Source organism: Nicotiana tabacum, chromosome 3 (genome assembly GCF_000715075.1).
Source record: "Nicotiana tabacum cultivar K326 chromosome 3, ASM71507v2, whole genome shotgun sequence".
NCBI classification, from domain to species: Eukaryota; Viridiplantae; Streptophyta; class Magnoliopsida; order Solanales; family Solanaceae; genus Nicotiana; species Nicotiana tabacum.
In genome coordinates this window covers 210029708-210101796 of record NC_134082.1, presented here as the reverse complement: position 1 = coordinate 210101796, position 72089 = coordinate 210029708, and the positions used below count along the sequence as shown (strand labels likewise).

At 40.4% G+C, this 72089-nt stretch overlaps 2 protein-coding genes across 2 annotated transcripts; one reads left to right on the top strand and one right to left on the bottom strand.

Moving 5' to 3' along the window:
- The first annotated feature begins 34425 nt into the window (after positions 1–34425).
- Positions 34426–39276, top strand: LOC107768772 (protease Do-like 1, chloroplastic). The gene is made up of 8 exons (XM_016587917.2): positions 34426–34921; positions 35455–35577; positions 36102–36273; positions 37143–37180; positions 37786–37984; positions 38201–38353; positions 38557–38691; positions 39074–39276. The coding sequence occupies exons 1-8, from the start codon at positions 34524–34526 to the stop codon at positions 39149–39151; spliced, it is 1296 nt and encodes a 431-aa protein (XP_016443403.2). The 5' UTR covers positions 34426–34523; the 3' UTR covers positions 39152–39276.
- A 379-nt stretch (positions 39277–39655) lies between these two features.
- On the bottom strand, positions 39656–43413 carry LOC107768771 (protein KINESIN LIGHT CHAIN-RELATED 2). Its single transcript, XM_016587915.2, has 3 exons — positions 43131–43413; positions 40317–42262; positions 39656–40125 (listed from the first exon to the last, which is right to left on the bottom strand). The coding sequence occupies exons 2-3, from the start codon at positions 42242–42244 to the stop codon at positions 39903–39905; spliced, it is 2151 nt and encodes a 716-aa protein (XP_016443401.2). The 5' UTR covers positions 42245–42262; positions 43131–43413; the 3' UTR covers positions 39656–39902.
- Between the last annotated feature and the right edge of the window lie 28676 nt (positions 43414–72089).

The following is a 72089-nucleotide window of genomic DNA, read 5'->3' as shown; positions in this document are numbered from 1 at the left end:
GTTTGAAATAGCATAATACTTATAATTCTAAAATAATCTCATTCACGAGCTTACGTTGATTAACTTACGACAAAACATCAACGTACAAAAATGCGGGACGTAACATCTTACTTCCGAGTTCTCATTAATTAATTAATTTATGGCGTATTTTCATGTACGAAAATATGGGGTCTAACATCATTCCCCCCTTTGGAACATTTATCCTCGAATGTTGACCGATGCGCTTATCATTCTCATATCCCGTAGCTCTTGCGAATACTTTAGTACTCCTCTTGCCATCTAGGCAATTGTTCTGCGAATAAGTCCAAAGGCTGGGGCATTCCCCCTTTTAGGCCCCTTTTTTACACCATGACTCGTGGTCGGAATTCTTCCAATCTTGCAACTGTTGCTACCTTTTGTCATGCAGCCTGTATGACTTTTTCCTTGTATGTGAGCCTATGTGACTCTTGTCTCCTTTTTCCTCTAGCTTTTAGCCAATCTCTAGGCTTCACTTTGAACATATATAGAATTATGAAAAATTGTCCCTTGGGTGTCTATAGATATGTTTGAATTTCTTCTCTCGGTACTTTGTTGAATTTACGATTATTGCTACATCTAGTTTCATTGACCTGGTTATCCATTCATATGATTTTACTGCATCTACGTAGGTCGTACTATACCATAACTCTTACCTTGATTTCTCGTTACTGAGGTCTACTACCAAATTCCAGGTTATTTTCATTTCTTATCCTATACGTATAAATCTATGTCCTCTAATGCTTCCACATTACTGTTCATCTTAAGAATGACGGCTTAATCTCCTATCATATTTTATTACTTTTATCTATCCATTGTTGATTTACCTCAATTTTGATCCATAATCCACCCCTAATAACTTAATCTTTTATGTAATACTGCCGCTAGGATTCATGTTTTATCAGGAAACATCTGAAATGATTTGATTGATCCACTTGGGGCGATACCATGCTTTCATAAACGTATCTCACAGCATCCCAATGTGATTTACCTTACGTGGGTATATAATCCTGTCCAATTTATGAGATCCCTTTCTTTTCTTCGTCAGATCATTACTCAATCGAGGGCCTAAATTATGCCCTCATTCTATTACCAAAGCAACATTACATCTCTTCTAAATGCCACTAGTCTTAGATTCCTTTGAGCTCATTCAGGCTATATTGAGATTTTTATAACTTAGAGGAACCATCAGCTCCTTTATTTTCACGGGCTTAATCCCGAGGACTTATCCATTTTTGTCATCCTCTCCCTTACCTTCTTCTTATCCTTACTCTTGTCTTTCTAAAACCTTGTCGTTCTATCATACCGTAGCTTGTGATCGATTCCTTTAGGCTTTTCTGGAACATCAAGAGAGACATCGCATCGTCTCTAACTCTTCTTTTACTCTCTAATTAGAACTTTCGGTACTTAGAAACCATAGGCTGGAAGATATGCTACTGATGATGCTGCTATCATCCCTGGATACTAAATCCAGTGCTTCTAGTCTTTTACCTGAAGTATGGACCAATCCCATCCTTCTATACTTGAGTATTTCATATGTTGTGCACCTTTACCTTACTTTCCTTAAAGCCTCACATCACATCTTCTATCTCTTTTGTACCTCTGTTTTTTAAAGGAGATCCTGCAATGTTCTCGATCATGATGTTTCTATTTTTTTGGGTCCAATAAACAAACTCCTGATTTACTTGGGTGATGTAACTCTTTAGTTTCCTCCTTCTTTTGATCGGCCTTTACGTCGGCTTAAGCTATCTTCCGATTTAGGGTTCATGGTATTAGTTATTTTGTTTAGCCTTTCATGGGCGCTGAGGAATATGCATGATACAATTCTTTAACAATTTAATCTCTCGTTCATGACCTGGGTTCAATTCTTTCTCTTAACATATACCAGAATCTTCTACAGTTGTATATGCTGCATGCATAATCTCCAAACCCTTAAGTGTATCCATAACGTAACCAATTCTGGATCATTGATCGAATAATTTCTTTCATTCCATCTTAGCTTTCTTTCAATGTAAGTTATTTTATGGTATTTCTGCCCCATTGTTGCGTCCATACTTAGGTTATCTTAGTGTCCACACATGCCCGAGTTTTTGTGCAACTCATATGATCTCGGATACTACTTTTAATTTTACTTCCCGTTCATTAGCCACGGTAGGTGCCACTTTCCTTTGAAATGCTTACAATGTTGTTGTGAGATTGTTGTTACACGGCCATTTCCTCTTTAGGTCATTGTGCTTAGGTTGAAGCCTTCTTTCTTATCTCCTCAGCTAGTATTTCATTGTAGTACTTAGGGAGAACCCTTGACTCTCATAAAACTGTGAGCTTATTACAGACCTTTTTGATGTCTTTACTTGCCTATAATCATCCGTAGTTGCTTACTTCCATGCCCTTATGCTTGTATGGTTGCTTCTGAACCGATATTTTGACTGCCTTCCTAGTGGCACTTTCTTTTATCCCCGAAACACTCATACGGTACCTTTAACTACCCTTACTTTTGTTTGAATATATCTCAAATATTATAGTGATATTCTTCGAGGCTGAATTCCCCATGTTGGGTTCTACTATGTTTATCTTACACGATCCGATGACTCGTCTGTAACCTCCTGTTTTGCCATAACTGGGATCTCTCTGACCAATTACTAATTACTCGTTGGCCCATTCTCATATCAGTATTCCTCGTAATTTTTCTTAGGTTATTTCCTTTGTCTTAACTTACGTCTTGCACTGGATCCTTATCTATTGATAGCAGCTCGGGCAAGAACCTTTACTTCCTCTCCTTAACATCATACTTGCACAATATTCTTGAATCGTAGCGTATCTAGAAGATTTGGATAAGTGCCATCTCATTCCTCTTTCATTTATCGCATTCTTCCTTTACCATGCCATAGTCCACTGGAACCACTTAATTCTGAATTAATACTACATCACTTCATATTCCCCCCTTTGAGGTGTACTAAGAGTTGAAGCCACGAGGATCTACCTATAGATGTCTTACCTCTCCATCTTTGGTGTTGTTTCTCAACATCAATGATCCTTACTCGTCTTGCGGCAATCCTTCTGTACCAAGGATGACAAAGTCCCTTTGCGAGGGTGACACTTAATGTAACTGGTACATACAGTCTCTTAAGCTTAACTTTGCTAATATTGCTTGCTTTTAGGGAAGCGTCTTCCTGAATGACCATTCTCTGAATTTCTCATGAATGTTCTTCTGTTGTTCGTCCTATTATTGCCGGAATGTGATTTGAATTTCTCATGATGCTGACTATTATCAAATCACTCAGTCCCTAATTCATATTTAATTTATCTTGTTTACCAGCCCATACTGATTTCTATTATCCTGGGGTTTAATGCTCCCTTCTGGTAATCACATTAGAGTCACGAACTTATTCCTTGAGATGAGGATATGACTTTATGGCATATACTCTTTTGTTGTCCTAAGGCCTGTCACCTCTCGTCTCTTCATTCACTTGACTAGACTTTGTAATACTATCATTTCTTCTTCTTTTTTTCCTACCGTCGTTATCCATGTATCACACCTTATCCATAATGCTTTGTTAGCTTTCTTCTCATTACTCTGCTAATATTTCTGCATATCCCTTTTTTGTGAAAACTTCAACACGACATTCTTTCGCTTTTAGCTCTCCTTTCTTCATTCCTTGACTCTTCGGGTTGCTCAACGTCCTTGCTCTACTAGGTACAAGAGTCATACTAAAGTAATATTTATCTCTTCCAGGCTTTCAGTGCCTATCATCTGATTTTTTTTTATCATGCTAGTATTCACATCTAATTGTAATATTCTAGAGTGCATCATCTGAGTGTCCCACAAAGAGATCTATTAGCACATTTGCAATATCCTTCTGCAATGTCAACTAATACAAGTAATCCATTCACTAATTTGGGTTACCCTAACCCCAGCTGGATCTTAATATTTCGTCCTTCTCTTAACTATACTTGTTAGCCTCCACAAGGCATAACTGAAATGGGTGTGATCAATTGTACATACCTCTATTACTATTGAATATAACTCAAAAATCTTATGTTCCTCTGCCTCAATTATAAACGATGTTAACCTTCATTAACTGGGTACCTCGTACCCTTTTTCACCTTGCTCCTTTTACTTGCTGAAACTTGTACTTATTTTCTTAATCTCTCATTGTCCTTCACCATAAAGATGGATAGACATTCTTGCCTTAAGGATTCTTATCAAGAGGCTTACACCTTTCAGCACACTCATGATCTTCTAAAGACCTCACATTTATTTATCGTAGGCATCATACAAGAATCCAATTCCTTTGACTCTGCTCTTCCACAACTATCTCTCTTTCAAATCTTCTTTCCGGATGTAGGTATTGTCTTATTATGAATAAAATTGAATTTCGGAACTTGGATTCTTATAAGTGAGCTCTACCATATGATCTAGAGTAAGAAGAAAGAGAGACAATCCTAAATGCCCTGTAGCCTCCTGCTTATAAGTGTGGTGCACGACACACCCATAAACAAGACTCTACTAGACATGGCTTGTAGACTTCCTAGGACAGAACTGCTCTGATACCACTTTTGTCACGCCCCGAACTTGGGGGAGCGAGACTGGCACCCAGTGTCATACCTATCCTTGCGTACCAACTTGCAACTAAGGGATTCTGAACATATGATGTCATACTTTTGTCCATAGGCCACATTGCAAGACGACAAAGAATGCTGACTAAATATGAATATAAAGCTTGGCCAACAAGCTGTCATATTTATTACAACTGACAAACCAACCAAATATACATAGAAGGCCTGAAAGCCCAACCTACTGCACTAACTGACAAGATATGTCTACAAGCCTCTACTAATAGATATACTGTGGTCGAAATGGCTATACGACCTACTCATTACACATATACATATATATACAAGATATACATAAGGCTCTAGACTCAAAAACTGCGAAAGGCATGGAGTTTACCGATCAAGCTGAGCTCGGGCAACACTTAGTGAAGAGGCCTACTCGTCTGTTTGTCTGACCTGTACACATGAAATGCAGCGCCCCCAAAAAAGGGACATCAGTACGAAATAATGTACTGAGTAAGTAAGGCAATATACTGAAAGCTAAAATTGCACTGATAATATAATAACTGCAAGTAGCTGGAAGTCAAAGATAATCTGAAGATATGCTTACCTGCTGATACTGACTCAATTCTCTCAATATAGTAAGTAAAATAGTTTTCCGGCCCTATAAGGCTCGGTATACATATATATATCTGCTCTGCTGTAGTAGGCTCGCTCATAAGCGCTCGGCCAAACTAGGCTATGTATCTCGACCAACTGGGCTCGCTCATAAGCGCTCGGCCACAGTAGGCTCGGTATATATATAACTGCTCTGCCGTAGTAGGCTCGCTCATAAGCGCTCGGCCATATTAGGCTCTGTATCTCGACCAAATGGGCTCTCTCATAAGCGCTCGGCCACAGTAGGCTCGGTATATAACTTACCATCTGATCAGAGGTTTCCCAATAGGGGCCTGCCCATCGATTATAGCTCGATGGTAATGAAAATACTTTTAATACTATATATATATATATATAACTTCTCTGCTCTCTTGACTGGAAAGAATGAAATACTCAACTGAATATGAAGTCCCGATAAAGAGAATATTGTAACTTGCGAGACTAGCAAAATATATGTAAATTTTGGGATATGAATTTTTCTTTATGCTTCGTTATCAAACTTGTGTAATGACAAAATCATGCCAGAATGAAGGAAGAGATTAGCCTTAACATACCTGAGCCAATTCTCTTGAGAAAGATTACACCGTACTCCCTAAAATTTGCAAAAAGCTCACGCTACATTGACAAGGTGGAGTGCTTTGAAAGCTCGTTTATCATACTTACATCACCTTCACTGGCTACAATGTAAATTGTTGTTGTCCAATGATTTTCACTGCCTGCTGAAATGCAGGCTTAAGGATTTCTTTCGCCCCAGCATATCAGAAACTACTTCTTTCAATCCTAGATAGACAACACAGTGCAGTGAATTCCAACCAAAATTATCATGTTCCTCCCATAAAGATTTATTCCATTATGATACTGATCTCACGAAATCTGGATATGTGTATGTCACATATGATACATGGTTATTCCATCTGCACTTTTGAGAACTTCATACAGATTAGTATGAAATAATTTAATAGGAAAAGCTCCTAGCTTGACATTAATATTCCAAGGATTCGTTGGCCTTGAGTATGGTAAGATAATTGGGATTGATTCATTTTTAACACAAGAATCTTGATTAGAGCTCTATAAAAACTTTAAAGATTGCTACTCTCTCCACACGCACCAGAATAAGTCAAACTAGTAATTTTAAATACCAACTAATTAATGCCTAACTTGGCACAACTCAGCCACAAAAAGAAAACATTACTTACCAAATCAAGCCACATAATTTAATGAAGGCATGAGTCACAGTATAGGAATTAGGAGGCTGCTACATGGGGGTAGAGGTGGGGTGTTTTAATCTTTATCTACTTATTAAGTAATTAGGTAGTGTTTTGTTACCCGATAATTAATCAATTACCCGCAAAATTGAGAATTATTCCCACTTACTTAAAATATTACTTACTTTTCACATACCTTATACACCTTACTATTATGGTCATGCGGTACCTTGTATGGTACTAGTCCATAAATACTGAGTATTATAGCTCAGACCGTTTTTGTTCCGAAATGTCAAACTTCGACGAAACTCATTTCCTTCGATTCGCTTACCCTTTCACCTTCACTAATTTATTTATTCCTTATTTGAAATAGCATAATACTTATAATTCCAAAATAATCTCATTCCCGAGCTTACGTTGATTAACTTACGATGAAACATCAACGTACAAAAATGCGGGACGTAACATCTTACTTCCGAGCTCTCATTAATTAATTATTTATGGCGTATTTTCATGTACAAAAATATGAGGTCTAACAGATGCGGACCAGACCGAACCAATACGTGCCTTCAATGCAATTGTTGGCTCTATTTCTGAGGCCTTAGGGGGAACCAGTGCTGGTATCCGTAAGAAGAATGACCCTTGTCCAAGCACCAAGAAAAGGAAAAAAAAGGCGGATGAGAGGAATCCTCCAAAACAAGAGAGTACTTTAATGTTCATAGAGATGAAGGTAAATGGCAAGCCCATTCGGGCGATGATGGACATGGGTGCTACCTACAACTACTTAGCCTTGACTCAGGTGGAGCGCCTTGGTCTAATTGTGGGAAAGGGCAGAGGTAGTGTCAATGCTATCAACTCACCTCCTCAGCCAGTGGGTGGAATAGCCAAAGAGGTACCCATGAAGCTTGGCTCTTACAAAGGAAAATTCAACCTACGTGTGGTAATCATAGATGACTTCAAGTTGATAGTTGGATTGGAATTCCTTAGGAAAACCAATACCATGCTCGTACTGTATGCTGACATGTTAGTGATGATGGGAGCAAAATGGGGCCATACCTTGCATTATCCCATGCATGCCCATGAAGATGGCCGCTGAGAAAATCTCGGCCTTGTAGGTGAAGAAGGGGGTCAAAAGACATGAACCTACTTTCCTGGCAATCCTCTGCATTGAAGATATAGAACTCTCCTCGGGTCCCATTCCTGTACCCGTGAAGGAGCTGCTACTGGAATTTGAAGATATCATACCACAGGACATGCCAAAGCAACTCACGCCTAGGTGCACTGTGGACCATGAGATTGAGTTGGTACCGGTCACGAAGTCACCCGCCTCGGCACCTTACAGAATGTCACAACCCGAACTCACCGAGCTTCAGAGACAATTGACGGAAATTCTAGACACAGGGATCATCGTGCCCTCCAAGTCCCCATACGGGTCACCTGTACTATTCCAAAAGAAATATGATGACAGCCTACGACTCTGTGTGTATTATCAGGCTTTAAACAAAATCACTGTGAAGAACAAATACCCTATTCCGCTAATGGTAGACTTGTTCGATATACTGGGTGGTGCGACGGTGTTCACGAAGATAAACTTTAAGACAGGTTATTGACAAGTTCGGATTGCAGAGGGTGATGAACACAAGATGACCTGTATGATAAGATATGTGACGTACGACTTCCTGGTTATGCCATTCGGCTTAACTAACACCCCAACTACATTTTGCACCCTGATGAACCAAGTCTTCCGAGATTACATTGACGAATTCGTGGCAGTCTACTTGGATGACATTGTGGTATATATCCAAACACTGGAAAAACACCTGGAGCACTTGCGGAAGGTCCTAACCCAATTGCGGGAGCACGAACTGTATGTGAATCTATCCAAGTGCTCATTTGCTCAAAAATAGATTGACTTCCTTATACAATCATTGGGGAAGGGCGGATCAAGATGGACCAACAGAAGATTCAAGAAATCACATATTGGCTGTCGCCTAAGGATATCCACGCCTTGAGGGCATTCCTTCGCCTATGCAACTCCTATCGGCGATTTGTGAAAAACTACTCCCTCATCGCAGTGCCATTGACAGAACTCCTCAAGAAGGTCACGCCCTGGGATTGGGGACCCAGGCGAATGGAGGCCTTCAATGCATTGAAAGCGGCTATGTCTGTTAGAACCATCTTGGCCCTCCCTGATTTGGCCAAGCCATTCGAGGTACAAACAGATGCATCTAACTATGCCCTCGGCGGAGTCTTGCTATAAGAAGGGTATCATGTAGCGTACGAGAGCCAGAATTTGAAGGATGCAGAGTGGAGCTATGCCGTCTATGAGAAAGAATTATTGGTTGTCGTTCATTGCTTGCACCTTTGGAGGTACTATCTGCTGGGGACCCAGTTCGTGGTCAAGACAGACAACACAGTTGTTAGGCATTTCATTACCCAACCAAAGTTGAATGGTCGACAGGCCAGGTGGAAGGAACTCCTAGCCGAATTCCACTTCAACTTGGAGTATCAAAGTGGGAAGACCAATCATGTTACTAATGCACTCAGTCGGAGAGTTGATCTAGCATCGATGTGCCTACTCGCCACCCTAAGGGGGAGCGAAGTAGCCACCACTATCAAAGACCAGAAACAAGACTTACTCATCAAGGATCCTGCTGCACAGTATTTGGTTGATCTGGTAGGACAGGGCAAGACTCACCAGTTCTACATGGAAGATGGTTTCCTGAAAGTTAAAGGGAGCCGACTTTATGTTCCTAAAGTTGGAGATCTGCGAAAGACTCTTCTAGCGAAATGTCACGATACTCTGTGGGTCTGCCATCCCAGTGAAGAACGTACCATGGCATTACTTCGCAGTGCATATTATTGGCCTCAAATGGTCGATGACGTCACTCAGTATGTGAATACTTGTCTAGTATGCCAGAAGGACAAGTCAGACCACTTGACATAAGCGGGACTCTTAGAACCACTAGCTGTCCTAAAGAGACCTTGGAAAAGTGTTTCTCTGGATTTCATCACCGAATTGCCCAAGGTCGGAGATCTGACAACTATCTTGATTGTAGTGGATCGGTTTTCCAAGTATGCTACCTTTATAGCAGCCCTAGAATAGACCTCAACAGAGGATTCTGCTCGACTCTTCTTCTCTCATGTCGTCAAATATTGGGGCCTGCCTAAAGACTTCATTAGTGATTGTGACTCACGCTTCACTAGAAACGTTTGGACCCAAGTCATCCGCAATCTGATAGCCAGACAGAGCGGTTCAATGGTATGCTGGAGGAATATCTCTTCCACTTTGTAACCGGATCACAGAAGAACTGGGTGAAGCTTCTAGAATCTAGATGCTACTCAACTGTGTTTCAATTCACAAATGAGCTCTAGTACAAACAAAAGCGCTTTTGAAATTGTTACCAGAGAACAACCACTACTCCCACACACCGCGAATGCACCAAACATGTCAAAATCTCCTCGAGCTACTAGCTTCTCAAAAGAATGGAAGCAAAATCTGGAGATAGTACGGAGCTTTCTTGTCAAAGCCCAAAAGTGAATGAAGAGGCATGCTGATCAAAATCGTTGCTTTGCTACATACCAAGTAGGAGACAAAGTGATGGTAAAAATTCCAAAGAGATACTTATTTTCAGGGTTCCATGACCCTCTCCTACTACAAAAATACATTGGACCTTTGTCCATTGAAAGGCGCATTGGGAAAGTTGCATATTGGGTGGATACCCCAGCTTGGTGGAAAATCTATCCTCTCTTCCATGTCAGTCTTCTGAAACCTTTTCGGGAAGACATAGAGGATCCTTCACGGAGCCAACTCACAATACCAAGTATTCGAGGCCCTAATTCAACCGGGAAAAGGCGTGTTGACGCTATTCTTGATGATCGAGTGATTCACACCTCGAGGAAAAATCACCAAGAGTTCTTTGTGAAATAGCAAGGCTGTGATGTAGAGGAGAATACTTGGGAGAGGGGAACAAACCTAAAAGCCTAAAAGAGCCTATTGATGATTATCTTTCAAGTAAGGCGCCGAGGACGTCGCCAACTCAGGTGGGGGAGAATGCCATGGGCGGATTTCCAAACATGCCCCATGACCCCTTGGGCGCGCCCCATGGCATCCTAGCAAGCCTCCCAACGCCTAGCTCCACGGATGGCCCTGTGGTCTTGGCTGCGCCAAGTGACAAGCGCGTATGTGCCTCTATCTCCCCACTGATATCCTTCATCAGCACCCAGCTGCAAGAAGATGCCAATAGCGCCGCGTGCGCAGACAACATCGCGCGCGCAAACCGTGATGCCAAAGACAATGTTGTTGATAACGAACCTATTTCTGCCTTGTAGAAAACTAAGTCCTTTTCATTGTAAATATAGAGTAGTTGTCATGACCCCAGTTCGCCCTCTGTGAACTATCATGACGACACCTAATCTCTACGACTAGGTAAGCCTAACAAATGCAGAAAAGAAATAATTTGCGGAAAGAAAATAATATAAAACCGAGATAACAAAGTGAAATAGTTTTTAAGATGCCGCCTGGCATATAATAGTACAAGAATCTCAAACTAACACTCCCAAAATCCGGAATCCCATGAATCACAAGCTAAGAGGTTACATAAAAAGCTCTAACTCTAGAAATGTCTAACAACAAGAAAAATACAGAAGGAATATACTATTACAAAAAGATAGAAAGGGACTCCTTGATCTGCGAACACAGCATATATACCTCGAAGTCTCTACAAAAGCGCATCGCCTCAAGGATGATAAGACTGAGAGGAAGTACCTGGATCTGCACATGAAAAACATGTGCAAAAGGGCATGAGTACACCACAGCGGTACTCAGTAAGTGCCAAGCCTAACCTCAGTCGGGTAGTGACGAGGAAGGTCAGGGCCCAACTGAGGTTAAATGAAATACAAGGTTTAATAGTGTAGAACAAAACAATATAAATAAGTGTAACAGTAAAAGTAACACATGATAGAAAGAACAGCAACAATTACTACAGAGGCAAAGTAAACACAGAAAGAAATACAACTCCACACAGAGATAACAACCGTGGATCTCCCAGGATACTGTCATGTAGTCCCAAATATAAATATCCAGTGGATCTCCTGGGTTACTGTCCCGTAGTCCAACTCATAGTGCGAGGGGATCTCCCGGAATACTGATCCGTAGTCCCAAATGTAAATACTCAGTACAAGGGGAATCTACCGAGTGCAGTCTCGTAGTTCCAATGTAAATGTGCAGGGGGATCTCCCGGAATACCGTTCCGTAGTCCTAAAGTAAACATACAGGGGGATCTCCCGGGATACCATCCCGTAGCCCCAAAGTAAACATGCAGTAACAACAAGAAGAATACAGAGTTCAATTCAAATTTCATACCAAGGTAAAACAGGTATTTCTAGCCTAGCATGTTGCACATAATTCAGGTAAGGCAGTTTGAGCAAATAATGCAATTAATTCACTTAGACATGCTTCCCTAAGCTAACAACAATCTTAAATTGCAAGTAGTATAAACAGGAAAATAAACATACTAGTAATTACGTAATAAAAACCGGATTTTTAACAATTAGCACAAGTACGCACTCGTCACCTCACGTACAAGGCATTTCAATTAATATATACCAATCCTAAAGGGAAGGTCCCCCACAAAAGCTTAGACAATCCACTTACCTCGAACCGGCTCAAAAATCAATCCGAAACCACGTTCTTGCCACGAGTACTCGACTCCAAATGGCCCAAATCTATTCAATTCAATTGCATAATGTAAATATAACTTCAAGTAACTGATTCCACAAATAAAGTCTAAGCTAATACGCAAAATTATGTAAAATGACCAAAACACCCCTCATACCCACGTCTCGAAATCGGGTAAAATTTATATTTTCAGAATCCTCATACTCTCACAAGTTCAGTCATACCAAAAGTACCAAAATCGGACCTCAAATGGTCCCTCAAATCATCACTCAAATCTCTCTAATTAACCAAGCCCTAACCCCAAATTTACCACTGATTTTCCTTAATTTTTCATGCTTAGAACGATAAAATCACCATAATAACGAGCTTAAGGACCAAAGGCTTTACCTCCACGAATCCCTCTGAAAATCTCCCTTAAAATGCTCCCCAAAGTTCCTTCCCATTTGAAAATAGGTGAAAAATAACTCAAATTCGCGAAGACATCTATTTATATGTTCTGCCTAGTGAATCCGCTTCTGCAGCCATGGGACCGCACCTACGGCCCCGTTTTTGCATAACTAAAGTCACATCTGCGACAATTCACTAAAACCCAAATTATGCACCTGCGATTACCCTTACACAGATGCGGTGCCGCTTCTGCGGTGAAGCGCCCGCTTCTGCGGCTCCTGCTGACTCCCCCCTTTTCCGCTTTTGCGATGCTGGCACCGCTTCTGCAGCTCCGAACCTGCGGAACCTAACCACATGTGCGGTTATAATAGAGATCAGCAATTTCAGCTGCTTCAAACCACTTCCAATTCTTCCGACATCCCTCCAAAATCACCCTGAGGCCCTCGGGACCTCAACCAAAAATACGAACAAGTCCTATACCACTATCCAAACTTATGACAATCCTCAAAACAACTAAAACAACATCGAAACATCGAATTAACCATGGATTGAAGCCTAAGAACTCCAAAAACTCTCAATTTACGCTTTCGATAAAAAAGTCTATTAACCCTCGTCCGAATGACCTGAAATTTTGCACACATGTCACATTCAACACTACGGAGCTACTCCAACTTCCGGAATTCCATTCTGACCCCGATATCAAAATCTCACTATCGAACTGGAATTCAAAAAATCAACTTTCGACATTTCAAGCCTAAATTAGCTACGGACCTCCAAAACACAATCCGAACATGCCCCAAGCCCAAAATCACCCAACGGAGATAACGGGACCGTCGGAATTTCATTCCGAGGTCCTCTTTACACTACTCTGACTACGGCTTAAATTCTACAACTTAAACTCTCATTTAGGGACTAAGTGTCCCAAAACTCTTCGAAACTTCAAATAAATCCTCCCGGCAACTCACAATAGCAGAAACAAATGCAAGAAATGCAGTTAATAGGGGATCAGGGCGTTAATTCTTAAAATGACCGGCCGGGTCGTTAAAATAGTTTTATTCCATGTACTTCCTTTATGTTTCTCTAGCTTAGTTAAGTCTAGTCTTGTAACTTTGGTTTATTTTTTTAAGCACTATTAGGGGGGATCAAGCAATCAAAATTTCTAGCAAGCAAACAATTCTCTATACTGGTATCTCTCTCCCCGTCACCGTGTTGCTTTTTTGTAATAGCTTTCATTTATGCAATCAAGCTTTCTTTCATTCTCAATTCTCATTTTTGTTCTCTCAATTTCTCTTGACATTGGTTTTTTCGTACGACACTGACAATCTCGTCTAGCATACGGAGGGGACCTCAGTTAGCGAATAGTAACTGCACTGACATCAGTTGCTTAGCCTTACGTCGCCCTTCCAAAGAATATCAGGAAGGGGCCGCGTAACAATACGCTTGACCTTAGACTAAAATTGTGACATGTGCTAGGTGTTTTGTGTTAGGCTGCCTCACGAACCTTTGTTGTAGTTTTTGTTAGGGCCTCATTTGTTTGCACTTAATGGAGGTCTGAATCTTAATCATTCAGATCTCAGACATTAAGTGCGTTTGATTTTAAAGTCTGAATCTTAATTATTCAAATTTTAATCATTAAGTGTGTTTAATTTTTTGTTTTTACTTCAAAACCACTTAATGGGTCTGAATAGGTCTATATGATTAAGATCGATAACAAAGACTTAATTTCATTAAGATGCTATCATCCATATTCATTATTAATTGTCGTCACCGCCAACCATTATCAACTACCATCATGCCGCCACCACCTGCACCATACTTAACCACCACCACCACCATACTCAACGACCACCACCATAATCGACTACCACCGCCCGCCATCCGCACCACTCCCACCACCATCATTCTCAATCACAAACAACATTTATCCACCTCAACTACCACAACTAACCATCCCATCACCATCAACAACCATAATCGGCACTGCCCATCATTATAAACTACCACCACCCACCACCACCTTCCCCAATCACAACTACCACCACCCGCCATTATTAACTATCACCACTCACCACCACCATCCTAAATCATAATCGCCAGCACTACTAATCACCACTAGCTACTACCTTGAACCACCACCAACCAAACCTACCACCAACCACCACCTCTAGTCGGCATTCACAAGCACCACTGTTAGCCAACACCTCCAGCAAATACTATATTTTAAAAAAATTATATATTTTATTGATAGAATATTAGATTAATTAGTATTTCATTTGAATTTTATGTTTATTAATTTTCAAATAAAGATAAATTTTATACATTCAGATGTTAAAAATCAAACAGTCTTAATCATTTAGTATTCAGATCTTAATACACATCTTAATATTTAGATGTGTATTCATATTCAGATATCTTTACTACTTTTAAGTAGCAAGAGAGGTCAAAGCAGCTTTTACCCGAGAAGGTCGGGAATGATTTCCACAGGGAGCTAGATATTGGAGTTGAGTTTCTATCTAAAGTGGAGTTGTGTATTTGTTCCTAATTTCACTTCTGAATATTTTTGTTTTTGATATGAATTCTAATTTTATAATACTACAATGCTAAATTAGGCTAAGCAAAGCTAAGATTAAACTATTGAGAGTTGATCAAATAGATAAAAGGCACTAGGGTAGTGACTTTCTCCTAGGTGGTCAATTGATGGATTCTTGAGTCTAAGGCTAGATTGTCATACTTGGGGAGTATGATATAACCATTGCACGATTCTACTCACTCTATACCCCTCGGTAGTTCGAGTAATTTTGCCCGAATTGACTTTCTCAAGACCAATTTGGTATGCAAATTTGTGCAAGCAATCAAGGTTCAAGTCGGGTATTACTATCTCTAGGTTTAACCTTTTAATTGGGGATATCAATCTCTTGAATACGCCCCAATTCCTTGTTGGACTAATTTAATGGACTTAGGCTCTCTTTCTCAAGAAGAGCCAAAGTCAACTAGTCATAAACTAGTGTTTGCAACCACTAATTCAATATTAAAACCCTAAATTAGTCCAAATATCAAATACCCATAGACAATTAAGCATCAAAATACAAGACCCATCAATTACCCACACTAGGGTCGAGCCACAACTCTAGCTAATGGGTCTAGCTACTCATAATTGGAGGAAAAAAAAAAGATGAAGATAAGCCCATAATAATTAATTACTAAATAAAACTTGAAGATTCAATGTTGAAACTAAGCTAAAATTACTCAAAATGGTAAAAGAGAAGAAGTCACGAGCGCAGCTCTGTCCCAAAATCTATTTGATGACCTAAAAATGGGAAAAGAAACTATTTATACTAGGTTGAAAATTTTGGAAAAAAATACCCCTGGGGTGCTAGTGCGGACCGCCCAAAATCGAGTGCGGCCGCACTAAGGCTCTTGGCTTGATTAATCTACTCTCTGAACTTGGGCTTTGCGGATCACACAAATTCGAGTGCGTCCGTGGTGGCTTCTATTGCGGTTCGCCCAAAATGGACCGCGAACCGCATTGGGCTTCATCCTCCAATCTAGAAACTCTCTGATCTCCGGCAATGCGGTCCGCACGAAATTGAGTGCGGCCGTAATGAACCTAATGCGGACTGCACAAAACCCTTTGTGACTGCATTACCTGGTGGCCTGAAAAACATACTCTCTGAACTTCATCTTTGCGGACCGCACAGAATTATGTGTGGCCGCACTGGCCCTATTTGACTTAGCTTGGTCTTGTCTTGGTACTTGTGCAAGTTTCACTCCTTTTTGAGTTGGTTTTTTGATACCTTGTCACCTTGTTGATCAAACATACAATCAAGCACAACTTGTGAGCCTTTGGGACTATTTTGTACACATTTCTAATCAACACTTCAGCAAGAAGGAGTGTAAAATGCATCATAATCCCTAGTTATCAACTCCCCCAAACTTAATCTTTTGCTTGTCCTCAAGCAAACAATATAAGACCCACCCTTTAAGCGTCAATTCCAAGAAAATTTAGTTGACCTAAAATGACCTCATCTAGCATCAATTAGGACTAGCAATTGCCCTCAATTCAAATGAATCATTAACAACATTCACTCTTTTTAAACACCATGGATTTAGTGCGACACAAGAGCATCAAGAGTTGACTCAACACATCAAAGAAACTCTTTCTATTACTTTGGTCATTGTGAAACCCAAACTCACACATCCTCAACTCTCCCTAAGCAAACCTCACCTTTATGATAGTGGCACTCAGAACGAGGTTAATGGAACTACACTCATCTCTCTCAAGGAAAAGTCACAAGTCCGGCTCTAAGTACCATATGCTTGCCCCTTATGTGAGTTACCACTAATGTAACTTTCATTCAACTCAAGATCATATAGGGCTTTTATGGAGACATAGTGAACTTTTGGTTCAGGGTTGGAATTGTTTGTTCTAAGTAGGTTCCGTCTTCCCTTTAGCACTTCTTTTGCTTCATTTTGGAACACATTCACTCGACATTTTGAGTCATTTCACTTCTTTCTAAGGGGTTATAGAGACACACTGTCACTCTTTCTTGTTCATTTTAAATCTTTTCTCCTTTCTCAACTTTCCACACCTTTCATTCTTTGCTTTTATTGAATCCCTTCACTCATTTCTACATTGAACACTCTTTTTGTGTTATTGCTTTTCTTTCTTTTTCATTGCCTTTCCTTTTCTTCATTTTGTACCTTTTTACCACTTTATTGCAATCCTCATCTCCCCCCTCCAAACTTATACTTTTTTCATGTACTAAGGGAAGATCGGGTGCCAAGAGAGGGTATCTTTTAAAATGGGTAAAGACTTGTATCATGGTTCTTAAAGGAAAAAGGTTTAAGACTCAAAAGGGTTGGCTAGGGATTTATCATTTGTAGGTTGTGGAAGTGTTCAAGATATTATTTGGATCAAGGATAGCCTATAATCATGTCTCAAGTCAAATTACACTTAGGATTTCACCTCGACCAACATTCAGGGCAAGTTCTAGACCAATGGCTCGGGACTTGGACTTGCAATTCAATTTCTCACCATACAAGCTATGGAATCGCTAAAGACACAGAGTCGGGGGCCCACAACAACCTTAGATAAGATTTGAGCACACAATGGTTCCGAAAAACCACTTGATGATTATCGACCAACACAAGAGTCTGAAGGTCACAACTTTCACCATTCTATACACAACGATTTATTTTTAACCATAGGATCAAAGGCAAATGTGATAGGCCCAAGTGAAGCTTTGCTTGAGGCACCCTTACCACTAACTACTAAAAAGCAAAAAAAAAAAAAAAACAGACTTAAACCCTTAAGAAGGTTGTCATGCTATCCATCATCGGAAAGAGCCACCCGGTTTACAAAATTCCACCTTTGGAATGAACCGTGACATTAAGAAAACCAAAGGCTTATTGCAAAAACTCAAAACAAGAAGCTACAAACATAAAATAAGAAGCTAAGAAAAGGAAAAATGCAAAAAGTAAAATGAATATGTACAAGAGGGGATTTAATCGAATATACAATAGGGGAGATGAATATATACAATGGAACATAACTTTTATATACAGACCCAAGGTAAAAAGTGCGAAAAATGTAATGAAATGCTGAAATTATATACATACCAAAGATAAAAAAGAAAGAAAGAAATCATTCATATATACAGTCATCCAAATCCAAGTAGGGCCTACCCCCTCAAATGAAAGCTGGCATTGTCCTCAATGCCAACTAAGCAAAATAAGCACCAAAAATAGAGGAAAGATGACACAGAAACTCCCTATGGGCCATCCGTCAGCATGGGATCCTGAGTGGTCCCTGGGTCCTCTGTATGCTCGAGAACCTGAGACTAGCTCCCTGTGACCTGTGGCTCTGCTGCTGGGACCTGGGCCTAGACCTGGACAGGCTCCTGGGCTGCATCCTGTGGCTGACTGAAGGAAGTCTCAAGTGGGTCCGCCAATTGGATGACTGCATCATTGGACTGAGGGATCACCCTCTTCCTCTTAGGAGGCCTCTCTTACTGCTTTGGCGGGGGATGGGCTGGTGGCACAGGGTCATATAGTAGCAAATCCAAAGGCAGGTGATCTGTCTTCAATCTCTCCACCTCGACCCGTAACTCCTTTACGGACTCTTTGGAAGCCCGAATCTTCCTCATCTTCTTAGCCTCCCTAGCAAGCTCCTTGAGAGCCTTTCTGTGTGAATCAATAGCGTCCGTGAGCAATTTTTGGTTCTCAAGGATCTTCTTCTGGTTGTCCAGAAGATCCTTGAGAGTGTCTCAATAGACTGTGGGACCTGTGGAGGAGGAGGTACTGACTGAGCTGCCATAGTAGTAGATAATACAAACAGCTTAGAAGTAGTTGTTGATGCTGGTGAGGGCCTGGTTCAAATGGTGAGCAGTCAATGGATAGGCAGTGGTGGAGGGTATCTCTGGATCTTCTGATGTGGATGGGCCTGGGGCCATGTCTGCTAAAGTGGAGGGAGGTTGTGGAGTAGTTACTACCACTACTGGATCTTCAGACTGGCTAGTTGAAGTAGTGGATTTTCCCTTGAAGTGCTTGCCCTTAGGGTTGTCATCACCCTGTAGACTATACCACAAGAAAGGTGCCTTTGCCTTCACTTTCACGTCAAATTTCCGCTTCTCTACATTTTGGTCCTTCATGTACATGGTTAGGAAGTTGTGGAATGGGTAAGACCTATCACCCTCATTCACTACCTATGTAATGCCCCGAGACATCACATTCCCGACACTGACCGGGTACCCCGCCATGATAGATGCTACTAAGATCGCCCGCTGAATTGGGAGTGAGTTGTCATGGTTGGTAGGATCTAGCCTACTACACACAAATATCTCCCATCCCTTCGCCTTGAAGTTCAATGTCCTCCTCAATATCTTAACCCCCGTAGTCAATCACTCGGGGGTGGTACCTGGGATTGCCAAGAACTCTGCCAACCATGGATGAGCTTCTTCTCCCAACTTCATTTTGTCCAAGTACAGGGACTCATCCTCCTCTGTGAAGCTCAAATAGTCATTGATGGTCTTGCCATCAAGCTTCACTTTCAGATTCCACACTTTGGTGACCATGGTACCCTTTTTGATGTGGGCCACGTTGGTGTATAATTCTTTTACCAAGTGCTCATTGGCGTCATCCACCTGCCCTATGAAGTAGTCCCATCCAGCTCTTTCTTGAATTGCCTCGGCACATTGGGATTGTGAGGCAAAAGATCCCAGGTGATAATTTTTCTCTCAAGTATTAACCTCTTTTCTGGCCACCACTCTCTGAATTTGTGGTAGGCAATCTCACTGACGAACCGGTCCTCCCATGACTCCGGGTTCCTAGTCCGCTCTACCCCACAAACTTGGGGCTCACCCCTTTCTGCTTCTTCCCCTTCTTGTGCTATTGCATCCTCTCCGGATAATGAAGCTGTAGGAAAGGTGGAGTACTCATTTCCACTACCAGCAGCTGAGCCCTCAGACGACTCAGAAGATACGCGCACTGAAGCTTGGGTAGTGGGGGAAGGTGGGGGTGTATCTCTCAACTTGTTTCTTTCCGGCCAGTTAGGAATGTACTCTGGCACGGCAGGAGGGCTCATACTCACTCCCCGACTGGTCAATGGCCCAATTTGCAGCTTTAATGATTTTATTTGTGTTCTTAATATTTTGTCTGACTTGTGGGGTCAACTTTATCATCTTTTGTTTCCTACCCCGGGAGGACTCTCCTCTTCCTGTTTGTTTACCATTTTTTCCTCTTAATCTCACCACCATCTGCAAACAACATTCATTCAGACTTTGTTAGTATCCAGCAAAACAATGAAGTTCACTATTGCAGAAAAAATGTTGCAAACAGTATAAAAATTGCAGAGTGTGGACCGTACAAAATGCAGTGCGGCCGCAAAGAGGCCATTGCAGACCGCATAAAATCCATTGCGGTCTGCACAGAGGTGGGGTTCAGACTACCTATTCTCTGAAACTATCACCGCGGACCGCACAAAATGCCAATGCGGTCCGCATTGAGGCACCGCGGACCGCACAAAATGAAATGCGATCACGGTCCTCAAATGTCAGCTTTCAGGACTTTCACCATTGCGGTCCACACAAAATACCATTGCGAACTGCATAGGGGCACCGCGGACCTCACAAAATCCACCGCAGTCCGCACTGAGTGTCCAACAGTAACACCAACTTAGGGTTCATGATTTGTTCAATTTTAGTCCAATTTTACACCTATTGATGAGTCCCTAAGTGTTGGTTCAGTTTTTTAACTACCTAAACCTACTTTAAACAAAAATTAACTAACCTAAGCTACAATATTGAAAGAAAAATGGGTAGGGAAAGAAGAAGAAACAAGGAAAACAAAAATTTACTGAAAATAATAAAATTAAACAATTGAAAAGGGATTAAAGTACCATAAGTAAGATGTTGAGATGATGAATAAGCCTTAGTGGTTAATTACGTGCAATAGAGAGATGAACAGTGATTTTTTTAGGCTCTGAGAGTAAAGGGATCAAAAAGTTCAAAAGGAGGGCCTCAGGTCCTATTTATAGAAAAAGGCCCTGGGGCCCAGCTTACCTACCCACCACGGACCGCACAAAATGGCACCGCAGTCTGCGATGCTCGAAACCACAAGTCAGTGACAAATTGACCACTACGGACCGCACAAAATGTTATGTAGCCGCAGTGGACCACCGCAGACCATACAAAATGCAATGCGGCCGCGGTGGTAAACTTCAGAGAACCCCCACTTTTGTCAAATCATCAGTGCGGTCCGCATTGATTTCTTGCCCCCGCACAAGGGTCTTTGTGGCCGCACAAAATGAGTGCGGTCCGCATTGATAACTTCAGAGAGTGGTCATTTTTCAACTTTTTCCCGCACTGCATCAACGCAATCCTACAACATCTCACAACCAGTCAGTCCAAAAATAAATCCTACACTACAATGAAAATCAAAGAAAAACAAGAATAAAAACACATGGGTTGCCTCCCAAGAAGCGCCTAATTTAACGTCGCAGCACGATGCATGTTACCGTCAAATCATTTGAGATGAAGAAGTGCCACCACGTGGCTGTCATCAATATTTCCCAAGTAATACTTGACACTGTGCCCATTCACTCTAAAAACTTCCCCATTTTTGTTCTTCAAATCAAGTGCACCAAACGGGCTCACAAACACCACTTCAAAAGGTCCACTCCATTTTGACTTAAGCTTTCCCGGAAACAGACGTAACCGAGAGTTGAACAAGAGAACCAAGTCACCCACTTTGAATTCCTTGCCACAAACATATTTATCATGAAGGTACTTCATCTTTTCCTTGTACAAGGACGAACTAGAGTAGGCATGGAATCAGAATTCATCAAGTTCATTAAGTTGCTCCACACGAAGATTTGCTGCCACATCCCATTCAAGACTTAATTTCCTCAAAGCCCATATGGCCTTGTGCTCTAACTCAAACGGTTAATGGAAAGCTTTCCCAAACACCAACTGATACGGAGACATACCAATCGGAGTCTTGTAAGCAGTACTATAAGCCCATAGAGAATCATCCAACTTCTTTGACCAATCGGTCCTATTTGCATTGACCGTCTTTGACAATATACTCTTGATTCCCTGTTTGAAACTTCAACTTGGCCACTTGCTTGAGGATGATAGGGAGTAGAAACTTTGTGGTTGACACCATAATTTGCAAGCAAAGTGTCAAAAGCTCTATTGTAAAAATGAGACCCCCCATCACTTATGATTGCACGAAGAGTGCCAAACTTTGTAAAAATGCTCTTCTTGAGAAATACAACAACACTCCAGGCCTCATTGTTGGGTAAAGCCACTGCTTCAACCCACTTTGAAACATAGTCCACCGCCACAAGAATGTATGTGTTCCCATACGAGCTAACAAATGGGCCCATAAAATCAATGGCCCATACATCAAAAATATCAACCTCAAGAATGGTATTGAGAGGCATCTCATTTTTCTTCGAAATTCCGCCCGCTCTTTGACATTCGCCACACCTCTTCACAAGTTTACTTGCATCTTTGTACAAAGTTGGCCAATAAAACCCACAATTAAGAACTTTGGAAGCCGTCCTCGCCCTGCCATGATGGACACCATAGGGAGAGGAATGACAAGCCTCCAAGATACTCAATTGCTCTTCCTCCGGGACACAACTTTGGATCACACCATCGGTGCAAATCTTGAACAAGTACAGCTCATCTCAATAGAAATCCAAACTATCCCGTTTGAGCTTCTTCCTTTGGTTAGAAGAGAGCTCACACAGGATTATACCAGTCAAAAGGAAATTAGCAACGTCCACAAACCATGGCATACCATTCAATGACACCAAAAAGAGTTATTCATTGGGAAATGCGTCATTGATCTCTAGGCCATCACGAGGCCTCCCCTCCTCCTCCAAGCGAGACAAATGGTCCGCCAATTGGTTTTTACTACCCTTCCGGTCCATAATCTCCAAATCAAACTCTTGAAGTAACAAGACCCATCGCATCAGTATAGCTTTGGAACCCTTCTTCGTCATCAAGTATCTGAGTACGGCATGATCGGTATGGACTATGACCTTGGCACTCATAAGATACGGCCGAAATTTCTCCATTGCGAACACAATAGCCAAAAGTTCTTTCTCGGTCACCGTGTAGTTCACTTGAGAGTCATTCATTATCTTGCTCGCATAGTACACTGGATGAAATATTTTATTCACTCTTTGACACAAAACTGCCCCAACTGCAACATCGTTCACATCATACATGAGCTCAAAGGGCAAGCTCCAATTAGGTGCGGTAATGATAGGAGTGGTGGTCAACTTATGCTTGAGAAGTTCAAAGGCTTGCATACATCTCTCATCGAACACAAACTTGGCATCCTTTTCCAATAGCTTGCACAAAGGGTTCACTACCTTCGAAAAGTCTTTGATAAATCTCCGGTAGAACCTCACATGCCCAAGAAAACTTCTAACTCCCTTGACAGAGGTAGGGGGAGAGAGCCTTGAAATCACATCAATTTTTGCTTTATCTACCTCAATACTGTGCTTTGAAATTTTATGCCCAAGAACTATGCCCTCTTCCACCATGAAGTGACATTTCTCCCAATTAAGAACAAGATTGGTTTTTTCACAACGGGCCAAAACTCTATCAAGATTTTTCAAACACTCATCAAATGAATCACCCACAACACTGAAGTCGTCCATGAACACCTCCAAAATGTCTTCCACCATATCGGTGAAAATGGCCATCATACACCGCTGAAATGTAGCCGGTGTATTACACAACCCAAAAGGCATCTGAGAAAAGGCAAAGGTTCCATATGGACAAGTGAATGTAGTCTTCTCCTGATCTTCTGGAACAATAAAGATTTGGTTGTACCCAGAATACCCATCCAAGAAACAGTAGAAGGCACGCCCAGCAAGTCGGTCTAACATCTGGTCAAGAAAAGGAAATGGAAAGTGATCCTTGCGGTTCAACTTGCGGTACTCCATGCATACACTCTAATCGGTGATGGTTCTGGTAGGAATCAACTCATTTTGTGAATTTGCAACCACGGTCATGCCACCCTTCTTCAGTACACATTGCACCGGCAAAGTCCAAGAGCTATCAAATATGGGGTACATAACCTCGGCATCCAACTACTTGATCACCTCCTTTTTCACAACTTCTTGCATTGCCTCGTTCAACCTCATTTGATGTTCCAAAGAGGGCTTTGCATCATCTTCCAGAATAATCTTGTGCATATAGATTACGGGGCTTATCCCCCGGATATCAACTAGAGTCCATCCAATTGCCTTTTTCCGCTTTTGAAGCACCACAAATGTGGCATCAACCTGCATGTTAGTAAGACAAGAGGAAAGAATAACTGGCAAAGTAGAACTAGGGCCTAAGAACTCATACCTGAGGTGTGGAGGCAACGGCTTCAACTCCAACACTGGAGGCTCCTCAATTGAAGGTTTTGTTGGTGGAGTCTTCCGATTCTCAAGGTCCAAAGATAGTTTTCTAGGCTCATAAGAGTAAGAGCCCGTCCTATGTAAAACATTCACACATTCCACTCGGCCCTCATCATTATTGACATCAAGATTCAACAATACAGCCTCTAGAGGGTCCTCCACATTGATCATTGCACTGGTATCATCAACTATCACTGCCGTGACAAGGTCCACAAAAGAGCACACCTCGAAACTGTTGGGCTGCTTCATTGACTTGCACACATGAAAGACCACTTTTTCATCACCCACCCGGAATGTGAGTTCCCCTGCTTCAACATCAACTAAGGCCTTCCCAGTAGCAAGGAAAGGTCTTCCCAATATGATTGGAACTTCATAATCCACCTCACAATCCAAGATCACAAAATCAGCTGGCAAGATAAATTTGTCCACTCGGACAAGCACATCATTAATAATACCCAATGGTCTCTTCATCATTCTATCTGCCATTTGCAATCTCATGGAAGTCGGCCTCGGTTGCCCAATACCCAAAGTCTTGAAAACTGAGTAGGGCATCAAGTTGATATTTGCCCCCAAATCACATAGAGCCTTAGTAAAGTCCGCACTCTCAATGGTGCAAGGAATGGTGAAAGCACCGGGATATTCAAGCTTCGGGGCTATTGAATGCACTATTGCACTAACTTGGTGGGCCATCTTTATAGTTTCACAATCTATGGATTGTTTCTTTGTCACCAAGTCCTTCATGAATTTAGCATAACCCGACATTTGTTCAAGAGCCTCCACCAAAGACACATTAATGGATAAGTTCTTCATCATATCAATGAACTTTTTAAACCGATTCTCATTTTTCTGCTTCGCGAGCCTTTGAGGATAAGGCGGAGGTGGCCTTGGCAAAGGAGCCTTGGCTTTAGGCACAACCGGCTCTGACATGTCTATTACGTGTTCCCTAGACGGGATCACGTTATTTTGAGTTTCTACCTCGGCATCTTGAATATCAATTCTCACTTCTTCATTCACATTCTCATCAATCACATTTTCAACCACCAAAGGAACTTCATCTTCTTGCAACTCAACTTTATCACTCAAAATTTGCTTTTGTTTGGAGGCATTCACATCACCTCCTCGTCCACTCCTTGTAGTTACCACCATAACATGATTGTTCCCACCCTTCGGGTTTACCATCGTATCACTTGGTAGAGCACCCTTAGGACGAGTATTCAAGGACTGTGAGATTTGGCCTAATTGCACCTCCAAATTTCTAATTGAAGTATTATGGTAAGACAACTGAGCATTAGAATCCGCACTTTTTTTCATAATCTGTTCAAACATCATTTCAATTCTCCCCATGTCAGGGTTAGAAGAACTAGGACTTGGGATGGAAATGGGGACAGATTGTTTAGTTGTTGGTACATTGGGGGCCTTTGAAAGCCTTGCCCCCAGTTTCCTTAATTACCATTGTTCCACCCACCTTGATTGTTGTTACCACCCCAGTTGTTGTTGTTCCCATTCCAATTACCCTGATTGTTCTGATTATTGTTCTGATTGCCCCAGTTGGAGTTTTGGTTGTTGTTCCCCCAATTACCATTGCCTTGTTGTTGATTGCCCCAATTGCCTTGGGGCCTCCATTGTTGTTGGTTGGAAGAATTGCCCTTTTGGCCTTGATAATTGTTCACGTATTGTACCTCTTCATTTTGCCCATCATAACTATCATCTTGGAATCCTCCATAATCATTGTCAAATTGCTCCGAATTCCCTTGGTTCTGTTGACCTCGCTGTCTTCTTTTGTTGACTAGCATGTTGACACCCTCCATAACATTTACTTGGAGAGGATTTTGAACTTGTTGCAACTATACCTTTGCTAGTTGGTTCATTGTAGTTGTCAACTCAGCTATAATCTGCCCATGATCATGTAATTCCTTGTGTAAATAAGTGACCATGGGGTCACCCTGGGGCACATTGGCTCTACTTTGCGAAGCAGAAGGAATGTCAGTCATCTTGTCAAGAATGTCACAAGCCTCATCATAAGACAGCTTCATGAAGTTGCCCCCAGCAAGTTGGTTCACTATGTATTGGTTTGTTGTGTTAATGCCCCGGTAGAAAGTCTGTTGGATCATCGCTTCAGTCATATCATTATTGGGGCATTCTTTTACCATTGTTCTATAGCGCTCCCAAATCTCATACAAAGGTTCAGTGGGATCATCTCTCAATGCTGCCATATGCCCCGATGAGAAAATTTTTGCAATAAACTTGTCCGCTAACTCATCCCAAGTAGTGATGGAATGGTTAGGAAGTCACTTAAGCCAATCTAATGTCTTCCCTCTAAGTGAATGGGAAGAGTCTCAACCGAAGTGCATCCTTGGACACATTAGTTTGCTTGCTCCTCCAACAGGTATCCATGAACCCCTTAAGATGTTTGTAAGCATTTTGATTGGTAGCGCCCGTGAAATATCCACACTAATCCAGCAATGTTAGCATCACATTGGTAATTTGAAATTTACCCGCCCGAATTCGGGGCAGGACAATTGCACTTGCATAGACTTGGTTTGGAAACACTCGAGAAGCCACTCTTAGAGGTGGCAGGGGAGGGTCTGGAATATTATCATTGGCATGGCGGCCTCTCCTTTATCCTTGAGGCACAATAAGGATCTCATCTTCAACATTGTCATCTACTTCCTCCCCCAGCGGAAGATCTCCAAGAGGTGCATTGTTTAAATTTGCTGCCATTTTGTACCTGAAGTTGTGACACACACAAATTAGTAACACGGAAGGAAAGAAGAGCAATACACAAAACTATTTAGATAGATAGCCAAAACTGTTAGTTCCCCGGCAGCGGCACCAAAAAGTGATCGAGGCCGACCCTGTACTACTATTGAGCAGCAAGAGAGGTCGAAATAGTTTTTACCCGAGAAGGTCGGGATCGATGTCCATAGGGAGCTAGATATTGGAGTTTAGTTTCTATCTAAAGTGGAGTTATGTATTTGTTCCTAATTTCACTTCTGAATATTTTTGGTTTTGATATGAATTCTAATTTTATAATACTACAATGCTAAATTAGGTGCTAAGATTAAACTATTGAGAGTTGATCAAATAGATAAAAGGCACTAGGGTAGTGACTTTCTCCTAAGTGGTCAGTTGATGGATTCTTGAGTCAAAAGCTAGATTGTCATATTTGGGGAGTATGATATAACCATTGCACGATTCTACTCACTCTATACCTCTCGGTAGTTCGAGTGATTTTGCCCGAATTGACTTTCTCAAGACTAATTGGGTATGAAAATTTGTGCAAGCAATTAAGGTTCAAGTCGGGTATTACTATATCTAGGTTTAACCTTTTAATTGGGGATATCAATCTCTTGAATACGCCCCAATTCCTTGTTGGACTAATTTCATGGACTTAGGCTCTCTTTCTCAAGAAGAGCCAAAGTCTACTAGGCATAAACTAGTGTTTGCAACCACTAATTCAATATTAAAACCCTAAATTAGTCCAAATATAAAACACCTATAGACAATCAAGCATCAAAACACAAGACCCATCAATTACCCACACTAGGGTTGCGCCACAACCCTAGCTAATGGGTCTAACTACTCATAGTTGGAGAAGAAAACAAAGAAATAGATGAAGATAAGACCATAATAATTAATTACTAAATAAAACTTGAAGATTCAATGTTGAAACTAAGCTAAAATTACTCAAAATGGTAAAAGAGAAGAAGTCACGAGTGCAGCTCTGTCCCAAGATCTATCTGATGACCTAAAAATGGGAAAAAAACTATTTATACTAGGCTGAAAATTCTAGACAAAAATACCCTTGCGGGGCTAGTGCGGACCGCACAAAATCGAGTGCAGCCGCACTAAGGCTCTTGGATTGATTAATCTGCTATCTGAACTTGGGCTTTGCGGACTGCACAAAGTTGAGTGCGGCCGTAGTGGCTTCTATTGCGGTCTGCACAAAATGGACCGCGGACCGCATTGGACTTCATCTTCCAATCTAGCAACTCTCTGATCTTGGGCAACGCGGTCCGCACGAAATCGAGTGCGGCCTCAATGAACCCAATGCGGACCGCACAAAATCCTTTGCGGCCGCATTACCTGGTGGCCTGAAAAACATACTCTCTGAACTTCATCTTTGCAGACCGCACAGAATGGTGTGCGGCCGCACTGGCCCTATTTGACTGAGCTTGGTCTTGTCTTGGTACTTGAGCAAGTTTCACTCCTTTTTGAGCTAGTTTTTTGACACCTTGTCACCTTGTTGATCAAACCTGCAATCAAGCACAACTTGTGAGCCTTGGAACTATTTTGTACACATTTCTAATCAAAACTTAAGCAAGAAGGAGTGTAAAATGCATCATAATCCCTAGTTATCAGTATTCAGATTCAAATGTCTTAATCTTAATACACATCTTGATATTTATATGTGTATTCAGTATCAGACGTCTTAATCTTAAAAAAAAACAAAAAACAAATGAGGCCTAGGTGTCTTATGGAAAATTTTAAACTCGATATACTATATATACATCTTATATATAGTATATAAGCTGTATATATAGCTTATCGAATATAACTTTTATATATATATATATATATATATATATATATATATATACATACATACATACATACATACATACATACATACATATATATATAGGATATGGCGAGGCTCCAGATTTTCGAGGACATGACACTTGATAGGAAGATGTGGAAGTCGAGTATTAGGGTTGTAGGTTAGGAGGTAGTTGAGTCTTGCCTTACTTTGTACCTTTGTGAGCCTAGTATGGTAGGGTTTTTGTCTAAGATAACTAGTGGCAATGTTGTGTCTTACTATTTCGCTTTTCTGTGCAGGACCTATTTACTAGCTATCGCTTCTGTTTTGCATCTTTCTTCTAGATTTTATGTTGTTACTATTTTTCCTATGATTTCTATGATGATACTAATATTGTCTCCTTTTGTCTTTTTGTTTTCTTGAGCCGAGGGCCTTTCGGAAACAACCTCTCTATTCCTTCGGGGTAGGGGTAAGGTCTGCGTACACACTACCCTCCCCAGACCCCACTAGTAGAATTTTACTGGTTGTTGTTGTTGTTGTTGTTGTTGTATATAGGGGGTTATCACTTTTAACCCGCGCTAGAAACTATATACATCTGGTAACCGAAATTTTTTACAAAATTTGTATAAATTTTTATATATAATATACACTATATATATATATAAATTTTATACAGTATCATTTTTCCTATTATATATCCACCGACTAAATTTTTTTTACGCACTGGGGCAGGCGGCTATTTGGATTTTTTTCTCTCCAAAATGACCATAACTAGGATCGCACACATCTAATACGCAGGCCCATTAACGTCACAGACGTCATTGCCCCCATATCCATAGACCACTTTGAAGTGGTGAATTTGTATCTATACCCGCTTTTTGGATCACGTTTTAACTTGTACAAAAATGACCCTATTTGCCCTTGTGTCTTTATTAAAAGGTCTGGATCTGAATTTGTCATCATAGTTGTGTATGTTGATGACTTGAATATCATTGATGTAGCAACCCCTTTGGGAGGGTGCTACTTAGGAAACAAATCTAATTTACTACTTATAAAATATTAAAAAGATATTAGTTAAAAATATTCAGAATAATTTAGTAGCGGAAATAGGCCCATGCAAAAAGATTCAAAGTGCATTTTTTTTTTTTTTTTTGAAAATACACTTCATAATTTTATTTTAAATGAAATACAATGTCAAAATATCAACATAAAGTGATATAACCCATCTTGAACAATCAACAGATTAAAGCAACTTTCTAACAAATTTATACTTTCATTCAACATCACTGCAAGTTTGTATTGTACATTAATATTAAACTATCGGGTATATAAAAAGGAAACTAGTTTTCTCTTTTGTACATATTTACAAGACAAAGTGTAAATTCAGCATACTATAAGACTTGAATTATTAACACATCCTAAAACAGCAAAACAAGTTACCAAATTTAAGTTACAAGATTTTGGTCTTAAAATCCAACAAGCCTCCAAATAACATACATAAATGTGACACACACACACACACACACACACACACACACACACACACACACACATATATATATATATATATATATATATATATATATATATATATATACATGTCCCAAAACTATGCAAAACCAAGGTGCATATGCAAATGTAATCTCCATAAGTGCTCCCAAAAGACTACTTCATAATGGCCGTCTTCAGATTTCATCCTGTACATTACCTACGATAGAAAACAACTATCGCTAAGCATAAAGCTTAGTGGCGTATAAACCTTGGGCTTGGAGTCTTTAAATTCTCAAATTCCCTTTTTTCTGTCATAGTTAGCTCAATTTAATATAATTTAAAATAAGTGAACAAATATATCAAACATATCAAATATCAAACTTTGAAATGTTTCCAAATATCAATAACAATGTTCAGGAGTCAAGAAAGCGTATACTATCAATCCAAGAGAGTTTACCAAATATCCATATTTTGCCCAATATATACGTCATGTCATCACACTAAGCATAATCAGATATCAAGATGGACCGAAGCCCCAAATCAAGTAGGGTCAAAACCCAATAGTCAAGAGAATCAAGAACCATATTAAAAATGGCTTCCTAGTTCGCACTTAACACGGACAAGTTCCATAATTTAAGACGAACTACAAATCCAAAGTCAAGATGGCAAAAGATCCAAATCAAGAGGCATGCCAAGAGGAGTGACAAAGTCATTGCCACACGAAATACATAGTCCCAACAAGAATGCAAAATGATCAAACAATCTGTACAAATGAGCAATTTAGCAAATATCTGACAATACTTGATATAATACGAATATAACAATATAAATTGAAGACAAGAAAAATAAATATTAGGTTATTTCAAAATATTCCAGCAAGCAAAAAGAGTACAAAGTTTATACACAACCCTTGGTGTTTTACTACAAAATAGTTCAATCACAACTTGGGGACGTTCGAATCATCTACGCCGTAAACAAACCAAATCAGTCAACTTCCTCAAATACTTTCCCTTTGATTTTTTTTCAAGGGTTTATATACCTTAAATACATAATCAAATATTCAAATAAGTTCAGTGATTTAACATGTCAAACTAAATATGATATTGGTGAAAATTACCCAAAAATGTTTGAAACAGAAATTCCGGACAGTATCACTATTTTGTGTTTTGGCTCAGTTTTGAAGATCTAAACGGACACAATAGACTATATAGTCTTCATATAAATTGTATATCTATGTCTTAGTATTTCAGAACATCTTGAATCAACCCCATATCTATTTGTACAGAAAGTTATGCTAAAATTACTAATAGTAGTACATGGAGTATTTCTAAAACTAAAAATCTGGGCAGCACCTGCCCTGTACTTTCTGATCCCTTTTCGGGTAAATACCAGCAAAATTAAATTTTGGTTCCTTCATAAGAGGTATAGATCTATGAAATACCTTTCTATAAAGTCCTAGATTACTTAAATCGGAGCTCTGTATAAAAAGATATGTAGAAAATACTAATAGTTGTCTAGTGTAAAAACGAGTTTAGAAACTTACCACAAAAGAGAGGAGCAACTTGATCTTCACAAAAAAAAAACGAATTTTATTGGCTGATTTAGTAGAAATTTATGGTGCTTTCATGAAGTTTTTAGAGGCTAAGAAGGAGAGAGGGTAGGTAGTTTTGTTTCTTTGTCTTGCAAGAATGAAACAAGAGAGAAGGATATGGAAAGACAAGTCTTCCAAAGTTATATCTAAACTTTGGATAAGTATGAAAAATGTGGCTGCCCAAATTATTAATATCTTTAGATAAATATAAAAGGTTGGCAGCCCAAAAACTTAATTATATAATGTATTTAATAACAATTCATCAAAATAATATTAAGTGTTACACATAGCAACACCATGGAGCTTCTTTGTCAATATTAACACAACCTAAAGTAAGAAATTTTCATATATTGTCAATTTCACGTTTAGGAAGTGCAAAATAAAATATCTCCTCGTTATAAAAATGCTCAATCAAGAATGCAAATATTATTAAAATTTTGAGGTGTTAGAGGCCTGAAATAGCAAAAATTGATGAACCAAGTGTGCTGAAATTTTTGTTTGTAATTGCTAAACTTAAGCATTTTAGTGCTGGAATTTTGTTCTCTATTTGCTGAAGTTTTTATTTGTATTTGCTTAACTTCAGCATTCTAGTAGCTAAAGTTTTGTGATGCTGAAGTTGTTTAGTTCATTTGTAAAAACATCAGCACTAAATAAGCTGAAGTTTTTTTGTCCTGGATTTATTAGTTTTATCATTAAGCTTTTCCAAAAACTTCAGCAGAAGATGTTGAAGTTCATTTGTAAAACTTCAGCACTAAATAAGTTGAAGTTTTTTTTGTCCTGGATTCATTAGTTTTGTCATTACGCTTTTTCAAAAACTTCAGCAGAAGATGCTGAAGTTATTTAGTTCATTTGTAAAAATTTCAACACTAAATAAGCTGAAGTTATTTAGTTCATTTGTAAAAATTTCAACACTAAATAAGCTGAAGTTTTTTTGTCCTGGATTCATTAGTTTTGTCATAATCAGACTACTATAAAATAATCAGATTGCCAACAATATCTCAATCATAAAATTTTAGAAACAATAAAAGTGAAAAAACAGAATTATCATGAAAAGAATCACTAAGTGTGACCTTAAACTTCCCGTACGTGAAAATATTCACAAATTATTATCTACTAACTTACGTAATTATTTATAATTTATTTTTAAATAATATGATAAACATACTTATGACAATCATTCCATGAACAGAAGTTTCATAGCAACACCAACAACAGCAGAAGAAAGAAGAAGAAGAAGGAAACGAAGGAGGAGGAGAAAGGGGGCTGAAGTTGTTTAAAGTGAATACAAATTAAAACTTTAAAAAAAAATAAGTATAGGTTAAATGGGGGCGACCAAATAGAACGTCCCGTACAATTTTTACCTTTGAAGTTTAACCCAAGAAGTCCCGTTCCAAAACCCCCGCTTCAAGCGACATCTCATAAACTGAACCGGTCGAAAACTTTCCCGGTTCATCAAAATTTTCGTCTATTGTGTTGCAGCATAATGGGCAACCAACAATTTGGCACAAAAAGAGGTTTTTTTATTTTATTTTATTTTTATGCTCCCAATAATCATGGAAAGTCAAATCTTGAAATACCATTTATTGTTTTGTTGCAAATAGCTTTTTTACTTTGGATCTTTACACAAATAACTAGTCATAATTATTGTTTATTTTTTCTAGTCGATGTACATAAAAAAATCAGAAATAGACTCCTTTGCAATTATTTATTGAAAATTAGTCACAGTTTTAAAAGTAATTAAAATTTTATCACTTTTTCATGTAAAAATAAAGAATGAACAAAAACGCTCTTAAGATTTTGAAAATTCCAGCACAATATACTGGAATTTGATTTTTTTTACATATGCGCATAAATGTGCTGGAACTTCATGATGTGTTAAGGTTCCAACATAATATATTGAAAGTTTATACGCAAGAGGCCATAATCTATTGCATATTTATACTGAAACTTTTTGCGTTTTAACTAAAGTATTTTATCCAAATTTTATCGCCGCATAAAATAGTGACTATTTTTCAACAACTTTGCAAATGTTAGTTATTTTTTAATTACCAGTTCGAAAACTGACTAGCTCATTCTGTTATAACTTCTACACAAGTATACATATATTATATCTTGATTTTTTGTATATTTTACATACGTCGATTATTTTAAATTTAAGCGGTTCGGTGGGCTGTGATTTATTTTTAACTTACGGTTGCTCACGATATCTTAGATGGTGCCATCGGGACTACAGACTAGTGTAGAACGTTCCATGGACGGATCGAGTTACGGGCTTAATCAAAATCACAATACGACTCTTCTCAAAGAAGGGGCCCATTAAGGTGCAGCGTTACCCCTGTGGTAGAGCATACACGTGAATAAAAGTCACGTTTTGAACGTAGATCACATATTAGATAGTGCCCGAACCGAATAACCAATTAAATCGGGCCTATGTTCTGCTCTAAACAAGTCAGCACTGAGCAGTTGTCTTCTTACCAATGGCTGCTTCTTCACACTCCTTAGCTTCTTCTTCTTTCTTCTCCGGTAGTCGGAAATTTTCCGGCTCAGCTCTAACTCCTCGATTTTCACTTCCTAAATCTCTACTTTGCCGGAAAATCCCTGGTTTCGCCGGTGGTATTATCTCTGCTCAACGGTGCTACTCTAATTGTGACCCTTCCGATGGCCAGTCCAACTCCGGGAAGAAACTTCTGGAAACTATTTTTGTGGCTTGTACCTCCGTTGCCTTGTCTTTCTCTATATATATGGCCGATGTTGACCCCGCCTCGGCTTTTGTAGTCACTTCACCGCGGAAATTGCAGACAGATGAACTTGCTACTGTTCGCCTCTTCCAGGAGAATACGCCTTCTGTTGTCTACATTACAAATCTTGCTTCCAGGTGATCTAGCTGTGAGGATGATCCTTTTTGTTTTATGTTATATATGGATTGAGCAGTGCTTTAAGAGCAGGAGTAACTTATTTATTAGATGTGAGAAAATTGTAAAATAGCTCTATGGATAGACTCACTGGGATTGTGCAATTAGAGTAAGATCAAGATGTTTTGTTTTTACACGGAATCATTCGTATACATTTTCTGTCTACTTCTCTATATGATTATATTGTATAATTAGCTACATTCTAAACTACTAAGAGGAAATACTGATGAATTCTCTAAGGATTTAAGTAGAATATACTGACTGTGTAATAAATAATTTACACCTTTACTGCAATTTAGACTAAATTCTGATTCAATTAACAATTCAATTTTTGCCATAACTTAGTCGTACTTTAAAATAACTAAGAAATGAATTAGTAAACCTTGAATTAATGATATTATATGTGATAGTCCTTTACATGTATTCCTGTTGTAATTGACGTTCACCTTTACCTTTCGGTTTTAATTAATTGTGGAGGCCAATTATGATATTACAGGCAAGATATGTTCACACTAGATGTATTTGAGGTGCCTCAGGGGTCCGGATCAGGATTCGTCTGGGATAAGGACGGTCATATTGTCACCAATTATCATGTGATTCGAGGTGCCTCTGATCTCAGGTTGGTTGAAAGTGGAAATATATCCCCTTGTGCTTTACTTTTTTAATAACTTTTGATTTCATTTCTGCATCTGCATGAAGGGTTTCAGTGTCAAGTTCTATTTCTCCAATATACTATCTGATTGCCCTTATACTAACATAATTTTACAACTTTGCATATGTGATTTTTATGCTGCAAAACATTTCCTTCCCCCGCACCCAAGGGAAAAATATTTTATATTCTACGCTTTATATAAATGCAGTTGTTTCTATAACTAATTTCATTTACGGGTAATGGTGTATGCAAAATTGCCTACAGTTTGGTGTAAAGAGGGACAACAAAATTTGCATTAATATTGACATGTTACTGCATGGAGAATCAGGAAAATTGCATCTCTTTTTTCATGTTATGAATTTGGTTGGATTTGGTGTATCTCTTAGTTTTTTAATTTCTTTACAGCTTTGTTGATTACTCATTTTTGCGACTACATGTTTCCTTTCTTCATGATCTATTTTTTGGATCTGACATAATTTAGTCTTGCTCAGAGTGACTCTTGCTGATCAGACTACTTATGAAGCAAAAGTTGTTGGATTTGACCAAGATAAAGATGTCGCTGTGCTGCAAATTGATGCGCCGAAAGACAAGATGAGACCTATACCAATTGGTGTGTCCGCAGACTTGCTTGTTGGTCAGAAAGTATTTGCTATTGGAAATCCGGTATGTGAGAAATATAAACCTGCTAGAGAATTCTACTCTCATAACTGCCACTTCCATTTGGATTGTTGTCCCTTTTCTAAACCTGCTCTGAGCCAGTCTACAATCAGTCTCTGATCTCTGCTTTCGAGGAAATAAAATTTGTGCAAAAAAAAGAAAGCCAACTACTAGACAGTATAACTTACTTCAGTTACTGTGTCAAATGTTTGCTCAATAGCCCTCCTTTTTCTCTAGCTTAAGAATCATCTCTTCTTCCACACATTTATCAGCTTGCTAATATTTTGAACTGTTCCTTTTTCCCTAAGTTTAGAGCGTAATGACCTTTTCCACTGTAGTCTACTGATCCTATTTCCGCCAAGAACTGGCGGTGACTTAGCATTGGTTTGCCAAGTAAAGACTAGTCTCTTAATTAGTTTCCACGAGCATTTATGTGGATAGGATAGAGAAATATAACCTAAAATGCTTTTGAATAGAGGAGAAATCTTTTACTCAACCGTTTGTTCATTCTCATATTAATAGTGTGCTCAGGATATTCCTTGTTATGCATATTTCTGAAGAGAGGGACAAATCTTTCTTTGAACTTTATCTTTTGATTTTGTTACTTTTTGTTGTTTTTTAAAATTGATGTGTCCGTAATAACTTCCTATGCCTTTTAGTGCCTATACTCTAGCTAAAAGTATTCCCTAAGGGTCCTAGCATAAATCTTGACTTACTTGTTGTAACTCTCTTGTTGCTATGGTGTATGTTTCTCGTACTTACAACCTCTTTTTCCTCTTTATTCACATAGTACTATAAAAACAATATATTTACTTTTGTCTTAAATTTCTTCTGGAATCACATGATGACTGTTCTTTAATATAATATCATTGCAGTTTGGACTTGATCATACACTCACCACTGGAGTCATCAGGTAATTAGGCATTTCTTTTATGGTGCACAAGTTCCTAATATTCAGATATTCCGATGATGCTAATCATGTTTTGTCTAAGAAAAGAGATAAATAAATGAACTTGGGCCACTCATAGTCTTGGTAAAAGGCTTGTCCCATCATGATTAATGAGGGGAAGGACGTAAAACGGAGGAAATCTTATAAAATGAAGTAGAGAATTTTGATTTATCTTCTCCATCTAATTTAACTGAAAGACTAGCCTTTTGATGTTGGTAATTTTCTTGATCTCTATTACTTCTCTCTTCTTTGCGATCCTCAATGGAAAATAAAATGTGGTGAAGTGTATTCATTCTGAGAATACTTCTCAATTTTTTTTTCCACGAGGTCCACTGAGCTTTTTTATGAAATATGGAGATGAAGGAGATTGTTAAAGGAGAGGTTAGTTGGTTGTCACTGCCTAGTGCCCTTGCATCCATAAAAGGCCAAGAACCAAACATCTTTATTAACAATATCTCCGGCTATAAGGGAATACATGAAAAAGAAAGTATTGGAGATGGATTACCTTTATGTTGTGTATCATACATTTTCTTTTATACGACTAATTAACTTATGTTTGTTTTTTCTAGTGGCCTGAGGAGAGAAATTAATTCTGCAGCTACTGGCCGTCCAATCCAGGATGTTATTCAGACAGATGCAGCAATTAATCCCGGTAACAGCGGAGGACCACTTCTAGACAGTTCAGGAAATCTTATTGGAATAAATACTGCTATATACTCTCCTTCTGGTGCATCATCTGGTGTTGGATTTTCAATTCCAGTTGATACTGTAAGTTGCTGCTTGTCATACAAAAAATTTATTTTTTGTCATGTTAAATGAAGCTTTTAGGACAAGTATTGCACTTCTGCATACTTCCCCAAATAAAACAAAATGACTTGGTACTTCCTGCAGTGCAGAAAACAATCTTTGCTTCTACTAGCAGCCTAGCAGGTGCTATTATTTTCTTTTCTGAAAAATTATTGATTATGATTCTTACCAATTCAGGTTAGTGGGATTGTTGATCAATTGGTAAAGTTTGGGAAAGTCACAAGGCCAATTTTGGGCATAAAATTCGCACCTGATCAGTCTGTTGAGCAACTGGGAGTCAGTGGAGTACTTGTCTTGGATGCTCCTCCAAATGGTCCAGCGGGCAAAGCGGTATGTTATTATCTGTATTTTTTCCTTACCATTCCTTAGCAGTCTCTCCTTCCTTTAATGTAGTACAATCTTCAGCAGTTTCCTCCTGTTACTTCACTAGAACAAGTTTGCTTCATGTGGATCTTTTAACAAGCGAGTTGCTTAAATTTGTGACTAACATGATAAGTAACTGAATATGAACTGGTTAAATCTTGCACTTGCAGGGTCTTCTACCTACTAAACGTGATGCCTATGGAAGACTAATTTTAGGTGATATAATTACATCTATAAATGGAAAGAAGGTCTCTAATGGCACTGACTTATACAGAATTCTTGACCAGTGCAAAGTGGGAGAAAAGGTAATTCCATACTTCTATTATGAAATTGCGCATCTTTATCATTGGCTAACAATTCATATTGACTTTAGGGCATATCTCCAGTTCTCAAAACTTAGACCGCTTTAAGATGAAAGTAGTCAGGGTATATATTCAGAAAGGCACTTTGCTTGCATAGAACTTTGTTAAAGATTGTTCAGCTTTTCTTTTTTCTAATTTTTTTTGTTTTCCAACTTTGAATGATACTGCTTTGGACCATGATAGTGATATCATTCACAGTCAGCTTATATCCATTAACATTTCAGTTTATGAGTTTTCGTGAAATGATTTGAAGGTATGTGAAATGTGAAACTACTTTTCTGGGAATAGTAAAAAACTTTTTGTTTATGGCTGTTGTCATGCACAGGTGATTGTGGAAGTGCTACGTGGGGATCAAAAGGAGAAGATCCCTGTACTTTTGGAACCGAAGCCTGAGGAATCGTAGTGGCTCGAGTAGGATAAGATTATAGGTGGATATGCATTTCTTGATGAACATGCCAATATTATTGTCGTGTATCAAATGTTCCACAATATTGAATGGTGTATATAAAAAAGCTACTTTTCTGACTATCGCCCCCAATCCAAGATGTATAAACTCTGGACTCAGTAGGTAAAATGGCTGTCTACATTAGTCTTGATGACTGAACTACATCAATCTGGCAAAATTCCCCGTCCTAAATTAGATGAAAACGACTTACTAGAAAGTCATTTAGTTAGACTTAAAGCATAAACTGGTTTGCCTTGCAAGTTTCATAAAACTCATAAACAGCAACAGAAGGATTGTGAAAGTCTACCATTACTCTATTAGCATTCAAGATACACAAAGAACAACTTGATAAAGAAACTAACTTTGACAAGGAAAATTGAAAACCATAGTCTACCATTATTCTATTAACATTCAAGATACACAAAGAAGAAATTGATAAAGAAACGACTCCTAACAAAGAAGTTGAAAACTATAGTCTACCATTTATATTGACATTCAAGATACACAGAAGAACAAATTGATAAAGAAACTTTATCAACTCTGACAACGAAAAGTGAAGAACTTTACATAATTTCTACTCCAAATCGTATACCACAAGTTGAGGATCTCAATTTCCTCTTTTGCCCAGCTAAGGCAATTTTATTTTCCTAGTTTGTCTTACCCAAATATACAAAAAGAATGCCCAAGGTGACCACAAAGACCTATTATTTCATCTTTCTAGTACATTGATCTCTTGATTCTTAAGTAAAATATGAGACATGGTACCAAGAAGTGTTTCCAGGGATTTAGATTTTCTGCTCCTCACTTTTCCTGATTCTTTTAATAACTCAGTTAGTCTTCTTTTCTCATCATCCACATCAGGATTTGCTGTCCCCAGTTTCTCCTCCCTCATCCCTACTACAAATTCTAATATCTCAATTGCATCATCCGTCCTGCACAAAATTAATGACAAGTTAATTTTTCTGATGAAGATAAAATACAAAACAGTATAATAATGGACTGAGATAAACTTAGATGGAACAACATGATCCGTAAGGATTCATATAGTCGACCCTAACTTGCTCGGATTTGAGGCACAATTATGATGTTGTAAGAAAAAAAATGAACAAAAACATCAAATTACCTGCCCATTGCATCATAAGTGCCAGCAAGATTGCTATAGATCCCCAATGTATCTGCATGATACGGTCCACATTCAGTCTCTAAAATTATCCTTGCTTCTTCAAATAAGTCAGCAGCCTCGTTAATTGCATAACGTTGTACACAGGCAAGTCCCATTTGGTTTAAAGCAATACCGAAAATTGCAGACTTCTTCTCCCCAATATCCCTGAATTTTGATACTGCATTTTTCAGGGAATCATAAGAATCCATATATTTCCCCAGAATATAGTACAAGACCCCAATCTGAGCTTCAATTCCTGCGATAATGCTCTGTTGTCCTGGTGAATTTCCATATACTTTTATCGCCTTTTGAAGCAACTTGAGCGCCTGATCAGGTTCGTTCATTGATTCATAGATCACAGATACATCAACTAGACCGCTTGCAATCTCTTCAGGAGAGCTTCCAGGGGCGGCCTTGGTATAAATTCGAAGTGCATTTTCACAGTAAGATTTGGATTCCCTGAATTTTCCTATCTTATTGTACAAATCAGCCAGACGTACATAGACAGAAGCAATTAAGGGATGGTTCTCTCCTTTGGTAGACTTGAACATAGTAAGAGCTTTTTGGTAAGCACATATAGCCTCATCATATCGTGCCATAGATAAGTATGCATCGCCAATGTTGCAGTCGAGTGAAGCTACATCAGCTTCCTGTCCACTGGCTGTCATTGCCATACTTGCTAAAACATAATGTTCAAGAGCAGCTTCGTAATCTCCATTCGAATCGTAGATAAGTCCCAAAAGTCTTCTATCAGCAGCTTCTTCAGGGGAGGCAGATGAATTATTCTCCTTATGAATGTCAAGAGCCATTTGACAAAGTTTTTCAGCCTCATTAAATTGCATAGCTTGAACATGGGCTTCAGCTACATACCTACAAGTCTCACCAAATCTTGTGTCTTTCTCTCCCAGAACTTGTCTTTGAATTTCCAGGCCAGCAGTATAACACAGTATTGAATTCTCTATCTGTCCGAGCATTGCATATGTATCGCCTAATTGCATGCACCCTGCAAATTTTGCAAGTGCATGATTTTGTCCCACATCCAAGTCAGGAACTTCAATTGATCGCTCCAAGAGCGGAATTGCCTCACTATACTTCCCTAATCGACAGTTTAAAGCTGCTACAACGTGCAAACACATAACAAACTCTAAACTGCTCTTTCCCTTTGAAGAACTCTCAAACGATTTCATAGCTCGAAGGGCTAGTTCAAGAGCTTTTTGAAGATTGTCTCCCGTTGAAATCATGTCCCTTGCTTGTTTAAGTAAATATGGTCCTAAGTAACCTTTCTTAGACGGATCCTCAGTTCCATTCTGCACGTTCACTCCTGCCAAAGGCGATGCTACATTCAGCTTTTTCGGATTTGCCAACTTTTTAGGAGAAGGCTTTTCATTAAAAGACTTGCTCCTTGATCTTGGTGGCTTGCTAGATATTTGAGAATCATTTTGCAAAGGAGAAAACTTCTTTCCTTTTGCAGACCAAACCGGCTTAGGACTTGCAGGAAATATTTTATTAATCTTTCCAAACTTCTCATCATTTTGTCCTTTGTCTTCCTCAGAAACCTCTTTCTTATTCTCCATTTCACCAAAATCTACCCCTGCAAGATACCTTAACTCAGAGTCAATTCTTGATTCCTCACCATACGACAGAAAGCTTCGCCTCGAAGGTGAATAATCGGAGCTTTGCATTTCATACACATTATTGTATAGTTGCTCAATTGAAGTGTCAACAGCCCCATTCATATCCAAATCAATTGAATCAGTTTCGCGACTGTGTGTACTCAACGGACTTCTAGGAGAACCCTGATCAAAAAATTCTCTGTGATGTATAAAATGACCATTTGGTTCTTTATGATTGTCATCTAGAATTGATCCATCCATGACAAATTCCGGCATTAGAAACACCTGTTCCTTCTACAGACAAAAAACAGAAGGGAAGTTGAATTTTGTTAAGTAACAGAATAACTTAGATAATCATAGTAACAGCTGTTCCTTGTACAGACAAAAACAGAAGGGAAGTTTATTCTTTTAAAGTAACAGAAAATCCTATAATACAATCTTAAGTTACTTTGTGGGTAATCAAATCATGTAGCAACCTTGACTCTAAAGTTTAAACAGGCAGAGTCAAAAATTGAAATTTATGGGTTCTGAACTTGCAACCAAACCCATAGCTCATTAGTCACTACTGGATTCGCAATTGAATATTTATATATATTTAATGGATTTTCTAATATAAATCCAAGGTCTAAACAAAAGCTATTGGGTTCGTCCGAATCCTTACGTAGCACTTTTCCTCCGCCCCTGTAAACAGAACACCAAGCATTAAATAATACTTCAAAGTGCGTACTTCATTTCCTCAATAAAACCGTATTTAAAAAGGGAGTTTAATTTATTATACAATTAAATAACTCTGCCCAACTTATTAATTACTCTTTTTCCCTGTTTCAAACGTAAGAATGCTCAATGCACTTGAGAATTCTCGAGAACATATCCACAATCCTTAAAAATCGCCATGAATTGTGAAAACATAAGAGGATACAACAGGAACAGAGGAAGAGATTACATTTGATCACAAAATGAAAAACAAAATTCAAACAAAAGAAAAAATGAAGCAAAAATACACCATTGAAGATGGCGTTTAATTCGAATATAATACGGAATTATATTTATATAAAATGCAGGAGTAAGCATGGAATAGAAGTTGGAATTGAATATTAAAAAAATGATTTGAAAATAAAAAAGGCATGTTCAAGGCAATGAAACAGGAAAAAAAACCGCTTACCTCTGTTTGGGTTCAGAGACAAATGCAGAGAGAAACTAGAGAGACAACAAAATTATAAGGATGTTATATATCGTAATGTAATTGTGTTGTGTATATAAATCTACAGGTTGATGATGGTAGGGTTAATGAAAGTTGGTGAAGAAGAATTGAATTTGAGAAACTATATAAACTTGAGATGGGAGTTAAAATAATTAGGAAGGGAGAAAAATATGAAATGAAAATGGAAAAAAAAATGGAGAGGAAAAAGAGTGGGGTTGGAAGAGAGGTTGGAATGTTGAAGAATGAAGATGACTTATCATCTGCCAACCCTTTTTGCCCTTTCCCTTCAACCGCCCAATTCTTTTTGATCCTTTTTTTAAAAAAAAATTATTTCTAATTTATGAATTTTCCAGTTTGTGCTTCGCTGTGACTTTGTCATACATGGCGCCATTAACGGCTTTTCAACTCCAACGACTTAAACCCCCCACCCTCTACCCCCCACCCCTCTTTACCAAAAATGAGTCAAATAACACTCCTTGAAATTACAATGTCTAAAATCTTTTTATATATATATAAACATATGGTGAATCACCTTATTCAAGATTTTATATTTTGATTCCCTTTGCGAAAATATAGGCTCCGCCCACTATATACACACACATACATATACATACATAAGCAAAATCAAGTAACATATAAAGCAACTATAGGTAAGCATCTATGATGAACATTAATTGATATCCTGATAAAAATATTAAATAAACCACTATAATAGAATTAAATAATTAGTAAATGTTTACATTGTTTGGTAAATTTTTACACTTTCGGTATATTTGAACATATTATAGCTGTAACCAGAGGCAGCCTGCTTCGCCAGAACCCAACAATTTTATCCCAAATCCTAGATTTTGTTAAGAAATTTATTGAATATATGTAAAAAAAAAAAATTACAAATATACTATCTTTTCTAGAATTCATATTCCACGAACTCAAAATTCTGAATTCGTCACTAGAGCTAGTAATTTTGCGTTATTTTTTTTTATTTCCTTCCCCACATTTACAGAAGTCACGTATAACTAATTCATATTTTAGGTGATCAGAAACAATAACCGTAAGCATATACAAGTTAAACACTTTTTTTATGGCACAAGAAATTCCAAGAAGATAATCACATGGAGCAACTATTGAAGGGGAAGTACATTTACTTTTTCACATCTTCCCACGTGTCAAGCTAAATGGTTGAATATTACGTGGCATCAGATAAGTGGTCCCATTGAGTCTACCGGGACAGTGGCGAAGTCAGAATTTTTTTTAAAGGTGTTTAAACTTGAAAGAAGTAAAAAACATCCCCGAGAAAGGGTGTTCAATACATGTTATATACCTTTAAAATTTAATATTTTATCTATATATGAGGGTGTAATTGTCCACGGTGGAAGGAGAGGGACCAATCCATAATGTAATCAATTTGCGTTATGTTGTGTCGTTAATTGTAAAGGGTGCTTGTTCTGTTTCTTCGTTTTGTTTTTGTTTTGTCTCTTTTTTTTAAAAAAAAAGGTTTTTTTATTTTCAACGAATTAATTTTTCAGTTGGTCCACAATTGTATGGTTTTAACTAAAAAGAGTAGTTATTTTGTTTTCTTTTCAAAAACAGGTTTTACTTCAAATTTAGCTCGTCTTATAATATTAGATTAGAATGTTCTGTTAACTTCATTACATTCGGTTTGGAGAATTTTAGCTGGACACAAATTGTATTGTTCTTTCTTCTTAAAATAGAATTTACCATTGTGCTACCACACAATGCTAAGGTCAAGCTTACTGTGTTTAATCTTTTTTATTATTATTAAATTCTTTCAATGTTTTGATTAATATTTCCGTAAATATAAATAAAAGCTCTTTTAATTATTATTTTAATTAAGAGATCACATGCCATGCCTTGTAGTTACACATGCATCAAATGTGCGTCGGAAGTCAAAACTGGATTTATCTATAAACTTTTAAACAACTAGATTTATAATGTGTCATTCTCTAAAAGAGCTGGCAATATGTGGTTTATATTATTATTCTATGTTTCTTTATTTCTATTTTTGGTATTCATTCCCCTGATAAAAGTCTAAATACTTTTGATCCCTTAGGAACTAAACCAATTTCCATCCTTTACATTTTACAAAAAACTAACACATAAAATTAACTTGAGATAAGGGGTGTAAATAGAAAAAAGAAAAGAAAAGAAGGATCTTGTTTCAAAAAGGTGCATAGCCTGACGCTTTATCAGGACTAACCAATAGGAAGTCTAAGACTAGAAGTAGTCATACAAACCACTCAAAAAAATCTGTCTATCCATACCCATCTGACATCTATACTTCTGTATGGGTCCAAATTTAAACAACCACGACCATCGACGAGTACGACGAATAACGAGGTCCTCGTAACTCGACGTCTTGTGGAGGACGACCTTAAGGTAAACAAGAGATTGTACAACCCTTGTAATAATAGAAGCCCATTAGGGGATACTAGCAGAGGCGGATGCAATGTATCGGCACCGGGTTCAATTGAACCCAGTACTTTTGATGCGGGGCATAAATTTATATGTAAAAATTCATTAATATTGCAATAGATAGCAATTTGAACTCATAACTTTAAAAATACAATGAGTTCAATGCTAAAAACCTTAAAGGTTGAACCCATAAAACTTAAATCCTAGATCCGCCTCTGGATACTAGGAATATTCCTTCAAATATTCCTTATAACTTGTCTTTTATAGCTTAGAAGGGTTTCACTCCTTATATATATAGCGAACAACAACCTTGTAAAGGGGCACTTCTGGGCTGATCCATAATACTTGCTGTAAATTTGCTCACATAAACGTGTGAGAAGATTTATTGTAAAAGGTTGGTTGATCTGCATAGATAAGGAAGTCTTACTATCCGTATTCCGCTTATCCATCTTTCGTTCTAGAGATTATTATACTTAGCTAAGATTTACCCCTCCATTTTCTTTGATTGATATTTCAAAAAGGTTTCGATATCTTTTGAGTTAAACAATTTGGCGCCGTCTGTGGGGATTTCTATAGCTGAGATCGTAGTTTCATCTAGATTCTTGAAAGAAATAATCATCTCTCTTTAGCTTCACAAAGGCCAACAATGGCACGTAAAGGAGAAGCAAGGCTAAAGGCAATATTAAGTGTCACGAACAACATCCTGAATTCCCTCAACGAAGCTAGTAGAGAAGACAACGAAAACGCAACACCAAATGCTACACCTGAAGGAGAAAAATCTCCCCCCCCCCCCCGCACGAGGGTTTAACGGTTTTGCGCGAGAGGGAAACCTCAACATCCGCAGCAAGAGAAGCACCACCGGCTGTGAAAAGGCTATTAGAAGAATGGATGACAAACACCTTGAGCAATATGCTCGAGAAACCCGTTCAGAGGGATATCGAGGACACATTACCCGTAGAAACCGCAATTGTCGTCGATGAGCCAGACACTACACGAACATATAACACCCGTACTGTTGCTGATGCAGGCAACGATGCACTTACATCCATCTTAAAGAAAATGGAAGAGATGAAAAATGAGAACAAAACACTCCGCGACCAAATGAAAGAACATCAGGAAAGGTTTGATAAAATACCGGGCGCTCCGAAGTTGTTACTAAAATGTGATGTGGGTCGATTCGTCGAATAACTATATAGCGATGGGGCAGCACCCCACTCTATTCCAAAAACCTTCAAAATGCCACCATATCTGAAAATATATGATGGGACCACGGACCCGGAGGATCACTTAATCCATTACGTTACCGTAGTGAAAAGTAACGATCAATCAAAAGAATAGGTGCCGTCGGTTCTGAAAATGTTCGGTGAAACTCTGACAATGGGAGCGTTGACATGGTATTCCCAACTATCATCGCGATCGCTATCAACGTTCGAAGAAATGGTAGATAAGTTCATCACCGCTCACGCGGGAGAGAAAAAGGCAAAGGCCAGAGTAAATGATATCTTCGCCGTCAGGTAAACGACAGGTGAGGGACTTCGGGATTTCCTAGCCCAATTCAACAGGGTAAGGATGAGCCTACCGGATGTGTCAGAAGGGATGGCGGTAGCAGCTTTTTAAAATGGGCTAAACAGAAACGGGTCAAAAGCAACCAAAAAGCTACTAAGTAGACTCATGAAGTACCCCCTACCACGTGGGAAGATATCCATAATGCCTATTACGCCGAAGTGAGGCCAGACGAGGATGACCTGGACGACCCGATCTATGGATTAAAATCGGTCCAAACCGAGACAAGGAGAGGTCGCCACAATGACGGTCGAAGGGATCAACTACTACATTTCAATCGAGAAAGGCACCAGCCTTATATCCGAACATCCAATCCACCTCCTCCACGACATGCAGACGTCGCGCCTCGACACATCGCACCTCTGATCACTGCCAACTCCACACTACTAAAAAGTAGGAAGAGAGGGTCGCAATAGCTTTTACCTGATATGAGGGCCGGGATCGATTTTCACAGGGAGCTAGGAATGGAGTCGAGTATCTATCTAAACTAGAGTTGTGTAATTGTTCCAAATGTCACTTCCAAACATCTTTTGAATTTTCTTTAACAAACTAATCTATATTATCAATTACTAATTAGAACTAAATTATGCTAATAAAAAAATTGCTAGAGTTGAATCTAATGGGTAGAAAGGCTTCTAAATGCTTCTAAGGTTTGATTGACATGATTGGGGAAATATGTTATAACCGTTGCAAAATTTTACCCACTCTCACACCTCTCGGTAGAGAGAGTGGTTTTGCCCAATTGACTCTCTCGAGACCAAATGGGTAGGCAAATTAGCTCAAGCAACGAGGGTTTAAGTTGGGCAATTACTCTCTCGAGGTTTAACCCTTTAATTGGGACTATCAATTCTCTTGATTCCATCCCAATTCCTTGTTGGGTCAATTTTGGAGACTTAGGTTCTCTTTCTCAAGAAGTGCCAAGTTAACTTAGCACAAACCAGTATTTGCAACCACCAATTCATAGATTAAACCATAAAATTGACCCAAATAACAAATACCTATAGTCAATCTAACAATAGATGGTAACACCCATCAATTACCCACACTAGGGTTGAGCCACAACCCTAGCTAATGGGTTTAGCTACTCATTCTTGAAGGAGAAAATAGAGAAACAGATGAAGAACAAAACATATTAATTTAAAAGCTAATGTAAATACAGAGAATCTAACGTAAAATCTAAGCTAAGATGCCAAAAATGGCTACATAATAGCTTCTCGCGAGCGCAGCTACATTCTGGAAATAACTGATCACCTAAAAATGGCAAAATGTTCTATTTATACTAGGCTGGAAAAACTGGACAAAAATACCCCTGCGGGGTCAGCGCGGGTCGCATAAAATGGACCGCGACCTCGCTAGGCTCTTGGACTTCAATTCTGGGCTCTCTAAACTTGGGCTCTGCGGACCGCGTATAATGGACCGTGGCCACGGAGATCTCTAATGCGATCCGCACAAGTATGACTGCAGCCCGCGCAGCTTGAACCATGGCAAATTTCACCTCTCTGAATCTCTCTTCCGCGGACCGCACATAATGATAGCGCGGCCGCAGAGCCTTCACCGCGGACCGCGAAATGTGTACTGCGGCCGCGTTACTTGAAGCCCATTTTTGCCGACTCTCTGAACCACCTAGTGTGGACTGCACAAAGTCGAACGCAGCCGCACTAGGCCTTTTTTTTTGCTCTCAGATTGCCTTGTCTTTGATACTTGAGCAGGTTTCACTCTTTTTGCATCGATCTTTGACATTTCATCACTTTGTCGATCAAACCTGCAATCAACCACAACTTATGAGCCTTTTGGGACTATTTTGTAACAATTTATAATAAAGGCATAAGCAAGAAGGAGCATGGCACACATTAAAATCCCTAGTTATCAACTCTCCCAAACTTAAGCCTTTGCTTGTCCTCAAGCAAACAAAATAAGACCCACCCCTTAAAGGAAAATTTAAGTATTTCTAGCTATCCTAAAGTAACCTCAACAAACATCAATTGGGACTAACAATTGCCCTTAATACGAATGAATAATTAACAACAGCTAAACTTTGAAAAACCATGGATCAAGTGTGACACAAGAGCATCAAGAGTTGACTCATTACATCAAAGAACTCTCTCAATTACTTTGGTCATTGTGGAACCCAAACTCACACATCCTCAACTCTCCCTAAGCAAACCTCATCTTTTTAGAGTATTAGCACACAAACTGAGGTTAATGAGAATTCACTCGTCTCTCTCAAGGAAAGGTCACAAGTCCGGCTCTAAGTACCATATGCTTTCCCCTCATGTAAGTATCTACTAATGCAAGCGTCATTCAACTCAAGATCATAGGGCTTTTATGGAGTCAATATGAAGGCTTTTGGTTCAGGGTAGGGAATGTTTGGTCTAAATGGGTACCATCTTTCCTTAAGCACTTCTTTTATTTATTTGGAACAATTCTCTTGACTCTTTAAGTATCTCACTTCTTTCTAAGGGGTTAGAGAGACACATTGTCGCTCTTTCTTATACAATTCAAAATGTTTCTCCTTTTTCGTTTTTTCCACACTTTTTTCTCTTTTGCTTTTCATGAATCCCTTTTTATTCTTTTTCACATTGGGCTTTCTTTTTGTCTTTTTATTTTATTTTCCTTTTTTTTCATTGCTTTCCTTTTCTTCATTTTTATACCTTTTACCACTTTGTTCCCTTTCTCGTCTCTCCCCCCAAACTTAGACTTTTGCCATTGCTCAAGGAAAGATCAGGTGCCAAGAGAGGGTATATTTTCGAACGGGTATAGGCTTATAGCATTGGTTCTTAGAAGAAAAAGGTATTTCTCTCCACACGAGCTAAAGGATTGCTAAAGACATATAGTCGGGGGCCCACAAAAACCTTAGACACGATTTGAGCACACAAATGTCCTGAAAGACCACTTGATGATTGTTGGTCAACACAAGAGTCTCAAAGTCACGACTTTCACCATACTAAACACAACATTTTGTCTTTGACCATGGGATCAAAGGCAAATGTGCTAGGCCCAAGTGAAGCTTTGCTTGGGGTACCCTTAACTATAAACTACCAAAACAAAAAAAAAACAAAAACAAACTCAAACTCTTAAGAAGGTTGTCACGCCATCCATCATCGGGAAGAGCCACCTGATTCACACAATACTCCACCTTTGGAAAGAACCGTGTCATTAAGAAAACCAAAGGCTTATTGAAAGCGTCAAAAACGAAACAAAAAGCTACGAATATAATTAAGAGCTAAAAACAAAAGAAAAATTGCAAAAATAGAAATAATATATACAATAGGAAAATTGAATATACAACGGGGAATGAATATATACAATAATGTAAACTTTATATACAGACCAAAGGAAAGATAAAAAGTGCGATAAAAGTAACTAAATGTAAAGTTATATACAAACCAATAGAAAATCAAAAAGGCATAAACTAAATCAGTATATATATACAATAATCCAAGGATAAAATGTAGGGCGCACCCCCTCAAATAAAAGCTGGCATTGTCCCCAATGTCAACTAAACAAATAAGCACCAAAAAGTATAAGGAAAGGATATGAGGACTCCCTAAGTCGTGTCCATCTGCATAGGATCATCAATGGTCCCCGGGTCCTCTGTATGCGCGAGAACCTCAGACTGGTTCCCGGTATCCTGCTGCTCAGCTGCTGGGACTGGGGCCTGGACCTGGACAGGCTGTATATTATGTACATCCTGTGGCTGGCTGGAGGAGGCCTCCGGTGGGTCCGCCAACTGGATGATGGCCTCATCTGCACTAGGGAGCTTCCTCTTATTCTTTGGAGGCCTCTGTGTCTACTCCTGCTGTGGCTCTGCTGCTAGTACTTCTGTTGGGACTGGATCCTCAAATAGCAAGTCTAAAGGCAGCTGGTCTGCCTTCAGCTTGTTCACATCCGCTCTAAGCTCCTTCACAGACTCCTTGGAAGCCCGTGTTTTGCGCAGCTTCTTCTGCTCCCTGGCAAGCTCCTTCAACGCCTTGCCATGTGAATCCACTACCTTAGCCAAGGCAGCCTGAGAATCAAGGATCTTCTTCTAGTTGGCAAGAATCTCCTTAAGTGAATCCTCGATAGACTGGGGCACCTGCACTGGCTGTGGTGCCGACTGAGCCGCAATAGTGGAGGTCAATGTAGACAACTTGGACGAAGCAGTCTCCATCCAATTGTTCAAGCTATGAAGTGTCTGGCTCAGCTGGTAGGCAGTGATAGGATGGGCCCGGGAAGATGGAATCCCCGAGCCAACTAAAGTAGAGGGACCAGCAGTAGTGGAAGGTCCTGGAGGCATGTCAGCAACTGTGGAGGCAGGCTCAGTGGAGGGATCTATCGCAACCGGCTCTTCAGACTGGCCAGTTGGGGCAGAAGCAGGCGGCTTGTAATTCTTGTCCTTGGGGTCGTCTGACCCCTTCAAACTATACCACGAAAACAGAGCCACAAGTTTGACCTTGATGTCAAAAGGTCTCTTCTCCACCTTCAGGTCCCGGAAATACATAGTGAGGGTGTTGGGAAAAGGGTAGTTCCGGTCATACTCAACCCCCACTGAAGAAATGATGCGGGACATCACATTCTCTACGTTGATAGGGTATCCCGCCATAATCGGTGCAACTAGAATAGCTCGGGTAAGTGGAAGAGTCTGATCATGTGTAGTGGGATCAAGCCGGCTACATACAAAAGTCAACCACCCCTAGTCTCAAAGTTAAGGGTCCTCCAAACGAACCTCCTCGCCCATTGCCAACTTTTTGTTGTAAAGGGATTCATCTTCTTCATTGAAGCCTAGGTATTCATTCAAAGCCTTCCCGGTAAACACCACATTTTTGTTTTGCACCTTGGTCACTTTGGTGCCCTTCAAGATGTGGGCCACATTGCTATAAAACTACTTGACCATGTGCTCATTAGCCTTCACACAATCATCTATAAAGTGCTCCCAACCCATTCGAGCTCGAAACTGTCTATGCACATTGGGGTGTAGGGGTAGAATGTCTCTATCAATGAAGCTCCTCTCAAGAATCAACTTTCATGACAGCCACCATTCCCTAAACTTGTGCAACGCCATCTGGCTAATGAATCAATCTTCCCAAACAGCGGGATTTCTAGTCTGGTCAACACCTCCAACCTGAGGCACACCACCCCTAGGTACCTCCTCATCTCTCTCATCCTCTCCGTCTTTACTCTCCCCGGATAATGAAGTTGTGGGGGAGGTGGAGTACTCACCATTGTCGGTTGCTAAGCCCTCAGATGACTCAGAATGTCTACACTCTGGAGCTTGGGCAGGGGGTGAAGGAGGAGGAGAATCATCAGTCAATCTCATTCTCCCGGGCCAGTCAGGGACAAATTCGGGCACAGAATCAGATGATATATCCTAGGAAGGTATGTACTCACTCCCCAACTGGTCACAAGCTCTATCAGCAGCTTTAATTACTTTCCGTAGCTTTTTAATACTTTCTCTTACTTGGGGAGTGCGTCGGATCATCTTCTGGCCCTTGCCTCTCCGGGAGGATTCACCTCTTCCGGGTTGTTTTGAGCCTCTCCCACTTTGAGTAACCATTGTTTGCAAGCACAAACATCTAAATTTATTAGTAACAGCAGAGACAGTGAAATGGATATGGAAAATGAATTGCATAACAGAAGCCACAAGTTGTAGAAAATATTGCAGAAACAGCGCAGCGCGGGCCGCACAAAAAGGAGAACGGACGCACTGGGGGCACCGCAGACCGCATAAAAGCAACCGCAGTCCGTACTGAGGCAAGGTCTATAAAACCACTTCTCTGAATCTAACCACTGCGGCCTGCACAAAGTAGAACTGTGGCCGTGGTGGGCGAGCGCAGACCGCACAAAATGCAATGGGGCCGCTTTGGGCAAGAGGTCAATTTCCTGAAAAATCCTCACCGTGGTCCGCACAAAGTGTTACTGCGGACCGCATCATAGCACCGCGGACCGCACAAGGATGACTGCGGTCCGCGGAGGGTGCTAAGTCAAGGCACTGAGTTAGTGTTATCAAATCTTGCAATTAGTTCAAGTTTTGCCTAATTAACGTCCCTACTCAATTACCCATTTCATTACGCTCACAAAGCACACAAAGATTAATAGTTAAACCAAACTAACCTAGAAATTAAGAATTACGGGAAGAAGAAGAAGCTACAGGCTAATGGATATGAAAATAAAATGAAATTATAAAATCAAACAAAGAATAATAAGTGAAATGTTACCAGATGTGGAGATGGAATGCAAGGAATCAATCTAAGCAAGGATTTATGTGAAAAGAGAGGGTGAACAGTAGATTTTAGGTCTCTGAGAGTCAATTTTTCAAAAAGGGTAACCGGTGATCCTTGTGGTCTATTTATAGAAAAACATATGGGACCCAGTCTTACCTACCAGCGGGGCCGCACAAAACGGACCGCAGACCACACTGGGTTTGTTCAGAAGAAGTCTGAGAAGGCAACCTCCGGCGGTCCGCACAAAATAGACCGTGGCCGCGGAGGTCCACCGTGGTCCGCACAAAATGCAATGCGGCTGCGGTGGCAAACTTCAGAGAGTATCCCATTTAGCCTTCACCAGTGCAGACCGCATAAAGTGCAATGCGGCCGCACTGGAAACTTCAAAGACTATTCAATTTTTCCAAAATATTTTGCACTGTATCAACACAATCCCTGCAACATCTCACATCCAATTAGCTCAAAAATCAATCCTATACTACAAAGAAAATCAAAGAAAACAAAAAGAAAAAGACATGGGTTGCCTCCCAAGAAACGCCTGATTTAACGTCGCGGCACGACGCATGTTACCATCGCATCACTTTAGATGAAGAAGTGCCACCATGTGGCTGTCTTCAAATTTTCCAAGATAATGCTTGACCCGGTGCCCATTAACTCTGAAAACTTCACCATTTTTGTTCCTTAGATCAATACACCAGATGGGGTTACGAACACAACTTCAAATAGCCTACTCCACTTTGACTTGAGTTTACCCGAAAACAGACATAACCGGGAATTGAACAAGAGAACCGTATATCCAACCTTGAACTCCTTACCCCGGGCATATTTGTCGTGAAGGTACTTCATTTTGTCCTTATACAAGGATGAACATGAGTAGGCATGGAATCTAAACTCATCGAGCTCATTGAGCTGTTCAACACGAAGATTTGCAGCAACGTCAAATTCCAAATTCAACTTCCTTAAAGCCCACATGGCCTTGTGCTCTAACTCAACCGGAAGATGACAAGCTTTTCCAAATACCAACCGATATGGAGACATACCAATCGGAGTTTTTTAAGCCGTTCGATAATCCCATAGAGCGTCATCCAACTTTTTCGACCAATCGGTCCTATTGACATTGACAATCTTTGACAAGATGCTCTTAATTTCCCTGTTGGAGACTTCCACTTGACAACTAGCTTGAGGATGATAGGGGGTAGAAACCTTATGATTGACACCATACTTGGAAAGCAATGTGTCGAAAGCTTTATTTCAAAAGTGAGACCCCCATCACTAATAATCGCACGAGGAGTGCCAAACCTTGTGAAGATGCTCTTTTTAAGAAATGCAACAACACTTCAGGCTTCATTGTTAGGCAAAGCCATGGCTTCAACCCATTTTGAGACATAGTCAACCACCACGAGAATGTAAGTATTCCCACAAGAACTAACAAATGGACCCATGAAATCGATGCCCCAAACATCAAAGATATCCACTTCAAGAATGGTGTTGAGAGGCATCTCATCCCTTTTTGAAATTCCGCCCGCTCTTTGGCAATCGTCACACCTATTCACAAAATCGCCTGCATCTTTGAACAAGGTGGGCCTATAGAATCCATAACTAAGGACTTTCGAGGCGGTCCTCACCCCACCATAATAGCCACCATAGGTGAAGAATGTCAAGCCTCTAAGATACTCAATTGTTCTTTCTCCGGGACACATCTATGAATCACGCCATCCGTGAAAACCTTGAACAAGTATGGCTCATCCCAATAGAAATCCAAACTATCCCGCTTGAGCTTCTTCTTTTGGTTAGAAGAGAGCTCATACGGGATTATTCTGGTCACAAGGTAATTGGCAATATCGACAAACCATGGCATATCCTTCATTGACACCACAATGAGTTGTTCGTCGGGAAATGAATCATTGATCTCAAGGCCATCACAAGGCCTCCCCACCTCCTCCAAACAGGACAAGTGGTCCGCCACTTGATTCTCACTACCTTTCCGGTCCACAATTTCTAGATCAAACTCTTGGAGTAGTAGCACCCATCTCATCAATCTTGCCTTGGAGTCTTTCTTTGTCATCAAGTACCTAAGGGCGGCATGATCGGTGTGCACTATAACTTTGGCCCCCATAAGATAAGGTCGAAACTTTTCCATAGCAAACACAATAGCCAAAAACTCTTTCTCGGTGAATGTATAGTTCCTTTGAGCCTCATTCATGATCTTGCTTGCATAGTACACCGGATGAAACATCTTGTTAACCCTTTGGCCCAAAACAGCCCCAACTGCAACGTCACTTGCGTCACACATGAACTCGAAAGGCAAGCTCCAATTTGGTGCGGTAATGATAGGGGTAGTGGTCAACTTAAGCTTGAGAAGCTCGAATGCTTGTATACTTCCCTCATCGAACACAAACTTTGCATCCCTTTCTAGCAACTTGCACAAGGGGTGTACCACCTTTGAGAAATATTTTATAAACCTCCGGTAAAAACCCACGTATCCAAGAAAACTCCCCACCCCTTTGACAGAAATAGGGGGAGGAAGCCTTCAAATCACTTCTATCTTGGCTTTGTCTACTTCAATTCCATGATTTGAGATTTTGTGACCCAACACTATACCCTCTTCAACCATGAAATGACATTTTTTCCAATTGAGTACGAGGTTGGTGTCTTTACACCGGGCCAACACTCTATCCAAATTTCCTAGACACTCATCAAAGTAATCCCCAACCACACTAAAATCATCCATGAAAACCTCCAAGATATCCTCCACCATATCGGTGAAAATAGCCATCATGCATCGTTGGAAGTTCGTTGGAGCATTACACAATCCGAACGACATTCGAGAGAAAGCGAATGTGCCATACGGACAGGTAAAAGTTGTCTTCTTTTGATCCTATGGGGAAATTAAAATTTGATTGTACCCCAAGTAACCATCCAAAAAGCAATAAAAAGCACGCCCCGCAAGACGATCTAGCATTTGGTCAAGGAATGACAATGGGAAATGATCCTTTCGAGTCACCTTGTTTAGCTTCCGGTAATCCATACACACTCTCCACCCGGTGACCGTCCGAGTAGGAATAAGTTTATTGTTGTCATTGGTCACCACAGTCATGCCACCCTTCTTCGTCACATATTGTACCGGAGAAGTCCATGAGCTATCAGAAATGGGATACACGACCCCAACATCCAACCATTTAATAACCTCTTTCTTCACCACTTCTTGCATAGCCTCGTTGAATCTTCTTTGATGCTCTATGGAAGTCTTTGCATCATTCTCCAAGATAATTTTATGCATATAGAACACAGGGCTTATTTCCCGAATGTTGGCTAGAGTCCATTCAATTGCCCTTTTCCGCTTTTGAAGAACCGACAATGTGGCTTCAACCTGCATGTTAGTAAGGCCAGAAGAAAGAATAACTGGTAAAGTAGAATTTGAGCCTAAGAATTCATACCTGAGGTGTGGAGGAAGTGGTTTCAACTCCAACACCGGTGGCTCATCAATAGATGGCTTTGTTGATGGAGTTTTCTGATTTTCAGGGTCTAAGGATAATTTCCTCAGCTCATAAGAATAAGAGCCCATCCCATGTAGGGCATTTATGCACTCCACTCTACTAGCATCATCATTGACATCCATGTTAAAGAGCACAAAGAGGATCTTCCACGTTGATCATAGCATTGGTATCATCCACAATCACAGTTGTGACAAGGTCTACAAATGAGCACACTTCAGTGATATTGGGTTGCTTCATAGATTTGCAAATGTGGAAAATGACCTTTTCATCTCCCACTCGAAAAGTGAGCTCACCTGCTTCAACATCAACCATTGCCTTCCCCGTTGCAAGGAAAGGTCTGTCCAAGATAATAGGAACCTCATAGTCCACCTTACAATCCAAAATCATAAAGTCGGCCGGCAATATGAATTTGTCCACCCGGACAAGCACATCATCAATAATGCCCAAAGGTTGCTTCATCGATCGATCCGCCATTTGAAGTCTCATTGAAGTTGGCCTAGGTTGCCCGATACCCATAGTTTTGAAAATCGAGTAGGGCATCAATTGATATTATCTCCCAAGTCACAAAGAGATTTGGTTAAATCCGCACTCCCAATGGTGCAAGGAATGGTGAAAGCACCGGGATCTTCAAGCTTCGGGGCCATTGAATGCACTATAGCACTAACTTGGTGAGTCATCTTTATAGTTTCACAATCCATAGAACGCTTCTTTGTAACCAAGTCTTTTATGAATTTTGCATAACCCGACATTTGTTCAAGTGCCTCCACTAGAGGCACATTAATAGATAAGCTCTTCATCATGTCAATGAACTTTTTAAACTAATTATCATTCTTCTGCTTTACGAGCCTTTGAGGATAAGGTGGAGGTGGCCTTGGCATATGAGCCTTTGCTTTTGGCATAACCGGCTCCGGCATGTTAATTATGTGTTCCCTAGACAGGTTCACATCATTTTGGGTTTCCACCTCGACTTCTTGAATATCAATCCTCACTTCATTGTTCACATTTTCATTAACCACATCTTCAACTACCAAAGGGACTTCGTCATCTTGCAACTCAACATCATCATCCACAACTTGTTTTTGCTTAGAGGCATTAACATCACATCCTCTCCCACTTCTTGTTGTGACCGCCATAATATGATTGTTCCCACGTTTTGGGTTCACTACCGTATCACTTGGTAGAGCACCCTTCGGGCGAGTATTCAATGACTGAGAGATTTGGCCTAATTGCACCTCCAAGTTTCAGATAGAGGTGTTGTGAGAAGCTAACTGTGCATCCTAATCCGCATTCCTCTTCATCATCTGCTCGAACATTATTTCAATTCTACCCATATCATTACCAGAAGAACTAGGACCTTGAGAAGGGAAAGGGGGTAGATTGTTCGGTTGTTGGTACATTAGGGGCCTTTGAAAACCTTGCCCTCGATTGCCTTGGTTTCCATTGTTGTTCCACCCGCCTTGATTGTTGTTGTTGCCCCAATTGTTGTTATTTCCATTCCAATTGCCTTGGTTGTTGTTTTGATTACCCCAATTGTTGTTTTGGTTGTTGTTGTTTCAATTACCACCACCTTGTTATTGATTGCCCCAATTTCCTTGGGGTCGCCATTGTTGGTTTGAAGAGTTGCCTCTATTGCCTTGATAGTTGTTGACATATTGTACCTCCTCACTTTGGTCATCATAACCATCATTTTGACACTCATCATATTCATCAACAAATTGCTCAAAATTTCCTTGATTTTGTTGCCTCCTTTGCCTTCTCTTGTTGACAAGCACACTAACACCCTCCATGGCATTCACTTGGAGAGGATTCTGAACTTGTTGCAACTGCACCTTAGCCAATTGGTTCATAGTAGTTTTAAGCTCAGCAATCTCTTGGCCGTGATCATGTAATTAATTGTGCAAATGGATAACCGTAGGGTCACCTTGAGGTACATTTGCTCTACTCTGCCATGCTGAAGAAGTGTCCGCCATTTCATCAAGTACATCACATGCCTCCTCATAAGAAAACTTCATAAAATTGCCCCCGGCCAATTGGTTAACAATGCATTGATTTGTAGTATTTATGCCCCGGTAGAAGGTTTGTTGGATCATGGCCTCGGTCATATCATTATTTGGGCATTCCCTCACCATCGTTCTATACCGCTCCCAAATCTCATGCAAAGGTTCCGTTGGCTCTTGCTTGAAGGCTAATATTTCATCTCGAAGTGCCGCAATATGACTAGGAGAGAAGAATTTAGCAATAAACTTATCCACCAACTCATCCCAAGTTGTGATAGAATGGTTGAGGAGTCTCTCGAGCCAGTCTAATGCCCTTCCCCGAAGTGAGAACGGGAAAAGTCTCAATCTCAGCGCATCCTCGAATACATTCGTCTACTTGCTCCCCCAGCATGTATCTACGAACCCCTTGAGATGTTTGTAGGCATTTTGATTTGCAGCGCCCGTGAAGTACCCACGCTGCTCAAGTAAGGTCAACATCACATTGGTTATTTAAAAGTTGCCCGCCCGGATTCGGGGTGGGACAATAGCACTTGCGTAGCCCTAATTCGGTAATACTCTGGGAGCCACTCTTGGAGGAACCGGGGGAAGGTCTGAAATATTGTCATTTGGATTAGCATTGGCATTCCGGCCTCTCCGTTGACCTTGAGGTCCAAGAGGCACCTCATCTTGCTAAAGATCATCTACCTCCTCCTCCGCTAACACGTTTCCAAGAGGATCATTAGCGTTGTTTAAAGCCATGTTGGTACCTGAGTAATGACACAAACAAGTAAGTAACAAAGAAGGAAGGAAGAACAATACACGAAACTAACTAAATAGATAGCCAAAACTGTTAGCTCCCCGGCAACGGCGCCAAAAAGTGATCACTGCCAACTCCACACTACTAAAAAGTAGGAAGAGAGGGTCGCAATAGATTTTACCCGATATGAGGGTCGGGATCGATTTTCATAGGGAGCTAGAAATGGAGTCGAGTATCTATCTAGACTAGAGTTGTGTAATTGTTCCAAATGTCACTTCCAAACATCTTTTGAATTTTCTTTAACAAACTAATATTATCAATTACTAATTAGAACTAAATTATGCTAATAAGAAAATTGCTAGAGTTGAATCTAGTAAGTAGAAAGGCACTAGGGTAGTGACTTTCACCTAGGTGACTAATTGACGGGTAAATACTTCTAAGGTTTGATTGATATGATTGGGGAAATATGCTATTGCACAATTTTACCCACTCTCACACCTCTCAGTAGAGAGAGTGGTTTTGCCCAATTGACTCTCTCGAGACCAAATGGGTAGGCAAATTAGCTCAAGCAACTAGGGTTCAAGTTGGGTAATTACTCTCTCGAGGTTTAACCCTTTAATTGGGACTATCAATTCTCTTGATTCCATCCCAATTCCTTGTTTGGTCAATTTTGGAGACTTAGGCTCTCTTTCTCAAGAAGAGCCAAGTCAACTTAGCACAAACCAGTATTTGCAACCACCAATTCATAGATTAAACCATAAAATTGACCCAAATAATAAACACCCATAGTTAATCTAATAATAGATGGCAATACCCATCAATTGCCATACTAGGGTTGAGCCACAACCCTAGATAATGGGTTTAGCTACTCATGCTTGAAGGAGAAAATAGAGAAACATATGAAGAACAAGACATATTAATTTAAAAGCTAATGTAAATACAGAGAATCTATCGTAAAATCTAAGTTAAGATGCCAAAAATGGCTACAAAATAGCTTCTCACGAGCGCAGCTACGTTCTGGAAATAACTTATCACCTAAAAATGGTAAAATGTTCTATTTATACTAGGATGGAAAAACTGGACAAAAATACCCCTGTGGGGTCAGCACGGGCCGCATAAAATGGACCGCGGTCGCGCTAGGCTCTTGGACTTCAATTTTGGGCTCTCTGAACTTGGGCTCCGCGGACCGCGTATAATAGAACGTGGCCGCGGAGATCTCTAATGCGGTCCGCACAAGTATGACTGCGGACCGCACAAAGTCAAATGCAGCCGCACTAGGCCTTTTTTTTTGCTCTCAGATTGCCTTGTCTTTGATGCTTGAGCAGGTTTACTCCTTTTGCGCCGATCTTTGTTATTTCGTCACTTTGTCGATCAAACCTGCAATCAAGCATAATTTATGAGCCTTTTGGGACTATTTTGTAACAATTTATAATAAAGGCATAAACAAGAAGGAGCATGAAACACGTTAAAATCCCTAGTTATGAACCTCCCAGAAACGAAAGAGGTATGCCTCCACTGTTATCTGCTCATAACTTTTGTGTTTCTCCTTCATAAATAGTGTACGCATTGGAAAAGCTCGGCACGAAGGTGCAGTGGCCGTAAAAGATGAACTCGGATCCGAGCACCAGGAGGTCGAACGTTCTGTGTGAATTCCACCAGGAAAGGGGACACAAGACCGAGGACTGCATAGGTCTGCAACAAGAAGTGGTAAGAATGTTAAACCAGGGATACCTGAAAGAACTGCTGAGCAATCGAGGACGGAACAACTTTGCTAGTGAATGCGATCAACCTTAGGGATCACCAGCTCGTACCATACAAATAATCATTGGCGGCGGCGACGACACGATAATCAACTATGTGAAATTCACCACCACACATAAACTCAAACAGACGGTTGCCCACGAATGGTATGATGACCTCGAAGACAGTATCATCTTCGGTCGGATACCGACGGTTTGTCTTTCCCTCACTATGATGCTTTGGTTATAACTTTACGCATCATGGATACCGATGTAAAGAGAATAATGGTGGATGATGGAAGGGGCACGTGTATTATTCACATACGAGTTCTCATGAAGATGAGGCTCGAGGATAAAATAATACTGTGTTGCATAACACTAGCGGGTTTTAATAATGTAGTGGAATGAATGGGGACAAAACGGTTGTGCATCCATAGCACGGGAACTTCAAAAAAAATTTTAAAGGGCACACGTGATGATCCTCTGGAGAAATAGTGGTACCCGTCCTGGCAGGAGGAGTCACCCTGGAGACGACGTTCCACATCATGAACCAGGAAACAGCCTATAACATAATCATAGGGCGCCCATGGATACACGCAAAGCGAGCAGTCCCGTCAAGTTTCTATCAAGTAATCAAATTTCCTACCCCATGGGGGATATTCAGCATCTGAGGCGAGCAACGCACTACCCAAGAATGCTACCGGATCGCCCAAGATTGCACACACACCAAACAACTAAAAGGGGCAAGTGCGGAAGCATAGCAATCAGCCATATCGGGAACCAAATCCGACATACAAATAGAGGCCATCATAGACCCGGATGTCGTAGAAGCTTGCAAGGCAACCGTGGAAGACCTCGACCCCGTCCAACTGTACAACACCGATAGCACAAAAAGGCTTATATTGGACACAACCTCTCAGAACCAAGTAATATTGTAAGTTTTTAACTAACAATGCCGATTTGTTTGCCTTTTCCCATTCAGATATGCCAGGAATCCTAAGAGATATTGCCACACACAGGCTGAATGTCGATCCTCTTCACCTGCCAGTATGGAAAATGAGGATAAATTTCAATACCACCATCAACAAGGCGGTCAGCGAGGAGGTTGATAAATTGCTCGCTAATTGTTCCATCCGAGAGTCGAAATATCCCCAGTGGGTCGCCAATGTGGTCATGGTCAAAAAGAAGAACGGGAAATGGCGGATGTGTGTCGACTTCACCAACCTAAACAAAGCATGCCCGAAAGATTCCTTTTCATTACCACACATCGACCAGCTCATCGACGCAACGGAGGGACACGAACTACTGAGCTTCTTGGATGCCTACTCTGGTTACAACCAGATTCTAATGGCTGAAGAAGACCAGGAAAAAACCACTTGCACCACCCACCGAGGAACGTATTGCTATAAGGTAATGTCGTTCGGACTCAAGAAAGGGGGGCGACGTATCAAAAATTAGTCACCAAGATGTTCAAAGAACAACTCGGTAAGACCATGGAGGTCTGCATCGACGACATGCTAGTAAAGTCGAAGAAGAGGGAGGACCACATTGGCCATCTGGAGGAAGCCTTCGAGATATTGAGGTAGTACGGGATGAAATTGAATCCCGAAAAATGCACCTTTAGCATAACTTCAGGAAAGTTCCTCGGTTTTCTGGTGTCACAAAGGGGCATCGAGGTCAACCCAGATCAGATCAGGGCCATTGAAGAAATACCGTAGACATTGACCAGCAAGAAGCAGGTGCAGAAATTAACAGGATGAATAGCCGCCCTGTCAAGGTTCATTTCACGATCATCGGACAGATGTCATAAATTCTTCAACGTGCTAAGAAAAGACCACGAACTACATTGGAATGCAGAATGTGTCGACGCCCTGAGAAAGCTGAAAGCGTACCTATCATCTCCACCGCTATTCGTCAAGGCAGACCCGGATGAATGCCTACTAGTGTACCTAGCAGTCTCCGAAGTCGCGACGAGTGTAGTCTTGATCCACGAAAATAAAGGTATGCAATCTTCGATTTACTATATCAGCAAAACCTTAATTGATGTTGAACCAAGGTACCCTCACCTTGAAAAACTAGCTTTGTCATTAGTTGTAGCTTCGCGAAAGCTTAGACCATATTTTCAAAATCACCCCATAAAATTGGTGACAACCTTCCCCTTACGGAGCATCCTACACAAACCCAAATTATCGGGTAGATTGGCCAAGTGGGCCATAGAATTAAGCGAGCACGACATAACATACCAACCTCGAACTGCCATTAAGTGGCAGGTGCTCGCAGACTTCGTCGCTGATTTCAGCGCGAAAATTTTGCCTAAAGTAGAGTAGGAGGCGCTCCACGCTTCCACACATACCGACCTCTAGGTACTCTACACTGACAGCGCATCTAATGCCTCGATATCGGGACTGGGACTGGGACTCATCCTCGAGGTTCCTACGGGCAAAGTAATTCGCTAGTCCATACGATGCCCCAAGATGACTAACAACGAGGCCAAATATGAAGCTGTTATTACAGGATTGAAATTAGCCCTCAAATATGGCACCCGACAACTCGTTCTCCACTAAGACTCTCAACTTGTGGTGAACCAAGTCATCGAGACTTTCCAAATCCAAGAACAGAGACTACAAAAGTACCAGTCGAAAATTCACAAACTATTGCCAGAATTTGATGAATGCCGCCTCGACCAAATACCTAGGGCGCAGAATATCGAAGCAGACGGCCTCGCCAAGCTAGCAGCAGCCACCAAAAATATCAACAAGTAAAACGTGGTCACCCTTCTCCATTTCGCAATAGACCACGTCAAGGTACATTCTATAAACCTAACTTGAGAATGGCACAACCGCCTTGTAGCATATTTGCAGGATGGAATGCTCCCACAAGATAAGAAAGAAGCCATAAAGCTTCGAATACATGCAACCAAATACAGCCTCGTAAACGGTGATCTCTACAAGAGAACATTCGGCGCCCCCCTAGCCAAATGTCTTAGACCAAATCAAGCAAGGGAAGTATTGGAAGAAGTACATGAAGGGCACTGCGGCGCCACACAGGAAATCGCACCCTCGTCTGATTCCTCATCCGCACTGGATACTACTGGACGACCATACAAAAAGAAGCCGCGGACTACGTCAAGAAATATGAACAATGTCAAAAGTAAGCCCCTATGATACATCAAGCAGGGGAACTCCTTTATTCCGTCACTTCACCATGGCCATTCATAAAGTTAGGGAAGGATATTATCGGACCCCTCCCAGCAGGACGAGGTAAGGTACGTTTCCTTTTGGTTTTAACTGATACTTTTCTAAATGGGTGGAAGCAGGTGCATACACCCAGATACGTGAGCAAGATGTCATCGCGTTCATATGGAAAAATATAGTATGTCGTTTCGGAATCCCCAAAGAAATCAGTTGATACAACGGACCTCAGTTCGTCGGAAAGGAAACGATCGAGTTTTTCGAAAAATGGCACATCAAACGAATACTCTCCATTCCATATCATCCCGCCGCCAATGGTCAAGCCGAATACTCCAATAAAGTAATACTGAATATATTGAAAAAGATGCTCGAGGACGCCAAAGGGCTATGGCCTGAAATTCTACCGGAAGTATTATGGGCATACTGCACTACACCAAAAACTAGTACAGGCGAGACGCCATATTCACTAGTTTACAGGACTGACGCAGTTATGCCCGTCGAGGTCGGAGAGCCTAGCTTGAGATACTCCAACAAGAGCGGACCAAACAACGAAAAAATAGGCTACAAGATTGGATGAAGTCGAAGAACGAAGAGACATGGCCCACATAAGAACGGTAGCCCAAAAGCAACAAGTAGAAAGGTATTACAACAAAAAGGCCAAAGTGCGACCGCTCAAGGTCGGAGATTACGTCCTCAAAGCTAAAAAACAAGCAGCGAAGGACCCTAATGAGGGAAAACTGAGAACAAACTGGGACGGACCATACAAAATCACGGCGGCAGCAAACAAAGGAGCATTCCAGTTAGAAACGATGGAAGGAAGACTACTCCAAAACAACTAGAATGTCGCCCATCTCAAATACTTCCACTTCTGAAAGGAGGCGCCACCTAAGTCAATACTCTTTTTCCCTTATCCAGGTTTTGTCCCAATCGGGTTTTCCCGGTGAGGTTTTTAATGAGGCGACAAGGGGGACGTCTCGAGGTTCGAAGTATTGTTCATTACCCCGCCCGTCGACATGGTCTCCAGATCGAAGTAATGAAGGGACTGGATATAGATAATCGAATCTCCATTGTATGTACAGACTCGACATGTGATTCTTAAGAGAATGTAATTAAAACTCCATCGTATGAATAAAGTCGACATATATTTTCCTACGGGAATATGATCAAACCTCCTATGTGAAATGGCCAAGGCCATCGATGAAAATATGAGTTCGACCTCGTTCGAACCACGATGTGATCGTGCTTCGACGACAGATCAAAGCAACATCCCAGTGGCCAAGGCCATCGACGAAAATATGAGTTCGACCTCGTTCGAACCACGATGGGATTCTACTTCGATGACTGATCGAAGCAACATCCCAGTGGCCAAGGCCATTGACGAAAATATGAGTTCGACCTCGTTTGAACCACGACGGGATCATACTTCGATGACAGATCGAACCAACATCCCAGTGGCCAAGGCCATTGACAAAAATATGAGTTTGACCTCGTTCGAACCACGACGAGATCCTACTTCAATGACAGATCGAAGCAACATCTTAGTGGCCAAGGCCATTGACGAAAATATGAGTTCAACCTCGTTCGAACCACGACGGGATCCTACTTCGATGACAGATCAAAGCAACATCTCAATGGCCAAGGCCATCGATGAAAATTTAAGCTCAACCTCGTTCGAACTACAACGGGATCCTACTTCGATGATAGTTCGAAGCAACATCTCAATGGCCAAGGCCATCGATGAAAAAAGGAATCGGCCTCATCCAATAAAACTAAATCAACTTAAAAGCTCGACAAGTATCCCGGATACCATAGACATTACAAAGAACACCAACGAATCGACAAAATAAAGTTTACATTGCATAGAAATGTTATTTACATATATCCTTACAAACGGGCTCAAGCATGCCCCCTACAAAAGCCCCAAAACAAAAGTAAATACAAACAAAAGATTACACGTCATCCCCGGCAGGGGAAGCATCTTCGTACCAAAAGTCCGAAGCAAGACTGTTCGCATCATCAGAGTTGATGTCGTCCCCGTCAGGTGTAAGAGGGTCGTACACGCATGCCTCACAAGCTGTACGAGCTTCGGTATGCACGACCTGAAGTTCCGCTTCAGTTTCCCTCCCCTTGGCGAGAAAATCTTTGTACACATCAAGCCGGGCCTCAGCAAAGACCTACAACTCATATAAGCGATGAGGCACAACCGGATCGGTCGAGGCACGAGACGTAGAAGGTTGAGAGCATCGACTTGCATCCTCCGCTCTCAGCGAGGCCACTTGCCCATTCAACACAGGTAGCTCCACCTCCAACTTCTTAATACGCCCTTCAAGCCCCATGACCTTAAGCTTAGAGGCCTCCTTCTCCTCGGTCAGCTCCGACCTACAAACACAAAGGGTATTCTCCAAGGCCGCCGTGCCGGAAATAGCTGCTGCCAGCTTATCAGCACTGACGTTTAGTTTGCCCTTAAGCCCCTCAATCTCCATATCCTTCGCATTCAATTCATCGGTCAAACTGGCCACCTTCGCTTGTAAGTCGGCATTCTCGGTCATCACCCCCTGCTCAACTAAAGCTCGCCCTCCTTCACCTTAAGGGAGGCCTCAAGTTCACTATTATGGGCGACATCCTTCATAAGCTCCTTATATCACTCCCTCAGCTCTTCGATCTTGCACCCCAATTGGTCCTCCGTCTGTTTGAGCCCTTCTCGAAACAACTGAAACTCAGGGTCCTGATTATAAATATCGGCCATCGCGCGGTGCTTAGCACGATACTATTAATACTTGGACGACATCTTCCCATAGATAGCCATCCTCTTCTTCTCCTGACGCTCACACTCGGTCTCTATGATGAGGGTCTGGCACAAAAGAAAAAGAGAAGTTAAAAACAAAATGCAGGTCGACAATTGCCACACAAGCCCAACAACAAAAAGGAAAAGAAAGGCACCTACCCGTAAAGCCATGCCAGCAACATTCTGAGATAACTCTATGTCACTCATCGCCCTAAGCACCTCATTTTCAGGGGCAACACATAGAGGAGCTAAAATAGACGTCGCTTGCTCACAGTTCAACAACAAGTTGTAGTCCCCAAGGATGACTATGTGATGATCAGAACCCTCAGCTCTGACCTCCACGTGAGTATAGCGACCTACGAACTCGTTAACGTCCTCTGGGCCGAAATATGAACCTGGCCTTCGCCCTCGACACGACGGCTTCCAACATTGGATGATGTGCCGCCCTCAACAGAGCGCACGGAGCATGTTCCTAAGCAAACTCCTTCCGTTTGGGGAGATCTCCCCGACAAAATAGCGTCGGCCATAAATGTGGGTACATGTGCCGTCTGCGATGCCCTGCTTCTATCAGCGTCCACGTCCATATCCTTCCCGAGCTCCATTCTCCTCCTTTTTCTCGACAGCGGCTTATCCATATTGGAGGATTTATCCAAGAGGTGTGGGATCGGTATTGAAGAAGCCTCCTTCCTCACAACCATGACCCGAGAGGAACCTTCTAATTAAATCAGTTGAGGATGACCCTCTTGAACAGACTCACTCAATGTAGACTGTGTTTTCGCGGCAGCGACGGCCTGTCGGAATGCAAGGATTGGCGCCCTCCACTTGGAAGCTCCTCGACCTGCCGTCACGAAGAGTTGTATCAATAAACAACACTATATAAACTAATAAAGTGGTAGGAAAAACATTTACCAGATGTAACTTTAGGGCCATAAAACTTTACGAAGGAGGGCCAATCCCGGGTTTCCGCTGCATGGGGCAACAGATGGGTTACCCAATCCCTTATGCCAGCAATAGGATGGAGCGGACGTCATATAGCTGTAAACGAGAAGCAAACAAACTTTATAATAAAATCAGACGAAGGAAGAGTAAAACGAGTGGCGACAGTTACGAGTCTCATTCCATCGCTCCGGGAACCTGGCAGAGTCAGAAACAACGTGTTCAGTTTTGACAAAAAAGTACTTGTGCCAAAACTTGCGACTTGCTCGGTCGTATATCCCAACCACCAGCCCTTTTGTGCCACGATGCCTCAAATGCACCATGGTACCCCTGTGGAAGCTAGGAGAGAACATGTGCAAAAGGTGGTGGATAGAAACATCACATTCCTCCAACTCCGCATACTTGGTCAACAGCAGAAGTATCTTGAGCGTATACGGCGAAGGTTGTGCCGGGCAAACTTGGTAGAACCTACAGAACTCTTCCGCTAATGGGAAGAGAGGAAAAGTATAGCCAATCATGAAAGGGTATTCGCAGAAAGCGCAGTGTCCAGGTCTGTGGACCTCTACAAAATCTCTCCCCGCTGGAACCATGTCAACATGAGCGGGAATGTCATACTTTACATGAAGAGCGTCAATGTGAGCTTGCTCCGTCTCAGAGAGTAAGAGGGTAGGAGTAGGAGGGGGGTCTTTGAGGTTGTCTCGGCCGTAACTCCTCCACCGTAGGAAGACTATCACCCTATTCTACCACTGTATCTTAACCGCCCGAAGGGGGCACAATGGACAATGGGGCGGCCTCAGGAATCCCTTCACAAGATCGATGTGACCTTGGCATGTTTTCGTTAAAAAAATGTCACTGCAGCAAGAAAAAACAGAGGAAGGAGAAGTTGTGAACGGAGAATGTGAGAAGAAGAAGCAGAAGATTGTCAGGGCAAGCTCGGAGAAATGAGGATGGGGTATTCAGAAGTGAAATGGCCAAGAACTTTCGGAAAAAATCCTCTACCTATTTATAGGATTGGGTGGCGCCAGAATCGAAGCGGAAGGTCACAGAGTGGCACTAGAATCAAAGCAACAAGCCATCAACTCCTGTCTCGAAAACACGCGTAATGATGACGCACGTGAAGATGACATCATTTTTTGGTAAAATGCATTGCCTGGTGTCTTGCTAAGCACTCTGACCGCACACCATTAGCTATGTCGTAACGCCTCGAAGGATCAAATTTCTCCGTAGGAACGCATGGTGTCCGCTCATCGAGGACGCACCAAGTTGCAACCTCGACAAGCGGAGGGACTAACTGTATGGGTCCAAATTTGAACAACCACGACCATCGACGAGTACGACGAATGACGAGGTCCTCGTAACTCGACGTCTTGTGGAGGACGACCTTAAGGCAAACAAGAGATTGTACGACCCTTGTAATAATACAAGCTCATTAAGGGATACTAGGAATATTCCTTCAAATATTCCTTATAACTTGTCTTTTATAGCTTAGAAGGGTTTCACTCCTTATATATATAGCGAACAACAACCTTTTAAAGGGGCACTTCTGGGCTGATCCATAATACTTGCTGTAAATTTGCTCAGATAAACGAGTGAGAAGATTTATTGTAAAAGGTTGGTTGATCTGGATAGATAAGGAAGTCTTACTATCCGTATTCTCCTTATCCATTTTTCGTTCTAGAGATTATTATACTTAGCTAAGATTTATCCCTCCATTTTTTTTGATTGATTTATTCAAAAAGGTTTCGATATCTTTTGAGTCAAACAACTCCCACCAATGTTTCAAGTTTTATTCGAATTTAGAATTTAAATTTAACGAGTTCAATTTTATGTTCTAATCAATGAAATTTGAAATTTATTGAAATTTATTGAAATTTTAGTGATTCTTCTGCATACGTGCATATACTACGTCCGACACTGCATATACTAATCCAACAAGGAATTTTAATAATACTAACTGTATAATGTTGCATAGCAGAAAAGGTGTAATTCCAATGAATTAGAAATGAGAAATATTCTTTTATTGTTTTATATATATATATATATTTTTTTTGTCCGTTCCAACAATTTAAGAAGAAAAAGATCTTGATATATGGTCATGGATTGTGTTGTACAAGAGACCAATTTTCTTCATAAGTCTATCTCCCTGAGATTGAGGGAATGGTTGAAAGTAGTAAGTGGTCTAGGACAAAAGATACTTATTATGATGCCTTTACTACTGTCTAAAGTACTATATATGCGATAATCTGATCCATCCAACATATTTCGAGCTCAATAAATAATTGTAATAGGAGTACTAATTTTTGGTTCTGAATTGTGATGATATCTACCTTTTCATTATTTGTGGTATCTAGAAAAGTCAATTAACTGGGACTTCGTTGTATGATACTCTTTCCCATATAGTTTCAAGCTACCAGAATTAATTATCATTAAGTATAGATTAAACAGAAATGACAAAAGTAGTTCAGTAGTAGAATTATAATTAGTCCGTCACGATCACCTTGGAAATATAATAGTATCTGGGTCCTCACAAACTATGGACTACATCAGACAATTTTAATCATTTGGTTACATTCTCTATCATATCTTCCAATATCCTTTGTTTTTGTCATATAACCATACAATATACTTATGGTGCAACCTCCTGCAGGGTGGGTGATAAGCTCACGTGCAGTGACGGATCTAGGATTTTTTTTAAGGGTATTTAAACTTGAAAGAAGTAAAAGAATCCTCGAAAAAGAATATTTAATATATGTTATATATATTTAAAATTTAATATTTTATCTATATACGCAATGTAATTTTCTACGAAGGATAGTCAATTAATGTAGCTTCGCTCATGCCATGGGCCCACACCTTCCTTTCCAAATCCACAGCATGTACACGACTTAATTCTAGTCTATGTTAATACAATTGAATATTGAAGTAGAATATTTAAAAGGCTTAAACTACATTTTCCTCTTTTATCTTTCCTTTTTGGTCTTTATTTAAATTCCTTAATCTGTCAATCAAGAAACAAATGATTTCTTAAGTTTTTTTTGTTTCCCAATCGGTGTCCGATACTCATATTGGGATCCGACTAAATTCGAATTCGCATGAGAAAATTTCATATTGAAAGATAAAATACTCTCTAACAAAGACGACTTCATACATAGGGATTCGAACCCGAGACCTCTAATTAAAAATGAAAGAGTACTTGTCACTCCAGCACAACCTTGGATGGTGTTCAGTGAGATTGTTATAGTAGGCCTATGTTCAAACTCATGAATTTGTCTTTCCTTTAGAATAATTGAGTACCGACAAGCCTTATCATTCGAGTTTTTCGGCGGTGGACCGAAGTGAAGCTTAGGTAGTAGCTAGCTAGCGACAGATTACACCTCATGTAAGACACGCTTAGATCTAGCGGTCCAGAGTTCGAATTTTATGGGTTTGAGTTAGCAATTTTAGCACAATTCATTTAACTTATTTAATTTAAATTCAATTATTTGTACTCATTTAATAAATCTCTCAACACATATACAAAATTTAAGTCAAAGCTATTAGATATGATGAACCCAATTATCCAGATCTTGTGCATGGTTGATGCAATCAATCATTTGCTGTATTATTTCAACTTTCAAGCTTATTAGGTACATGTTTGATTTGTGCCTGAGGATACCAAACAAGCTTTATTTCTGGTTAGACTTGGCTAAAGAACATATTGGGGATTTGGTATAAGTTTTGCATCCAAAAAACGTACACATTCGAAGTTTCGAGGTCAGAGCAGATAATAATTTCCTCACCCCACCCACCCCCTCAAGATAGGAGCCAGTCATAGTGTTGGAAAAGAGAAAATAGAAGAGGCAA

Bases quoted from the DNA above. Each gene is read 5' to 3' on its own strand.
- LOC107768772 (XM_016587917.2), top strand. From the start codon at position 34,524: ATGGCTGCTTCTTCACACTCCTTAGCTTCTTCTTCTTTCTTCTCCGGT. The intron at 37,985-38,200 runs GTAAGTTGCTGC...TTACCAATTCAG, and splicing joins TTTCAATTCCAGTTGATACT to GTTAGTGGGATTGTTGATCA. The intron at 38,692-39,073 runs GTAATTCCATAC...TGTCATGCACAG, and splicing joins AGTGCAAAGTGGGAGAAAAG to GTGATTGTGGAAGTGCTACG.
- LOC107768771 (XM_016587915.2), bottom strand. From the start codon at position 42,244: ATGCCGGAATTTGTCATGGATGGATCAATTCTAGATGACAATCATAAA. The intron at 40,126-40,316 runs GTAATTTGATGT...AATTTTGTGCAG, and splicing joins ACTTATGATGCAATGGGCAG to GACGGATGATGCAATTGAGA.